General features: G+C 36.1%; 1 protein-coding gene across 1 annotated transcript; it reads right to left on the bottom strand.

Annotated features, from left to right (window-relative positions):
• Positions 1-21843: 21843 nt before the first annotated feature.
• On the bottom strand, positions 21844-50904 carry LOC128206211 (uncharacterized). Its single transcript, XM_052908523.1, has 12 exons — positions 50757-50904; positions 49226-49421; positions 42532-42661; positions 40544-40642; positions 39875-40066; positions 38634-38803; positions 36848-37100; positions 32840-32939; positions 31425-31585; positions 31017-31065; positions 30209-30324; positions 21844-23485 (listed from the first exon to the last, which is right to left on the bottom strand). Coding segments are annotated over exons 1-12 (1692 nt in total). The 5' UTR covers positions 50759-50904; the 3' UTR covers positions 21844-23261.
• Between the last annotated feature and the right edge of the window lie 21185 nt (positions 50905-72089).

Genomic DNA, 72089 nt, shown 5'->3' with positions numbered 1-72089 from the left:
ATAGACACACGTATCGTACGATAAAGTTCCAAATATGTCTGATAGATACGATATTTTTATATGCTCAGTCAAAAAAGAAACGATCCCTGGAAACTTTTACACTTTATTTCTTCTCTTTATGACACTTTTCTGAAATATTTTTTTTAAGTTTAATGTTTAACAACCATTTAAATAAAATTTCATAACATTAGTAGAAAACTATCAATACTGGCAGATTATTTGATGCTATAACAACAATCATGCGAAAACTCAATTCACAAGTAATCAGTATCTGGTATGTCCACCATGTGCGTCTCTTACTGCAATACAGCGACGTCGCATTGAGCGAATCAGGGTCTTAATAGTCTCCTGTGGTATCGCTGCCCATTCTTCGTGCACAAAACGTGCAAGCTCATAAGCGTTTTGAGGATTACGCTGTTGAACACGGCGTTTCAAGACATCCCATAAATGCTCGATTGGAGACAGGTCAGGTGAGAATCCAGGCCATGGAAGAACTTGGATTTTTCTCTCCTGAAGGTAGGTGGTTGAAACACGAGCGGCGTGACAACTAGCGTTATCCTGTTGGAACATAGTGACGTTCGGATTGGCGTTGATGAATGGTGCAACAACTGGCTCTAATATCTCATTTCGATATCCTTCCCCTGTTAGCATACCTTGCACTTCCACTAAATGCGTTCGAGAATGAAAGGATATTGCACCCCACACCAAAACGTTAGGTCACCCAAATCGATCTCTCTGACGTACACATGCGTCCGAAAAACGTTCGTTGCGTCGTCTATAGCAACGTATGCGTCCATCAGCGTGATCCAAGCAAAACCGTGATTCGTCGCTAAATAATACGGTGTTCCCAATCCCGAAGTTTACGTCGACGTTCGGCTGTACGGCACAAGCCGTTATGTGGGCGTTTAGCCATGTTCGGCAAGCCTATTTCGCACCGTTTGAGCACATATCCTGGCATTGGTACGTCCAGGTGTTATAGCTGCGGTGGTCGTTGCCGGCAAAAATCTGTTACGTAGATGTGACGTCCTCATATAGCGATCTTGCGCAGGGGTCATTACTCTGACCTGCCAGATCTTTGGCAATCATTATTTGTGCCAAGTGTTCGATAACGACCTGCCAGACGAGATATTGTCACACGCGACACACCAAAACGTGCAGCGACGTCACTATGACGTGCACCTGCCTGTAGCATACCAATAGCCCGATTACGTTCATCAGTAGACAAACGTGGCATACTTGTTACGAAAGAAACCGGATAATTAATGTGTTTTTCTTCAACTGTACTTCAACCCTTCCACAAATCAATATTCACGTTTACTCAACCATGTACCATGTACCTCGTACCACGCGCAGCAGGTGAAAATCTAAAGCTAGGTCGTTTACTTAAATGCTTCAATGAATTTAGCTAATCCCTATGGTTTACATGTACGAACTATAACCACTTAATTTTAGTTAACTTTTAAGGATATTTACTTATTTTTAAAGAAAAAATTGAAATATTAATACGGTATCGTTCCTTTTTTGGGTGAGTATATATTTTTGATATATTATATATTTGATATAACTATGAACTCTACTGGTGGGTCTATGCAAAGATTACGCAGGTAAAACGTTCCACTCAGCTTGTAACATAATACCGGATATTTATCAGAGGAGACGAATAAACTATTAAAATATTCGTGTTGATATGCTCAGTCGGCGAGGCTTTTTCATGTATTACACGGTTAATATATATATAATTATATATCAAATATACAAATGTGTTATATAGAACAAATTACGTAAAATAGTTATTGTCTACCGTTATATCCTTGGCCGTAACGAAGAAAGATATAGAGGATATTTGTTTATTTCAGCGTAAGACGTGTGTCATAGAAAAACATATTTTCACGAGTGGCGAAGCCAGGACTAACAATATAGTATTTTTATGATCACGTGTGAAATTAAATACGGTCTTACACTGAAATTAACAAATGTTCTTTTTTGTATGCTTATTTTCGGAGTTTCATTGTAATTTTAAATTTCTTAATTTCCCCCATTTTTTGAAAATACTGTTACTTAACATCACTACCCATGGGACGCCCCTCACGCAAAGTTAAAACTGATGACGTAGCTGTCACTGTTTTATTTCCGGTTTGTTTAAAACAAAATTCTATAATCCATTTTATAATTTTTTATTCGCTCGTCTTTTTGTGCAAACATTTTATATACATTAATCAGTTAAGTCTTATTAGTGCGTCTGTGTATATTGTATCTTTTTGGTATGAGCATATTGGTGTTATAGAATAAATGATAACCGGTTTCTATTTTTAACTAGTATTATACATTACATACTTGTATTATTTTTTTACTTAAAAAAGTGGCAGTTGGTCTCTAAGCAGGATGACTTACTAAATGTAGTTAAGCGGGTGTTATAAAACATAATGACGAGTCAATAGTTCAAAGTAACGTAACCGTTATCAATGGTGAACATAATGACAAGTCAATGGTTCAAAATAACGCAATCGTTATCAATGGTGATCCATATTTAAGATTGACATAAACAATGAACACTTATATTGATTGATTGGATTGAATATTTGTTTCTATTGTTTTGATAAGAATTTAACTCAGTGACCAGCTTCTGCTCAGAAAGACCACTGTATAACACTGTATGACACCTGACCTAACATACGTAAAGACATATGAATACATACTAACAAGTCTTTTTAAAACAATTTAAACAGACACTTTGACTCTTTCTTTGATCAAATACAATCCAGAATGACCAATTATAGAACATTTATTGAAGAAATTTGGAATACTTATTGAAGGTATTGTAATAATGCAGCTCTCGAGTGTTAAAGGTAGTTCCAATAATAGATACAGCTATGTATATATGAACAGTGCTTCTGCTCTATGGCGTAGATATTCACATAAAATCTTTGTTCGTTCAAAGCATTTATAATTTAAGGCCTCAATTGTGTTCAGAACAGGTATTTCCACAGTACCTAATTTTGAAACATATTAAATTTTGAGCTAAATTTCATGGAGATAAATCTTATGACACAGTTTCTTGATAAAAGGTGGAAATTAAATTAATTATTCAATATTGTATAATCAGTCTCGTTGGTGTTTCTTCAGTGTAACGCTATAGTGATGACTTGTTGTTTAGTACACTGGTAAATCGGACAAAAACCACTCGCCCGCCTTGTTCACTGAAACGCTGTGAACGACTGTGCTAACTGCGAATTTTGGCTCGTTCCGAGACAAAATAAGGTTGTCAAAACGTTTAATCTTTGGGAGTGCAGCTTTTACTACAAAGCTACTAACTAACAAAGACCAGCGGCAAAGATGAAGAAAACAACAAGTAGGCGGTGCAATTATATTTCAGAACAATTAGCCACTTACATAAAACATATGTTTTTAACATGTGAAGGTGGCTATTGAGGTATGTTTTATGAATATTTATGTAGACAACACATTATTACAATATTTCACCATAATCAAAACGAAATAAAGTTAATAAGTGTTTAAATTCAAGATCATAAAATGTAAAATAACAACGACAACAAAGACAACGAAAACATCAATGACAACATCGACCAAAACCTGAAAAACACCAAAACATTGGTATGTTCTGAATGGCTTTCAATCATGTCTGTTACGGAAGTTTACAGTTTAAGGAACAAGCTTACAAACCTCAGAAGGGAAGAATTGAAAATACATATGTCTTGACAGGATTCAGACATTTATTTGTAATTTATGTTCTCCGAGATATCTGAATCACAGCACAAAATTGGACTTAGCCTACATTCGTCTTGTTCTTGGTTAAGATGAAACCTGACGTTTATATTTGTATAACGCACAATGAGTTATGACTGCATTGTCTGAATCATAATAGCGCCCCGATTGACGCCATCTATATAATGATCTGATCTAAAAATCTGCCATACTTTTAAACAAACGTATGTTGTCGGTAACATTTCATTCAGAACAAATACTTACTTGCAGAAGATGCTACTGATTTTAATTCGTAATGAATACTTATTTCAAATGTCAATATAAGTAGTGAGCGCATTTTTCTTGCGTTGCATGTGGTACGAATACAGTAGAGCAAGCGAGCAAATGCCCCAAAACAGCTAGCACAGGTTCATGGAATTTGCTCGTGTGACCTACTGCGTTCATTAAGCATTAACGCCAAAACATGCTACCAGTCATTATATATAGCTGAGAAAGGGGCGTAGCACATTCGTGTACAGTAAGTAAGATAATCAGCAATACGTTTTTTTCTCCAACCGACACTAACCTGAGGTATCTTAACGTTGTACTCGGTATTTTCAGTAGATAAACAAAGAACGCAATGTTTAAAATTACAAATGCGCTAGCACTTTCTCAACTGATATTCTTTGTACTATCTTAAAATTCATTTTTACTAAGCAATTTTTTATGCTTCTATTGTGTTTTGTTTTTTAAATTCAGAATTTGTCTAGTTTTAAAAGATACAAATGTCAATTGTTAACTTGTGTTATCATTGGTTATTGTTTATGTGTTACAAATTTCAAAAGAAGAAAGAAGGAACAAAAACAGTTTATTAATCAGTTAAAGCGGATGATAATTTATTAATTTTGGTTTGAAAATTTACATTCAAATCTGCAAATAGTGTTTCTATTAGAGCACTTAGTATTTATAATCATTTCTTTGGTATTAGGAAGTTTAATTTAATTGAATTTATGAATACAAATACAACTGATCTATTTTACACTAAAGCTAACTTGAATAACATTTTCCATAACTTAATCTACCACTAGATTGAACCAATCATTCGCAGTGTTGGCATTACTTTGGCGTCGTTATATACCCTGCCTTGCAAAAACATTTACCCTCACCATTGTTCACAAACTGTTTCAGATATTGAAATTCAAATTGGTACACATGTTACTCGAGGTAATTTGCATTTGTACTAAGAGGCCCATTACTGGCATGATAAAAACCTTTTTTACTGAAATACAAAGGTCTTGCCTTGGCGTTTTCTCTGTTGCAATCTTGTTCCCTTAGGGATTTCAATAAAAAAATTCAAATCGTTTGCTCTGACCTAAAGTCCTTGTTTCCATATGAGGAGACGAGATCATGATTTCAGCTTTGGCTTGTCCCTATATTAACATAATTAAATCATTGTTTGATTATATCTGTATTGAACCAGATCGGTCGATTTAGAAAAATATTAATAAATTTCGTTTTGAAATACCAAAACATACTTACAAAATGTTTATTTGCTTAAAGTCCACCAGCCCACGCAAAAAATAACATAATACATTAACTCGAACATTACTGGAACAAATGAGCCAGGATCACATAACAGTATCTATTTAACATTGTTTGCAATTAAAGTACATTTGCACTAACATTGATAAATAGTTTATACAATACAATATACTTACAGTTACAAAATGTAAGTAAAATGTTTATTCTTTTAAAAACTGAGTATAAATGGTGTGCCGTTTATTTAAAATGACACTCTTATTCCAAATCGATACACACACATGTAAAACAAACATAATTTCAAGTGACCAATCTTGAAATACTTACTAAATAATGCAGTTATGGAAAATATTAATTACTGATAACAAGATTGTAACAGTGTATTTAATAGCTGAAAATATTAAATGATTGGTGAATGCTAAAAGATTTACTGCAATCGACTATGATCTCATAACGTACAAATACCGTATTTTCTGCACATTTCATTTAATTAAAACTCGGAATCCTTCGTAAGAACCATTGTTTTCGACATTGGTTCATCCTTTTTGGAATATTAAAACAATATAATAAATTGTGATAAATCTTATTTTGAGGAAGTAGTGCATCTTTAAACATTTTTAATTTTACAAAACATCAGCATATGGCAGTAAGTAAGATTTTGGTTCTCATGATATTTTTTATTGCCTAATATTATCTAAAAAAGGACATATTAAAATAAATTGATATTATGTCACTATAAAATCTTTACAATGAGGACAAAACCTGAATTGTCTCAAACGCTTCTACAGTGGCCACGTTTAATTGATAGACCTCTCATGTAATAATCTCGATCTGTGCAAATCCATAACAGAGTTACGTTCTCTTAGTTACTGAACTTTTTTCATTGTATAATTACATTTTAAGCGCAGATAATCAAACGTGTGTTTTTGTTGAAGCGTTTTGATTAAATAACTTTGTTTTAAAATAAAAAATAGTCAAATTTGAAAAAAAAGATTTTTTTAAAATTGTACAGATTTAAAAAACATTACTTCAACATCCGGATCATATTTAATGGCATTGCCGAAGAACAGGGAATGCGTATATTTGATGACATCCACGTTCTATATATAACAATCATACTCTTAAACAAACACTTATCCTCTATATCCTCACGCTGTGTCCTTACATCCCATGTGGCATTCAAACTCAGTGAAAAACTGTTACAATATGCTTTTTCATATTAGGATCTGTATTACTGTCCAATTGAATTTTATTATTTTAAGATTAACTGATTTTAAAAACATATACTTTAGCATTTTATACAACTACTTTAAATATCACTATTGTATCGCAATTGTGATATACATTCACATTTAAAATATTTAGTTATGATGTATATTTGATTCATTGATAAGCAAAGGTTTAGTGTTCATCTCATGTCTTATTGGTCATTTTAATCTTAATTGTGCTTTCCGAGAGAGCGATATACCTCATTTTGTTATAATAGATCGTTCCGTCTAACACCAAAGAGCCCGTTCAGGTTCCCAAGTCGAAACCAACCAGAATACCACCAAGCTCCCTTGTAGTGTTCTGCGCAATAGGTAGCGGCTCTCACGTCATTCTCTTCATCAAATGTGCTGAACTTCATGCCGTTGTGATATGTAAAAGATGTATTGGGAAGTGTTCCTTCAAACCCATCACTGTTGGTCCACATTGTGTACTTTGTCGTGGCATCTTGAACAGTAAAGTACTTGTTATGTGCGTAATCGATGCCCTTACCCCTGATCCTTGTCATGTTGAAATATATCTCGACGGGCAGGGATGTGAGCCGGTAAATCTTCTCAAGCCCCAACCAGTGTTCCCCGTTTAGGTTCCCGAAACCATCGACGTACGTGGTCCAAGGTTGGTAGAAACTGACACTTCCATCGAATCGTTTCTTAATATAACATCATAGTACGATATTATTTATAACCGTAACATTGAAAATATTCACTATGTAGATCAATATCGTTCATTAGAATTTTGCTTTTTAAAAATACTGTAATGCAATGCTAGACTGATAGCAGTTGGTAAAATACACCAGTCGAAAAAGAAGTTTACAATAAAACGTCAGTATTTATCGTATGGAGGTTTTTCCTGTGTAGAATACAATCTAATTTAATTTTCATAGAATCTACATGCATTTTAAGCCTTCTATGACGGTTTTATCAATAATGAGCATTAAATCATTTGCGTGTTAAAGATGATGAAAACCCTCTTAGCAGACAAACAGGCGAAAGATAATCTGAAGAAACTTTAGCAATGTTATCTGTATGACTGTCCATCCTCCGTGAGTCATGTCACAGAAGACGTCAAACGGACATCGGCCGTCTGGGGAGATGGTCTAGATACCGTCTTAGCGTTTTCCACTTTTGTATATGGCATTGCAACCTAAAATAATCATTAAAATTGTTTAAGTTATTTTTATCTGTTAGCCAGTTCGTTAACACTTATATATTTTCAATCAAATCGTTCGATAAAAGTTTATATCGAACCGTCATTAAGAACACTACGTGTGTGTGCTTCTATGACAACAATACGTTGCTCGTGTAAGATAGGTTCACCCGACCCTCGCGCAGGGTTAATACTCATTAATTTACGAATGACAATATTTTGATATAAGTGTAGCGTTTGTTTTCCTTTAAAGTTGTGTATTTTGTTTGGTGTTTGTATTGCATGTATCCGTGTACCTTTAAACACGATCTTTATAGCATGTTAGGCTACTGGTTTCGTCCTTGTAGTTTCAAATAGTTTCATTTGTAGCATGTTTGTATGGAACACAACATATCTGTTATATCAATGAGATTCACTGTACCCAGTTTCACTAGCACACCATAATCATTCTACGTTTGAAATATCCAACGATAAAAACATACTTGCATACGTTCTGATATAATAACTATTATTTAAAAACGCAATTTTCTACAAGAAATATGATGTTTAAAGTGTTAACAAATCAATTCAACGAGTACATTTTGATGTTAATAAAATCCAAATTCTTTGGAACTGAACTTGTAAAATTAGCAATATATAAACTTCTTGGAACAGACTTAAATCAGCGGCGTCCACATTACCAGAGTCTTTTAAACGTTTTAAAAAAATCAGTGTTGGTTACCCGCCTTTCGAGACTAGACAATTCAGTACTTGTTTCCCTGTCTCAGGCCCAACGTTCACTATACATTTTTGAGCCGCACACGCCCCTGCTATCAGTGGCAATACACAGCCCTTCACAGCATCATGATTCAAATGAGTTCAGCTTTTGGCTTTTTTATTAATTGGTTTAAAACCCGAAGTCCAGTAGGTATTTCTTCCGCCGACGTCAAATGTGTTGTCTGCTTCTGTAAAAAATGTTGTGTGCCCCTTTGTTACAGTATGGTGCAATTTTTAAAATCTGTTTTCAAAATGGCGGTCTCCATGATGCAGAGGTCGCACATAAAGTTGATACTCTATTCTGAAACACCATCTTCATCTAAACGAATTTTCGTTAGAACTGACAACCAAACTGTAGGTAATGTAATAGCCTCAGCATCTGATGAGGCCAAATTGGGCACTATGAATGCGCCAACCGATGAAAAAGACCGGACCGAGACATCACCAGAAATGATCTGCCAGGAGGTCTTCGATTGAGGAGCCAGTTCCTAAAGGCTGATCTCAGTGTAGCAAATAGTTATATTTTAGCAAGATATAATAATGGCTTAGCAAGCTAGTCATATTTCGATTGGTGATTTCTTTAAAGGCAGTTAACAAACGAGTACTTTCGGTTCTTCTGTCTATTATTATTATTATTATTGTCATTATCATCATTATCATTATCATTATCATTATTATTATTATTATTATTATTATTATTATTATTGTTATTATTATTATTATCATTATTATTATTATTATTATTATTATTATTATTATTATTATTATTATTATTATTATTATTATTATTATTGTTATTATCATTATTATTATTATTATTATTATCATTATTATTATTATTTTTATTTTTATTATTATTATTATTATTATTATTATTATTATTATAATTATTATTATTATTATTATTATTAGTATTATTATTATTATTATTATTATTATTATTATTATTGTTATTATTATTTTTATTATTATAATTATTGTTATTATCATTATTATTATTACTATTATTATTATTATTATTATTTTTATTATTATTATCATTATTATTATTATTATTATTATTATTATTATTATTATTATAATTATTAATTATAATTATTATTATTATTATTATTATTGTTATTATTATTATTATTATAATTATTGTTATTATCATTATTATTATTATTATTATTATTATTATTATTATTATTATTGTTATTATTATTATTATTATTATTATTATTATTATTATTATTATTATTATTATTATTATATTATCATTATTATTATTATTATTATTATTATTATTATTTTTATTTTTATTATTATTATTATTATTATTATTATTATTATTATTATTATTATTATTATAGATGTTTAAATATCAAAAATGAATACATGAGTGTTTCAAGTGTGGTCCAACATTTTTTACAGACAGAGTTAAAATCCTGACCAAGATATTTTCACCGGAATCCGATATTGAGTATATTACTGTATTTAATATAGTTATGAAATAAGAAGTATAAAAAGAACTTGATCCATACTGTTGATTCATAAATGAATATGCTGATACATACTTACTGTTAAAACTTAAAAATATATTAATCAAATAGAATGTTTGAAAAAATAAGATTTGGACGTTTTGAGTTCTCTCATTCATTAAATATTTTAAAGAAATACATTTGCTTGATCTCAAATAGCATTTGTTTGATCTCAAAACTAATATTTGCATAGAATTATCTTTTAGTGTTATCATTCTTTCACTGGATGTTATCATTGTACTGTTTGCAATAGCATTGTTTAGTTAATAAATGAATAAAATGTGAGCAAAAGTGAGTTAAATGACTATATATATTTGTTCGCTCTTCGCTCGCTCCTCTTTTTTGCTAAATGCAAAACAAATATTTCTATTATTATTTCGCTCGCTCGCCCCATTATTTTTTGGAAAAAATCCGATGAACAAGTTATCAATTTGGTGTGGCCTAACCGACTTTAAATAAAGATTATCTTTTCTCCCACCTCCGATTATAAGTATCTTCCATGGCCGAGAGTGTAAGATAGGTTCATTCCGACCAGAGCGTAGGATGTTTTTCGGAAACGAGGTTTACCGAGTTTCCGCAAAACACCCTGCGCGAGGGTCGGGTGAACCTATCTTACACGAGCGGCTATGGTAGATGCTTTTTCTCCCACCTCAGTTAAACAAAATTAAGTAAAAAATGTATTTTTTTGCTGGAGCTCTTTTGTGCTTAGTGAAAATAATTGCGTACGGATATGCGATAATTCGTGGTTGTCATGGATATTCGCGCAGTGGTTCAGAGTATGTAAATGGTCTGATCGGTCTTTAAATAGTTCTTAGAAGGGTGAAGCATTATTTCTTGAAAGGTGCGTAAAAACTGTTTTCTGGTGACATTTGAAGCGAGAAATAATTAACTAGCGTTCTAAATATTGCCACAAGACAAGGTTTCCATGATGCGCTACAGACGACAGTCTTCAACAAGGGAGGTAATTACAATGTGGTGACCATTAAAAGAAGTTCAGTACGGGCATTTTATCTTCGCCCGTGGGCAAGATAAGAATTTCTCGCATGGTTAAATTAATGGATCTACTTATCTGAGGTGGGAGAAAAGGAGGGCTTTGTAACTACGTCCTAGGTCGATAATTGTTAGTGCTCTAAAAAAGCTGATAATGGTGATAGACGGCAATAGTACACAACTATGTTCGGTTGAAGGAGGTGCTTAAAATACCGCTCATGCCGTGAAATGGAACGCTGAAACTTCCGCTGTGGCAAAAGCTTGGTCGAAATAATAAAAATAGTAAAAGAAATCAGAGACAAATACAGTAAAGTGAAGGCATAAATAACACATTGTTTTGCCAAATAACAACGTAGGTCCTTTAAATATATAGTGACCGAGGTCATTTAAAAATATATTGACCGAGGTCCTTCAGATAAGTATTGACCGAGATCCTTTAAAAAAGTGACCGAGGTCTTTCAGATGGATAGTGGCCATGGATAATCAGATACAAAGTGACCGAGGAATTTCAACAATATAGTGACTGAGGACTTTCAGATAGATAATGACTGTTTCAAATCAAATAAATGACCTAGAACCTTCCTATTGTAAGTGACCAACGTCCTTGAGATTATTGAGATATTGGTGCTGTGGTATTTCAAATATAGAGTGACCCAGGACCTTCCGATAGAAGGTAACCTATGTCCGTCAGGCAAATAGTGACCGACTTCCTTTAGATAGATATTGACCATGGTACATCAAAAAGATAGTGACCGAGGTCCATTAAATAGATATAGACTGGGGTCCTTCAAATAAATAATGACCGAGGTCCTTCATCTAGATAGTGAAAGAGGGCTTTCAAATATATAGTTAACGAGGCTATTCATATATATAATGACCGAAGTCCTTCGGATAGATAGTGATTGAGGACCTTCAGATAGATAGTGACCGTGGTCCTTCAGAGAGATAGTGATTGAGGACCTTCAGATAGATAGTGACCGAGGTCCTTCAGATAGATAGTGACCGATGTCCTTCAGATATATAGTGACCGAGGTTCTTCATATAGGTATTGACCGAGGTCTTTCAGCTAGATAGTAACCGACGTCCTTCAGGTAGATAGTGAACGAGGTCCTTCAGATAGATAGTGATCGATATCCTTCGGGTAGGTATCGACCAAAATCCTTTAAAAATGTGACCGAGATCCTTCAGATAGATACTGACCGAGTTCCTTCAGATATATAGTGATTTAGGACCTTCAGATAGATAGTGTTCGAGGTCCATCAAAAGATATTGACCGAGATCCTTCAGCTGGCTAGTGACCCAGGTCCTTCAGATAGATAATGACTGAGGACCTTCAGATAAATAGTTACCGTGTTCCTTCAGATGGATAGTGACTATGGTTCATCAAATAGATAGTTTTCGAGGTCCATCAAATATATTGAGACATAAGTTCTTCAAATAGAAAGTGACCGAGGGCTTTCAAATAGATGGTTAACGAGGTTCTTCATATCGATAGTTACCCAAGTCCTTTAGATATATTATGACCGAGGTCCTTCAGATAAATAGTGACCGAGGTCCTTCAGATAGATAGTGACCGAGGTCCTTTAGATAGATAGTGACCGAGGACCTTCAGATAGATAGAGACCGGGGTCCTCCAGATAGATAGTGACCGAGGTCCTTCAGATAGATAGAGACCGGGTCCTTCAGATAGATAGTGACCCAGGTCCTTCAGATATATAGTGACCGAGGTCCTTCAGGTATAAAGTTACCTAGGTCCTTCCGATAAATTGTGACCGAAGTCCTTCAGATAGATAGTGACCGAGGTCCTTCAGATAGATAGTGACCGAGGTCCTTCAGATAAATAGTGACCGAGGTCCTTCAGATAAAAAGTGACCGAGGTCCTTCAGATAGATAGTGACCGAGGTACTTCAGATATATAGTTACATATGTCCTTCAGATAAATAGTGACCGAGGTCCTTCAGATAGATAGTGACCGAGGTCCTTCAGATATATAGTTACCTAGGTCCTTTAGATAGATAGTGACCGAGGTCCTTCAGATAAATAGTTACCTAGGTCCTTCAGATAGATAGTGACCGAGGTCCTTCAGATAAATAGTGACCGAGGTCCTTCAGATAAATAGTGACCGAGGTCCTTCAGATAAAAAGTGACCGAGGTCCTTCAGATAGATAGTGATCGCGGTCCTTCAGATAGATAGAGACTGGGGTCCTTCAGATAGATAGTGACCGAGGTCCTTAAGATAAATAGTGACCTAGGTCCTTCAGATAAATTGTGACCGAGGTCCTTCAAATAGATAGTGACCGAGGTCCTTCAGATAGACATTGACCGAGGTCCTTAAGGTAAAAAGTGACCGAGGTCCTTCAGATAGATAGTGACCGAGGTCCTTCAGGTAAAAAGTGACCGATTTAATTCAGATAGATAGTGACCGAGGTCATTTAGATAGACATTGACCGAGTACTTTGAACACATTGTGACCGAGGTCCTTCAGATTGATAGTGGGGTTATATTCTTAAAATGAGTCTGGATTTGAATGTGTGTTTTCTGCGTGCAAAGAGATGAAAGCCTGCTTTGTATATAAAATTGAACACAGCTTGTTAGAAAAATATTACTGATGCTTTTGATAAAAGATAAATATATCACTTAGAACAGATAGACTATATAGTAAATTATAGATAGTAAATGACATGTTTTAATTTTCGGTAATACTTAATTTGTTTATGTTTTATTTATTTTTTAGTTTGCTTGATTTTCCTCACAATTCGATAAAACAAAAAATCAACGATACCCTGATATATTTATTTTGACCTTAAAAACATCGCTTGAAATCTCTTTCCTTCGTTGTATCCTTAATAATTCTTATGTTGTAATGACATGCAAATTGGAAATGTTTCTTGTTGAACTATACATTTTGAGATGACACAATTTACAGGGAAATATTTCGTTAATGCGGTACCTTTTTAAACTCTTAAAGTCTCAAGTTGCGACGGAATAATAATTGAGATATAAATGTTTTATTCATGGTAAAGAATTAATGTTTGTCAGCAAACTATGTAACAATCAGTTGGTAATATCATGGACCTTTATAGGTCCGTGGTAATATAATATTTTGAAGACCAACATTCGTACTTACAATGAAACGGAAGCGTTGTTCCAAAAAGCCCCATAACAAAGTACAAATACTATTTAAAGATGCATTCTTACTCCCAAATAAGATTAAGTACAATTGATAATATTGTTTTAATATTCCAAAAAGGATGAATAAATGTCTAAAAACAATGGTTCTTAAAAATGATATCGAATTTAAATCGAAAGAAATTAGCAAAAACCACAGTATTTTAACTTATGAGACTTAAGATGACCACAGTAAATCTTTTTAGCATTCACCAATCATTTAATATTTGTGCGTTTTCTACTATTAAACTCACGGTTACAATCATGTAATCAGTAGTTAATATTTTCCATAAATGCATTATTTAATAAGAAGTTAAAGGTTTATCAGTCAAATTTTATGCTTGTTATACATGTTTATGTGTGGATTTTAAATAACAGTGTCACTTTAATTGTTTTATGTTTGCTTTACTAAGCATATAACTCGGCATAAAACGTGCTCCGAATCATTGATTTAATAAATCATATATAAACAAGCATAAAGTTGGTTCCGGGAATCAAGGACGCGGCAGAAAAGTTTTTAGTAACAGGGGCGGCTCCAGCAATTGACGTTAGAGGGGGCAACCTTTTGAAAACGCCCCAACCTAAGAACCGAAAGTTTATTTCATAAACAATATACATTGGGGTTTGAGGTTACCCCCTTTAAGAAAAATTCATTAATTTATAGTCGGAAATAGTGCATTTAAGCGTATATTATTACTTTTCTTCTCCCATATTGAACTAAAAAGTAAACTTGGAGGATTTTAGAGGGGGGCGTGACCGGTGCGCCATCCCCCCTCCCCTAATTCCGCTTATGAGTAAAGTATACTTCTATACTGACAACACTTAAACGTTTCACAAAACGAACACGTCTGCCATAAGCCGATGTACGTGCGTTCATTTTAACGTTTGCATTTTTTAGTAATTGTTAATTACAACTCACCTAAAGAATTTTAAATGAATAATGAATATAAGTGTGCTTCTTATTCGAGTCAAAGAGTCTTTATCCAGAGTGTTGGCCTGCATGGAATGGTTGGTAGGCGTGTCCAATTTGACTCCTGGTACCAGACAGCTTGCATTATTATCGGTGTTCGCAATATTCTACGTGTCAACTCTGCAAGTCGTTTAATCGGGTTTACAGGTTTTCACAGGGTGGTAAAAAAATGAGGTGAAAGGTGGGCGTGTCCTTAACCACACCTGATAGTTGGTACTCCATCTATTCCGTGTGTGTATACCACGTGATAAATTACTTCATAAATGCTACTTCAGCAGGCAATATTTTGCTCTGAATTAAAACTAAGATAACTTTACAATTTCTTTATTCATTTTAAATGAAACATTATGCAGTCTACGCCACTTACAGTGCTCCACCTTCGCTCATTTACCAGAGTTTGATTGAAAGTTTATTTTCTTAAAACACTTCGACAAACCTTTTCACAACACGAACGTCTGACGGAGCACTGTCAAAACATTATTAAGAAAACAGGTTTGTCGAAGTGTTTGGTGAAATGTATCACCTTATTAAATTTCGGTAATAAAAAAGGCGGTGCTTTTTATGCGGCATAGACTGCCCTTTGTTTGATTTAAAATGATGTAGTAAAACAAAAGGTTATCTTTGATTTAAGTCATGATTTTAAGCAAAATGTTGCCTTCCGACGTAGCATATATGACGTAATTTATCACGTGATATACACACACTGCTATTTCAAACTAGGGAGAATCACACCGGGGATGAGCAAAAAAAGTCACGTGACCACAAATGCAAACGCCAGTAGTATTTTGGCTCGATTGATCGTCAATCAAGGTAAGTTTCTTATCGATATTTTTGTTATACGCGAGAGTTCGTTCAAATGACATAGCGCAAAAAAGAATGCATTCTTTTGTCTTTCGATCTGTGTATTGGTCACCATTCATGTCTGCATAGTTTCCGAGAACACTTCGGTACAAATTGTGTCCATGAATGCAAACGCACGTAGGTAGTGTTAAAATGTCACATATTTTGATAAATTGCCACATTTAATTCAAATGTTTGTTTTTCTGTTGTTCAATAATTGTTTTTAATTGCTTTATGAATACTTTGTGCGATGCAATATGTACAAAAATGCATTTTTTGAAGTATTTCAAATTTGGCAAACGTACGTAGTCTACCTAAAATGGCAAACGCACGTAGGCATCTTATAATAAGGAGCAAACGAATATTTCGTTAGCCTTTAATTGAAGATATTTATCCGCTTTAATATTAAATATCCATCATAATGAAAGTTATATAAATTTATGAAACGTAACAAACATTGACACGATATTATGCGGGAGTGTTGCGGGAAATATGAGTTCTCGAACAAAATCTCATCCGGCCATACTGGTGGTATACAGACTTATCTAACTTAACAATGCTTGTTAAATGTTTATTTCGAACATTTAGAACAGCTGTTGTAATGTCACATTTCAGGAACCACACGTTTGATACAAAGAGTCGGAGTACAGTACAGTACGGGACTGTTTTGATAAACAGAAATGCATTACAGAAGGGTGTGTGCTGGGAGCGGGCCAGACGTAACGATTCTAAGATGCCTGTAACAGATCGCATTGGGATAAACATTTAATTTGAACATAATCTAAACATCTTTAATAAACCTTTTATTTAACCATTCTTCATGTTGTGATGATAATACTGTCATGATAATTGTTAATGACAGATATTGTGATAATGATAACCATAAAATGAATTGCGATGATACAATGACAATGTATGCTCTACCTGGAACAATGTTTATATCACTGAAAATACTCTTTAAACTGTATGTATAAGTGCTGTTTTACAGAAATAAAGACATTATGATGGAAATATTCTTCATTTATTCTATAACTGTATATCTTAGATTAGTTTTATACATTGAATAAATTGATTGACAATAAAAGCGATCACAGATAATCAGATAAAATCAAAGATAAGTAATCAAATAACATAACGATTTATTAATAAACAATACTTTTGTTATGATCTGCCTGAGATTCTACTTTCTTCCACATCAGATAAGTTGACCTAAAAAATTGGCAAGGGCCAAGATAAAACAAGTACCAGTATGGAATTTATTTTTTTAATCGTCATCACACAATTACCTCCCTTGTAGACGACTGTCGTCTGTAGCATCATGGAAACATTGTCTCGTGGCAATTTTAAAAATCAAAATTGATTATTTCTCGCTTCAAATGGAGCAATAGAAAAGTTTTCGCGCTCCATTCAAGAAATAACGCTGTCCTCTTTTAAGAACTATAAATATTTAATCATAACATAAACATAATCCGAATCACTGCACGCATATCCATAACAACCACGAATTATTACAAATCTATACGCGCATTTACGCGTATGCCTTTAAAGGTATGCAATTAAAATACTTTAATTGCAATATTTTGGTAACCTTTAATAAAAACGCATGAGCTTGTGACTGGTAGATAATTGCTTAATTATAGAATAATATAGAATAAAACAAGAATAATATAAGCATTTTTAATACTAGAATACACTTACATATGGCGCGTCAAGCTCTCCGTTGTGTATAACTGTTTCTAACAGCGTGTAAATGCTTTTACACCGTCATTGCGGCACTCATGCAATTTCAGCCCCCATGTCGTTTTCAACGCATTCCCACAAACGTGGCAAACAAATGACATCACTGTAACAGACACTGTCATTCATTAATTAAGCGCCACTTGATTTACTTCGCAAAATATATTACACAAATTGTAGTTTGTTAAAAGAATATCATCTGTAAAAGCATTTTCATAAAAATACGCCTCGCGCAAACAAACGCTTATTAAAATTTTAAAAGATGGCTTATCTAGTTAAGTAAAACGACATAAAGCGTTTCACTTTCCCTTATGCATATGACCGTAAGCATTATTATCATAATAATAATTAAATATAAATTCAAAAATCTTACAGCAATAGTTATGGATATAAAAAGAATAAAAAGTTTTAAAAGCTTTCGACATATACGATAACTCATTTTTATTATTATATAAGATGCCTACGTGGGTTTGTCATTTTTGGTAGACTACGTGCGTTTGCCTTATGAAAATGCCAACGTGCGTTTGCCAAATTTAAATTCTTCAGAAAATGCATTTGTTTGTGCAAATTGCATCGCACAGAATATTCATAAAACAAATAAAAACCGTTATTGAACAACTGAAAGTCAAAACAATTGAAAAAATGTGGCAATTTATCTTAATATTTGACATTTTAACACTACCTACGTGCGTTTGCATTCATGGACACAATTTGTATCGAAGTGTTCTCGAAAACTATGCAGACATGAATGGTGACCAATACACCGATCGAAAGACAAAACAATGCATTCTTTTTTGCGCTATGTCATTTGAACGAACTCTCGCGTATAACAAAAATATCGATAAGAAACCTACCTTGATTGACGATCAATCGAGCCAAAATACTACTGGCGTTTGCATTTGTGGTCACGTGACATTTTTTGCTCATCCCCGGTGGAATCAGAAGCAGCCAAAATGCGGGTTCTGTTACAAAGAATTCCTACGTATTTACTGTTTTAAATGTTGACGCTCTTAAACTCTACAATTGCACATTGTAAACAATTGAATATCAGTTTAAGTTGTACTTATTCAGCTATAACCATAGTAGTATTATTGGTCCCAGGTTTTACTTAAGAATTTTATAAATGTGATTACCAGCGGCTCATTTTAACGACATACAATATATGTTAAAGCTGTACTCTCACAGATTGAACGTTTTGCCAACTTTTTTTATGTTTTGTCTTGGAACGTGCCAATTTTTGCGAAATTCCATGGAAACCAGTAATATAAGACTGCTGACAAAAAATAGATCGCAATTTTTGATATTTAAGTTCAAAAATTAGTAACGGTTTAAGCCATAAAACATTTTGAACGGAAATATGAAAATCTCCGATCTGTTTTTTTTGTCAGCAATCATATACCAATATTTACATCCGTACTTGATTTTCTGAACGATAAAAAATAAGTTCATTTTGCATGAACCGGTCGACCTTTCGTGACCTTTGTAGGCGGAGTTTGGCAACAAAGCAACGCTCTGATTGGGCGTAGTGATCTTACTACGATCTACTTTATTGCTAAATATGGCATGGCACATGTTCTGTTGAATGCCGGCTTGTTTACATGTTTCTTTTGATGTTTTACGAAAAATTTAAATGAAAGCCATTATTTTCTAAAAATATCATTTGAAAAATGCTTTATTTTGCATTTGATAACCAAAGAACACGCATTGAACAAATAATAAAGACAAATTAAAATTGACACGGGTTTTACTACGGTTCGTCTGTAACAACTGTCAAAAAAAAACAATGCTGATGATTCTAAATTAGGCGATTTCTTTCTAGGACAAATGTATTTGTTCGAACAAACGTCTTAATATAGACAACTCGAGAAGACTAGCACATCACAACACTTCAATATCTTTGCAAATGTTAAAAGACAAAAAAAATGAAATTATGACGCTATGATTACCTTGAACTGGAAGTTATCCATGAATTCACCATAACCACATTTTTATGCCCATTTACATGGGTCATGCATATATAAAACATGAGTTAAAATGCATCGAAAGTTCTCTTGATTAAAATGAACATATTACAACAAAAATCATTATTACCTCCACATATTTTACAGAAACTACCAAATGATTTTCTTTCTTTCTGCAATTTACTTATGGACTATTTATTTTGCGGAGGATGAAAAGAACGCCCAGCTAAATACCAAGGGCAACAAGTGCTCTTACCATTTACATTCGCTCTTCACGTTTTTTCCCCTTTGTTGTAATTAAAGGCTTGTTCTCAATCACTATTAGGTCGAAAAAAATAACAACTAAGAAGGGAAAAAGTAAATATAAGTATTGATCCTTATTGTTTTTGCGTACATGCAGTATGAACGCTCGGCCGCGATGTTGCATATTTTTTAAAAACCGCTAGCGCGGTTTATGCATATGCAAAATCGCGGCCGAGCGTTCATACTGCATGAATGCACAAAAAATAAGAATCAATCCTTAAATGGTTTGCTGATATTCACGCAAAATTTGCTCTTTTCAAGACAAAAAAAGTTGTAAAACTGGCGGTTTAGTCTGTTGTTTTTCTTGTGAAGTCCGATTTTATATTCATTGAGTGAATCCGGCATACCTCAACTCATCATTTGGACAATTGCCCAAAATAGCCGGATTACCGGAAGCGGAAGTAACACAATCCTGACCAATACTGCCCCCTTATGTTTCATACTAATTGATGGATACCATCCCTTAAATGTAAATGCCCTCCTAATTGATCAGCATCTAAAACTGTAGTAGAAAAAAGCCAACACAGGTAAGCTCATAATATGAGATTTCCATACTTCGAGCATTTTAAAATACTTTCGATATCATACGTTTCATACTTTTTAGGGATCAACTTCGAGCGTAATTTACATCTCGTATCGGATAGGGAAAAACTTTGCTACTTGTCGTACCGGAAAGGGACCAACTTTGCGTGTTACCATACGTCTTGTACCGGAAAGGAATCAACTTTGCGCGTCACCATACGTCTCGTACCGGAAAGGGATCAACTTTGCGCGTTACCATACGTCTCGTACCAGAAAGGGATCAACTTTGCGCGTTACCATACGTCTCGTACCGGAAAGGGATCAACTTTGCGCGTTACCATACGTCTCATACCGGAAAGGGATCAACTTTGCGCGTTACCATACGTCTCGTACCGGAAAGGGATCAACTTTGCGCGTCACCATACGTCTCGTACCGGAAAGGGATCAACTTTGCGCGTCACCATACGTCTCGTACCGGAAAGGGATCAACTTTGCGCGTCACCATACGTCTCGTACCGGAAAGGGATCAACTTTGCGCGTCACCATACGTCTCGTACCGGAAAGGGATCAACTTTGCGCGTTACTATACGTCTCGTACAGGAAAGGGACACACTCTGCGCGTCACCATACGTCTCGCTCCGGAAAGGGACCAACTTTGCGCGTTACAATACGCCTCTTACCGCAAGGGGACCAACTTTGCCCGTCACCATACGTCTTGTACCGGAAAGGGAGCAACTTTGCGCGTTACAATACGCCTCGTACCGGAAAGGGGCCATTTTTGCGCGTTACAAAACGCCTCGTACCGGAAAGGGACCAACTTTGCGCGTTACAATACGCCGCGGAAATATTAAATTCTGCGATCTTATCTTTTGCCAGCAATCTTTTATCATTGGTTTGCAGATATTTACGAAAAAATTGCTCTTTCTAAGACAAAAATAAAAAAAGTTGTAAAAACGGTATATCTGTGAAAGTGCAGCTTTAAGCGTTTACTAAAACTGTACTAGTTACTATGAAAAAAAAAGAAATGAGATTTAAACGAGTTTACCCCAGAAAAAAATAGATTTACACTTATGTGTAATCTGTTACTTGAATTTCAACCAGAGTTAATGTTGCTGTTTTTTAATCGTAGCGTTTGTTGTTACCTTGTTCTATCGTTCATTCAGATATGAAGAGTGCTACGCGCATGCGCGTAACTAACATTTGCATAATAAGTAGGTCGCCGAAATTACTACGCCGGTGAATCGTCGTGGGCATCCATGCGAAAACGAACGACTCTTTATCTGTACAGAGAAGTATAAGAGAGCGTAAATATTTAAACAATAAATGACCCAATTCCATGGCGGCAGCGTAATTCTGTATTAATAAGGTAAATGTTTTATCTGATCTTAGTTTTGTCAAGAAGATAAGGCAACGAAATAAAAACAGGTTAATATTTTATTCGATAAAGTTCAAGAATTACGTTTTTAGAAACATGAGGGTAATCGTTGTTTTTTTTTTCTTCACGTCAACAAAAGACTCCTAACAGCAATTGAACAACTACATGAATATATACATAATGATGTCCTCGATAAAGCTGGCTCAATAATTTGTAGAAATGTGTACCTGTACATTATATACTGTATATTAAGATGACAAATATTGCACATGGATATACGTTATTTTACTTTAATATCTCAAATTATTCAAGGAAAGGATTGCGAACACAAATGTAATTCAGGGTTTCAAGGGGAAAAGAGGATCATTTTGCTAATCTTGTTAATCTTACGTCCCGATTTATGACGTCATGAGGGCTAAGACAAAAGATGAGATCGCAGATTTTCATATTTCCGTTAGAAAATTAATGTTTTAAGGCTTAAAGCATTACTATCGGTTTAGGAAAACTGGATAAAACATAATTTTTTAACTTAAATATGAAAATCTGTGGTCTGATTTTTTGTCAGCAGTCTTATATCACGTGTTTGCAGATAGTTACGCAACAAATTGCTCATTCCAAAACATGAAAATAAAAACATTGTCAAAACAGTGAATCTGTGAGAGTGCAGGTTTAACAAGAATAATAGACATGCGTTGATAGATTTCGATACGCTGGAAAGAATCTTAAGGAGAGATAGTAAATGGTAAGGCCTAAAAAATGGTTTGGTAAGAGTTAAATCCTTTTCAAAAATAGGCAGGGTAAGGTTGGGGTTTTGGGGCTTTATATAAGAATGTCTATCATTAGAGAATGGTGTTAAAGATATATACTGTATAAAGCAATCAAGGTGTGAAACAACATATTGAAAAGCATTTTTTAAACTGACTATAGAAACGGTAGTGTCGTCGCCTATTTCGTAGGTAGGGCCGGGCTACCAGAACCAAATGTATTACTTTAAGCCTTATTTCATTCATTTAAACAATCAGAGCACCTCGGTCATTTTCGCTCCTAGATGAATTTGGACGGTTTACATTGTCAAAATGTTTAACATTGAACTACACTGTTTAAAGAACACGTAGTTTTGTTTTTGATTTTGCAATTAAGTCAAAGGACTTTACCCTTAAGAACACTTATAATTATGATTATTTTTGCAACAATAAATTTAATTATTTTCAATCAATCTGAATTAAGTTTTAAAATTATAACATGGATAACACTACAATAAATGTTTTTTTTTGCTATTTTAACTGAAATGTACCGAGGTTGTTTTTTATGGGAAATGGCCGAGATGTTCCGAATGGATTGTTAGGATCAATAAAATATTTCGATAGTGTAAAATATATACATGTAGACAATCATTATAATGTTCGTCCCAGAATTTAAAAGGCCAAGGCTTTGTTAGAATTCGGTTGAGTCAATAAAACAGTTTAAACGAAATGAGCCACAGCAACTGTCAGAATGGCTGCAACTGACGTTACGTAGGTTGAAACAGCGACGCTGACGTCCGGCTTGTCCCAATTAGCACGGCATCGGTCGTTCGCGATCTCTGTTTTACAGCTTTCTAGGCGCGTGAATAATCCATAGATTAAAACGGCTGTGTTGACGTCTCCAGACTTATCCGCATATTCTAGCAACTCTTGTCTCCGGCTTCCTGAAAAATAAGACCGACGAGATTTAGTAACTGAGACGGAATACGGGTCTTAAATAGAAAACAACAAACGTATGATTTACCTTAACAGAGTTTTTCGTGATACATAGAATAAAGAAGGACGAAAATTGCGTAAGCAGGCAGGTCAGTCTTTGCCAATACATAAGAGGATAAGTCAGTATTTTTCAATTACGTAATCGGGTAGCTAAGTCTTCGTAAACACGTAAGCGAGTAACTCCGTCTTCAACAAATACGTAAGCAGGTAAGTCAGTCTTCAGATATTACGTAAGCGGGTGGGTCAGTCTTCGCAAATACGTAAGTGGGTAGGACAGTCCTCACCAAATACGTAAGCGGGTAGGTCAGTCCTCACCAAATACGTAAGCGGGTAGGTCAGTCTTCACCAAATACGTAAGTGGGTAGGTCAGTCTTCACCAAATACGTAAGCCGGTAGGTCAGTCCTCACCAAATACGTAAGCGGGTAGGTCAGTCTTCACCAAATACGTAAGTGGGTAGGACAGTCCTCACCAAATACGTAAGTGGGTAGGACAGTCCTCACCAAATACGTAAGTGGGTAGGTCAGTCTTCGCAAAAACGTCAGCGGGTAGGTCAGTGTTTACCAAATACGTAAGCGGGTAGGTCAGTCTTCACCAAATATGTAAGCGGGTAGGTCAGTCTTCACCAAATACGTAGGCGGGTAGGTCAGTCTTCACCAAATACGTAGGCTGGTAGGTCAGTCTTCACCAAATACGTAAGTGGGTAAGTGAGATTTACCAAATACGTAAGTGGGTAAGTGAGTCTTACCAAATACGTAAATGGGTAAGTGAGTCTTACCAAATACGTAAGTGGGTAAGTGAGTCTTACCAAATACGTAAGTGGGTAGGTAAGTCTAACTAAATACGTAAGTGGGTAGGCAAGTCTTACAAAATACGTAAGTGGGTAGGTCAGTCTTCGCAAAAACGTCAGCGGGTAGGTCAGTGTTTACCAAATACGTAAGCGGGTAGGTCAGTCTTCACCAAATACGTAAGCGGGTAGGTCAGTCTTCACCAAATGCGTAGGCGGGTAGGTCAGTCTTCACCAAATACGTAGGCTGGTAGGTCAGTCTTCACCAAATACGTAAGTGGGTAAGTGAGATTTACCAAATACGTAAGTGGGTAAGTGAGTCTTACCAAATACGTAAATGGGTAAGTGAGTCTTACCAAATACGTAAGTGGGTAGGTCAGTCTTCGCAAAAACGTCAGCGGGTAGGTCAGTGTTTACCAAATACGTAAGTGGGTAGGTCAGTCTTCGCAAATACGTAAGTGGGTAGGTCAGTCTTCGCAAATACGTAAGTGGGTAGGTCAGTCTTCGCAAATACGTAAGTGGGTAGGTCAGTCTTCGCAAATACGTCAGCGGGTAGGTCAGTGTTCACCAAATATGTAAGTGGGTAGGCCAGTCTTCCCCAAATACGTAAGTGGGTAGGTCAGTCTTCAACAAATACGTAAGTGGGTAAGTGAGATTTACCAAAAACGTAAGTTAAGTGGGTAAGTGAGTCTTACCAAATACGTAAGTGGGTAAGTGAGTCTTACCAAATACGTAAGCGGGTAGGTAAGTCTTATCAAAAACGTAAGTGGGTAGGTCAGTGTACACCAAATACGTAAATACGTATAGGTCAGTCTTCGCAAATATGTAAGCGGGTAGGTCAGTCTTCACCAAATACGTAAGCGGGTTGGTCAGTCTTCCCCAAATACGTAAAAGGGTAGGTCAGTCTTCACCAAATACGTAAGCGGGTTGGTCAGTCCTCACCAAATACGTAAAAGGGTAGGTCAGTCTTCACCAAATACGTAAGCGGGTATGTCAGTCTTCATCAAATACGTAAGCGGGTAGGTCAGTCTTCCCCAAATACGTAAAAGGGTAGGTCAGTCTTCAAAAAATACGTAAGTGGGTGAGTCAGTCTTCGCAAATTCGTAAGCGGGTAGGTGAGTCAGTCATCGCAAATTCGTAAGCGGGTAGGTGAGTCTTCACCAAATACGTAAGTAGGTAGGTCAGTACTCACCAAATACGTAAGTGGGTTGGTCAGCCTTCACCAAATACGTAAGTAGGTGGGTTGGTCAGCCTTCACCAAATACGTAAGTGGGTAGGTCAGTCTTCACCAAATACGTAAGTAGGTAGGCTAGTATTCCCCAAATACCTATGTGGGTAGATCAGTCTTCACCAAATACGTAAGCGGGTAGGTCAGCCTTCACCAAATACGTAAGTTGGTAGGTCAGTCTTGGCAAATACGTCAGCGGGTAGGTCAGTATTCACCAAATACGAAAACGGGTTGGTCAGTCTTGGCAAATACGTCAGCGGGTAGGTCAGCCTTCACCAAATACGTAAGCTGGTAGGTCAGTCTTCGCAAATACGTAGGCTGGTAGGTCAGTCTTCGCAAATACGTAAGCGGGTTTGTCAGTCTTCCCCAAATACGTAAGAGGGTAGGTCAGTGTATAAAAAATACGTAAGTGTGTAGGGCTGTCTTCGCAAATATGTAATCGGGTAGGTCAGTCTTCACCAAATACGTAAGCGGATAGGTCAGTTTTTATCAAATACGTAAGTTGGTAGGCCTCTCTTCCCTAAATACGTAAGCGGGTAGGTCAGTCTTCACCAAATACGTAAGCGGATAGGTCAGCTTTTATCAAATACGTAAGTTGGTAGGCCTCTCTTCCCTAAATACGTAAGTGGGTAGGTCAGTCCTCGCAAATACGTAAGCGGGTAGGTCAGTATCACCTAACACGTAAGAGGGTAGGTGAGTCTTACCAAATACGAAACTGGGTAGATCAGTCTTCACCAAATACGTAAGCAGGTAGGTCAGTTTTCACCAAATACATAAGCTCATAGGTCAGTCTTTACCAAATACGTAAACGGGCAAGGCAGTCTTTACCAAATACGTAAGCGGGTAAGTCAGTCTACACCAAATACGTAAGCGGGTAGGTCAGTCTTTACCAAATACGTAAGTGGGTAGGTCAGTCTTCACCAAATACGATAGCGGGTAAGTCAGTATTCACCAAATACATAAGTGGGAAAGTGAGTCTTCGCAAAATACGTAAGCGGGTACGTCAGTCTGTCCAAAATACGTATTTGGTAAGGTCAGTGTTCGCAAATACGTCAGCGGGTAGGTCAGTCTTCGCAAATATTTAAGCGGGAAAGTCAGTTTTCGCAAAATACGGAAGCGGATAGGTCAGTCTTTACCAAATACGTAAGCGGGTAGGTCAGTCTTCACCAAATACGTAAGCGGGTAGGTCATTCCTCGCAAATACGTAAGCGGGTGTGTCAGTCTTCACCTAATACGTAAGCGAGTAGGTGAGTCTTCGCAAATAAGTTAGCGGGTAGGTAAGTCTTCGCAAATACGGAAGCAGGTATGTTAATCTTCACCTAATACGTAAGCGGGTATGTCAGTCCTCACCAAATACGTAAGCGGGTAGGTCAGTCCTCACCAAATACGTAAGCGGGTAGGTCAGTCCTCACCAAATACGTAAGCGGGTAGGTCAGTCCTCACCAAATACGTAAGCTGGAAAGTTAGTCCTCACCAAATACGTAAGCGGGTATGTCAGTCCTCACCAAATACGTAAGCGGGTAGGTCAGTCCTCACCAAATACGTAAGCGGGTAGGTCAGTCTTTACCAAATACGTAAGCGGGTAGGTCAGTCCTCACCAAATACGTAAGCGGGTATGTCAGTCTTTACCAAATACGTAAGCGGGTAGGTCAGTCCTCACCAAATACGTAAGCGGGTAGGTCAGTCCTCACCAAATACGTCAGCGGGTAGGTCAGTCCTCACCAAATACGTAAGCGGGTAGGTCAGTCCTTACCAAATCCGTAAGCGGGTAGGTCAGTCCTTACCAAATACGTAAGTGGGTATGTCAGTCCTCACCAAATTCGTAAGCGGGTAGGTGAGTCTTCACCAAATACGTAAGTAGGTAGGTCAGTACTCACCAAATACGTAAGTGGGTTGGTCAGCCTTCACCAAATACGTAAGTAGGTGGGTTGGTCAGCCTTCACCAAATACGTAAGTGGGTAGGTCAGTCTTCACCAAATACGTAAGTAGGTAGGCTAGTATTCCCCAAATACCTATGTGGGTAGATCAGTCTTCACCAAATACGTAAGCGGGTAGGTCAGCCTTCACCAAATACGTAAGTTGGTAGGTCAGTCTTGGCAAATACGTCAGCGGGTAGGTCAGTATTCACCAAATACGAAAACGGGTTGGTCAGTCTTGGCAAATACGTCAGCGGGTAGGTCAGCCTTCACCAAATACGTAAGCTGGTAGGTCAGTCTTCGCAAATACGTAGGCTGGTAGGTCAGTCTTCGCAAATACGTAAGCGGGTTTGTCAGTCTTCCCCAAATACGTAAGAGGGTAGGTCAGTGTATAAAAAATACGTAAGTGTGTAGGGCTGTCTTCGCAAATATGTAATCGGGTAGGTCAGTCTTCACCAAATACGTAAGCGGATAGGTCAGTTTTTATCAAATACGTAAGTTGGTAGGCCTCTCTTCCCTAAATACGTAAGCGGGTAGGTCAGTCTTCACCAAATACGTAAGCGGATAGGTCAGCTTTTATCAAATACGTAAGTTGGTAGGCCTCTCTTCCCTAAATACGTAAGTGGGTAGGTCAGTCCTCGCAAATACGTAAGCGGGTAGGTCAGTATCACCTAACACGTAAGAGGGTAGGTGAGTCTTACCAAATACGAAACTGGGTAGATCAGTCTTCACCAAATACGTAAGCAGGTAGGTCAGTTTTCACCAAATACATAAGCTCATAGGTCAGTCTTTACCAAATACGTAAACGGGCAAGGCAAGTCTTTACCAAATACGTAAGCGGGTAAGTCAGTCTACACCAAATACGTAAGCGGGTAGGTCAGTCTTTACCAAATACGTAAGTGGGTAGGTCAGTCTTCACCAAATACGATAGCGGGTAAGTCAGTATTCACCAAATACATAAGTGGGAAAGTGAGTCTTCGCAAAATACGTAAGCGGGTACGTCAGTCTGTCCAAAATACGTATTTGGTAAGGTCAGTGTTCGCAAATACGTCAGCGGGTAGGTCAGTCTTCGCAAATATTTAAGCGGGAAAGTCAGTTTTCGCAAAATACGGAAGCGGATAGGTCAGTCTTTACCAAATACGTAAGCGGGTAGGTCAGTCTTCACCAAATACGTAAGCGGGTAGGTCATTCCTCGCAAATACGTAAGCGGGTGTGTCAGTCTTCACCTAATACGTAAGCGAGTAGGTGAGTCTTCGCAAATAAGTTAGCGGGTAGGTAAGTCTTCGCAAATACGGAAGCAGGTATGTTAATCTTCACCTAATACGTAAGCGGGTATGTCAGTCCTCACCAAATACGTAAGCGGGTAGGTCAGTCCTCACCAAATACGTAAGCGGGTAGGTCAGTCCTCACCAAATACGTAAGCGGGTAGGTCAGTCCTCACCAAATACGTAAGCTGGAAAGTTAGTCCTCACCAAATACGTAAGCGGGTATGTCAGTCCTCACCAAATACGTAAGCGGGTAGGTCAGTCCTCACCAAATACGTAAGCGGGTAGGTCAGTCTTTACCAAATACGTAAGCGGGTAGGTCAGTCCTCACCAAATACGTAAGCGGGTATGTCAGTCTTTACCAAATACGTAAGCGGGTAGGTCAGTCCTCACCAAATACGTAAGCGGGTAGGTCAGTCCTCACCAAATACGTCAGCGGGTAGGTCAGTCCTCACCAAATACGTAAGCGGGTAGGTCAGTCCTTACCAAATCCGTAAGCGGGTAGGTCAGTCCTTACCAAATACGTAAGTGGGTATGTCAGTCCTCACCAAATACGTAAGCGGGTATGTCAGTCCTCACCAAATACGTAAGCGGGTAGGTGAGTCTTCGCAAAAAAGTTAGCGGGTAGGTAAGTCTTCGCAAATACGGAAGCAGGTATGTTAATCTTCACCTAATACGTAAGCGGGTATGTCAGTCCTTAGCAAATACGTAAGCGGGTATGTCAGTCCTTAGCAAATACGTAAGCGGGTAGGTGAGTCTTCGCAAAAAAGTTAGCGGGTAGGTAAGTCTTCGCAAATACGGAAGCGGGTATGTCAGTCTTCACCTAATAAGTAAGCGGGTATGTCAGTCCTTAGCAAATACGTAAGCGGGTATGTCAGTCCTTAGCAAATATGTAAGCTTGTAGGTGAGTCCTCACAAAATACGTAAGCGGGTATGTCAGTCCTCACCAAATGCGTAAGCAGGTATGTCAGTCCTCATCAAATACGTAAGCGGGTATGTCAGTCCTCACCAAATACGTAAGCGGGTATGTCAGTCCTCACCAAATACGTAAGCGGGTATGTCAGTCCTCACCAAATACGTAATCGGGTATGTCAGCCTTCACCAAATACGTAAGCGGGTATCGATGTCGTAATAAATGAAAACCTAATACATAAGTGGGAAAGTGAGTCTACGCAAAATACGCAAGCGGGAAAGTTAGTCTTCACCAAATACGTAAGTGGGTACGTCAGTCTTCCCAAAATACGTAAGCGGGTAGGTCAGTCTTCGCAAATACGTCAGTGGGTATGTCAGTGTTCAAAAACAAAGTTGAAGGAAAATTTAACGCCATAAGAAAACCACTCTCTGGTGTTTGTCAAATACTCGATACCCATAACTTGAAGAGAGTACTCATGAAAGATATTTATAATGGCAAAGTCACGAGGTTAAATTATAGCTGTAAATCTGAGGTTTCGTTGCAATACTTGTAAGTATAGAAAACCTGAATAACAAGGGTGCTTTTCTGCTTCCATGGCAATATCTTTGCAGGTGTCCAGACATTTTGTGAGGCTGCAAGCGGTCCAAACCCGTACACCAAAATCTGAGGCCTGCTCCTCACTGCAATATTCATACTATAATTGGCGCCATTGTTTGATGATATTAAAGGCGCACTATAAAGGTTTATCCCTTTTTTATGTTTTAATCCTAATGCATTATTATGATAAACTTATTGGATTTTCAATGATCAAGGACAAGGAAAAGATATGTGTGAACAGAGTACAGAAAAAGACAATAATAATAAATAATATAAACTTATAGCAAATATAATAGTTATAGTAATAACTACTACTACTACCACTACCACTACCACCACCACCACCACCACCACCACCACTACCACTACCACTACCACTACCACTACCACTACCACTACTACTACTACTACTACTACTACTACTACTAACACTTATAATAATAGTTATAGTATTAATAATAATAATAATAATAATAATAATAATAATAATAATAATAATAATAATAATAATAATAATAATCATGATAAATAAGAATAAGAATAAGAATAAGAATTAAACTAATAATAAAAATAATGATAATAATAATAATAATAATAATAATAATAATAATAATAATAATAATAATAATAATAATAATAATAATAATAAAATAAGAATAAGATTAAGATTAAAAATAATAATAAAAATAATGATAATAATAATAATAATAATAATAATAATAATAATAATAATAATAATATTAATATTAATAACAATAATAATAATAATAAGTACCAATTCTGTCTCAAACAGTCGTCGTAATCTCCAGATTGCGTACACTGAGCTGCAAATATATTAAAACAAGTTTTATGGTTTTTCGGGTATAAGCCTTAATTGAGACTGGTTTTTAACAACACAACAAAGAGCACAGCGAACTATAGGTCTTTGAACTGCACTATATGAAAAATAAAATAAATACACTATACAATCTTGATTTTCAAGTTTATAAGAAGTATTTTAAATATTTAACCCATTCGTATATACAATGTTACAATGTGTTTATTTTTATCATTTGTAGCAACTTTAAAAAAAATAGGTTTGTTGTAAACGATTTAACTATTAAACGCGGCCGAAATGGGGCAAAAAAACTGTTTTTAAAATTAGATATTAAGGTTTTTTTTTTTTTTTTTTTTTTTTTTTTACTTTCTGTAAGGGCCTCCTTTGGATAGTACAGCAGGAAAGTGTAACACATCTCCTCAGTGGTTGATTCCCCGGAATACGTCACTTCCGTTCTTGACATCGTGTTGAACGTGCAGGTAACATTGAGTTCATGACGACGACTAACCGTCACCGCCTCGTCGAATCTGAAAGATATAAAAGTATATTTTAATAGTAATTTGCTGTTACAATTTTGAATGAATAGCTATTAGCAGTGCACATTGATATACATTAATTCAGTACTTAACGCAGCAACTGTGTCAGATTTTGCGTTGACAATGTGTCAGCCAATGAGGTTGTTTTCAAGGCCAGTAAGATGGCCTAAAGTAATATATTAACAAAAAAGGTCGCGTTTTTTTATGCTCACTCCGCCCATTCTTGCTCACTCCGCCCATTCTTGCTCACTCCGCCAATTCTTGCTCACTCCGCCCATTCTTGCTCACTCCGCCCATTCTTGCTCACTCCGCCCATTCTTGCTCACTCCGCCCATTCTTGCTCACTCCGCCAATTCTTGCTCACTCCGCCCATTCTTGCTCACTCCGCCCATTCTTGCTCACTCCGCCCGTTCTTGCTCACTCCGCCCATTCTTGCTCACTCCGCCCGTTCTTGCTCACTCCGCCAATTCTTGCTCACTCCGCCAATTCTTGCTCACTCCGCCCATTCTTGCTCACTCCGCCCGTTCTTGCTCACTCCGCCCATTCTTGCTCACTCCGCCAATTCTTGCTCACTCCGCCCATTCTTGCTCACTCCGCCCATTCTTGCTCACTCCGCCCATTCTTGCTCACTCCGCCCATTCTTGCTCACTCCGCCCATTCTTGCTCACTCCGCCAATTCTTGCTCTCTCCGCCCATTCTTGCTCACTCCGCCCATTCTTGCTCACTCCGCCCATTCTTGCTCACTCCGCCCATTCTTGCTCACTCCGCCCATTCTTGCTCACTCCGCCCATTCTTGCTCACTCCGCCAATTCTTGCTCACTCCGCCAATTCTTGCTCTCTCCGCCAATTCTTGCTCACTCCGCCCATTCTTGCTCACTCCGCCAATTCTTGCTCTCTCCGCCAATTCTTGCTCACTCCGCCAATTCTTGCTCTCTCCGCCAATTCTTGCTCACTCCGCCCATTCTTGCTCACTCCGCCCGTTCTTGCTCACTCCGCCCATTCTTGCTCACTCCGCCAATTCTTGCTCACTCCGCCAATTCTTGCTCACTCCGGCCATTCTTGCTCACTCCGCCCATTCTTGCTCACTCCGCCCATTCTTAATCATAAAGATTGACCTTCACGTCATATAACCATTTCTTGTTCCACACGACCAGCGTTGTTGAATTATATCAGAAAAGTTAATGGGCAATTTAACATTTGACAAGACATGCTAGGTAGAAGAAAAGCACATTCTAATGTACGTACATGTAAAAAATAGGTGCGTTAAAGTCGTAGGTTGTATCCCTTCCAAGGTCGGTCAGCGCACCGGTAGCCGGGTCATACACCTGCGACAACATGGCCGAGCCTGCAAATTTAAATTTTACGCACTGACCAATCATAAACGCATATAACACCATTCGGAATATCTCGGCCATTTCCATCGAAAAAAACCTCGAATGTATGCCGGTACATCAGAAGAAGAAGGTCGTTAATTTTAAAATACCAGTAGTCATTAATTGTAGTGTTTTAACGTGTATTTTTGTATTACTCAGTGTTAAATGATTGCCAATGAATTGTATAATTGCAATTTCTATTTCTTAATTTCTTAACTGTCTTTTACGGCAATTGCGGTTATCTTCCGATGAACGCAACATCTTCGGATATGTTCCGATCGCGAATCATCGCAAAACAATATACTTGGAAATTGTTTATCTTGTATTTGTTTTTACTGTGTCAGTAAAAAAATAAATCAACCTTTTAGAAAGTTGAAATTTATGATATGTTAAATGAATTGTTGCCGTAAGTGTTTCAATTTTATAAAAAAAGTGATTTAAAGTAGTTGATCTTTTCCCGCGTTATTGTGACGTCATTTGATAAACTGTTTCCGGTTACGGTTGGGTCGTTCTATTTACAGAATGGGTGAGAAAAGATAACAGTTAGGTATTCTTGAATGAAATGAAGTGGTGTGTGTTAATAATTCACTCTTGAATGAAATAACAGTGTGTGTATACCACGTGATAAATTACGTCATATATGCTACGTCAGAAGGCAATATTTTGCTTAAAATAATGACTAAAATCAAAGATAACTTTTCATTAAGAACACCATTTTGAATGAAACAAAGGATAGTCTCAGCCGTGTAATGAGTCACGCCTTCGTTTTATTACCGGATTTTGATAAGTTAAACATATTTATTTTACAACGATTGTGAAACAAGTTATTACAACATTATATTAATCACTTTCGTTGGCACGATTTTACGCGAGAGTGTAGTCTTGTGTTGTGGGGGAAACCGGAGATCCCGGAGAAAACATGTGCGTGAAGTTAGCACCGTAGCACCGTATCACCGTATCACCGCGGTGATGCGGTGCTAGCACCGTATCACCATATATTGTCATATCAGTATACTTGTAGCATAAAGAGTCTCTTATTCTTGGATATGACACCTATTACACTGTGGGGGCAAGACCTTGCCATAGGTAAAAGTTGTATGTGAATAACCTACGATTTTAGGCCGGCAATGCCGTATTTGTATAAAGGCACATTATGGTATTTGCCATATAGTAAGTAACTCATATACAGGGGAAACCTTAATATCAGCGATGTGACCATAGCAATCTATGCCACCGTGTAGGCAAAACATAGGTGAAAGAACATGTTAATTTCCTGAATACGCAGAACAAGACTATTGACTATTTATCGCATGAAATGGTATAACTATCAATGGTGCGAAAAACCTCAAAGTGAGCATGGACAACATAAAGACCTGTGTCATCATGTAGCCGAGGACTAGGCCTTGGTAATAGTATATGTGAATAACCTAGGAATTTAGGCAGGCTTTGTGGTAGAGGAACATGGAATAGACCCCCAAAATATATTTGCCGCATAGTCATTAATTTGTTATGGCACGTAAACATTAAAACGAGCAAGGGGACCACAGTGACATGTATCACCATGCAGCCGAGACCAAGTCCTAGGTGATAGTACATATGAATAACATAGGATTTTAGGCACGTTATGCGAGATACATACATAAAAAAGGCTCTCAATGCCTATTTGCCTCATATTAATTACATGTTATGGTGCAGAAAGCTTAAAACGAGAAACGGGACCAAAGCGACCTATGTCACTTTGTAGCAGAGACCTAGTCCTAGGTGATAGTACATATGAATAACGTTAGAAGTTAGGCAGGCTTTGCGAGATAGGGACATAGAAAAGGCGCCCAGTGTATATTTGCCTCATAGTCATTACATGTTATGGTGCAGAAACCTTAAAACGAGCAAGGGGACCATAACGCCCTATGTCAGCGTGTAGCTTACACCTAATCCTAGGTGATAGTACATATAAATTACCTAGGATTTTAGGTAGGCTATGAGTGATAGGGACATGATAAAGGGTCCCAATCCCTATTTGCCTCATATGCATTACATGTTATGGTGCAGAAACCTTAAATCGAGCAAGGGGACCAAAGCGACCTATGGCAGGTCGTTGCTTAAACCTAGTCCTATGTGATAGTACATATGAACTATCTAGGATTGTAGGCAGGCTATGCGATATAGGGACATGGAAAATGGCCCCTTATGCCTATTTGCCTCATTTTCATTACATGTTATGGTGAAAAAACTTAAAACGAGCAAGGGAACCATAGAGACCTATGACAGTTCGTTGCTTAAACCTAGTCCTAGGTGATAATACATATGAATTACCTAGGATTTAAGGCAGTTTGTGCGAGAAAGTGACATATAAAAGGCTCCAAATGACTATTTTTTCCTCACATTCATTAAATATTATGGTGTAGAAACCATAAAACGAGCAAGGGGACCATAGCGATCTATGTCAGCTCGTTGCTTGAACCTAGTCCTAGATGATAGTGCATATGAATTACCTAGGATTTTAGGCAGGCTATGCGAGATAGGGACATGAAAAATGCTCCCATTGCCAATTTGCCTCACATTTATTACATGTAATTGTGCAGAAACCTTGAAAAAATTTAGGGGACCAAGGCGACCTATGTCAAGATGTATTTCATCTTCTTATTCCGCATATTCAGTTGAAATCCTAGGAAATTAACATGTTCTTTCACCTATGTTTTGCCTACACGGTGGCATAGATTGCTATGGTCACATCGCTGATATTAAGGTTTCCCCTGTATATGAGTTACTTACTATATGGCAAATACCATTATGTGCCTTTATACAAATACGGCATTGCCGGCCTAAAATCGTAGGTTATTCACATACAACTTTTACCTATGGCAAGGTCTTGCCCCCACAGTGTAATAGGTGTCATATCCAAGAATAAGAGACTCTTTATGCTACAAGTATACTGATATGACAATATATGGTGATTCGGTGCTAGCACCGCATCACCGCGGTGATACGGTGATACGGTGCTACGGTGCTAACTTCACGCACATGGAGAAAACCCACTTGTCCGGCTTGGTGACCGCATACCAAACTCACATGCGCCCAAGCCGGGAATCGAACCCGACAGGGTCGCCTAGGTGAGAAGCGAGTGCGCTAACCACTACGCTAACCGGAAAACCAAGTTTGATAAGTTGATTAGTTTCATCAAATACTTCGACAAACCTGTTTCTAAAATAATGTTTTGACGGTGCTCCGTCAGACGGCCGTACTGCGAAAAGGTTTGTCGAAGTGTCTTAAGAAACTGCACTCTAAATCAAACTGTGGTAAACGACAAAGGCGGGGCTCTGTAAGCGGCGTAGACTGCGCTATCATAGCGCAGTCTACGCCGCTTACAGAGCACCGCCTTTTCCTTTGAAATAGTGAAGAAATAGGAAAGTTTTATTTGTTAAAAGTCTTAATTCGAGGCATAACATTGCCTTCCGACGTAGCATTTATGATGCAATTTATCATGTGGTATACACGCACTGAATAATAAACTGTTGGCGTCAATGTAAATAATGAATAGCGGGATTGATAACATTATTGGCGATATGACCGCAATTGGGCTGGTCAATTAAGTACGGTTGAGGTCATTCAACCTAATCTGCGTTAATACCCCGATAATGACATCAATCCCGCAATTAATTCTTTAATTAAGATTCTCAAGAATTAAGTTATCAAATTAACCTGCTTCTTTAAAATTACTACGCCATCTACCTGCAGTGTAGTTAAACGAGATTTAGTGGCGGATCGATGGTCTGTAATGTATACATCCGTTTAACTTTATAGACAGAATCATGTATTTGTTGCTGAAACGCGTGTTTAACGCGTTGTCATAAAACGTAAAACGTAACGTAAACGTACTAACCTGCATAATGCATATGATTGAACGCTCCCGCAATCTTGATCTCCGTATGATTGTCAGCGTATATGGTGTCCGCGCATGAGCCACTACAACGCCCGGAAACACTGTACGCCTGCTGTTGTGGTGGAATTTGAAGTGCATTTTGGCCAATCATGAATATTCCGGCATTGTTTGCCCGCCTGTTTGGAGTGAGGAACAGAGTAAACCCAGAATTGTCCACGTAGCTATCCAAAAGCAGCTGATTATCCCAATGAATCTGAAAACAGGAACACTAGGCGTAAAAAATAGCTCTCTGTTGGCACTAAACAACCGACCATATTTTTTCTCAGAATTATGCGTAAAAATAACTGTGTGTTCCAGTAACACAACCGACCTTACTTTTTTCTCTCCCGAATAAGGCGTCAAAAATAACTCTGTGTTTTCACTAACACAACCGACCTTACTTTTTCTTCCGATTTAGGCGTCAAAAATAACTTTGTGTTTCCAGAAACACAGCCGACCTTACTTTTTTCTCTCCCGATTTAGGCGTCAAAAATAACTGTTTTTTTCCACTAAACAACCGACTGTACTTTTTTCTGCCGATTAAGGCGTCAAAAATAACTGTGTGTTTCCACTTACAAGCGACCTTACTTTTTCTCCCGATTTAGGCGTAAAAAACTAACTGTGTGTTTCCAGTAACACAACCGACCTTACTTTTTTCTCCCGATTTTGGCGTAGAAAATAACTGTGTGTTTCCAGTAACACAGCCGACCTTTCTTTTTCTCCCGAATGAGGCGTCAAAAATAACTGTGTGTTTCCACTAAAACAATCGATCTTTCTTTTTTCCCCGAACCTACACCTATTTGCCGTAGTTCGGATTTGTCTCGTAATAGCCTAACAGTGTTTATTTTTGCGTAACGTGTCAAAATATGACCATATGATATATCTATAATAGTGATATATTGTCAAATTATAGGTCGGTTTGGTACAGAAAACCGGTTCTCAAAAAAAAACACTCTATGCCTCGCTACCTTTCCTGTTTTTGTGATATGAGTTGGAAAAACACAAGTTTTTCCCCTAACTATTCATATAATGGATATTTTAAATAGTTACGCAAGGATTATTCCAAATAGTTTCAATGTATATTTGAAATAGTAATGCAATGTGCGATACAATGTTGACTCCAATTAATTATTTAATAGATATTTGAAATGGTATAATGCAATGGATATTCAAAATAATAATTCAATGAATATTTCAAATAGTACATGTAATTCAATTGATATTTAAAATAGTACATGTAATTCAATTGATATTCCAAAAAGTACATGTAATTCAATTGATATTCCAAAAAGTACATGTAATTCAATTGATATTCCAAATAGTACATGTAATTCAATTGATATTCCAAATAGTACATGAAATTCAATTGATATTCCAAAAAGTTCACGTAATTCAATTGATATTCCAAATAGTGCATGGAATGGAATTCAATTGATATTCCAAATAGTACATGTAATTCAGTTGATATTCCAAATGGTAATGCTCTGAATATTTCAAACAGTAATGCAAATTAATAGTTATTCTATAGATATTCTTAATCTTAATAAAAGTTCAATTGAAATTAAAAACTAAACCTTAATGAATTGTGTCATGCTGTAAATTTCACAGCTCAGTGTGTATATGGTTAGAATTAACCTGCCATTAGTTGAAATAACTTGTTGGCGTATATAATGCTATTGAAAAGCATATAGATGTATTGTTTACAGTAACTGTAATCTTGAAATAACCTATACAGGATTTTACCAACCTCAAAAGAGACTTGCGTATACCCGCCGACACCGACGGCGAATCCAATTTCGTCGGGAAGGCACAAGCCGGTACTACCAACAGCCCAGATGGCGATGATATCGTCGCATCCAATCTGGTCGCCCATGAAACACTGATAAGGAGCCGCCTTATGTTGATCTGTTGTTGCGGCTGATAATAAAAAGAATAATTAGTTAAAGGGAGTCATTCACGATTCGTAAACTGAACCTTTTTTTCGAATTAAAGTGAGGATTTTTTTAGCGGTATTTTAACCAGTGTGTATATACAACAAGATAAATTACGCTATAAATGCTACGTCGGAAGGCAACATTTTGCTTAAAATGAAGACTTAAAAACAAAGATAACTTTTCTTTTACTACACTATTTTAAATGAAACAAAGGGCGGTCTATGTCACTTAAAGAGGCCCGCCTTCGTTTTATTACCGGAATTTGATAACGTGATTAGTTTCATCAAACACTTCGACAAACCTGTTTAAAAAATAATGAGTTGACAGTACTCCGTCAGATGGCTGTTTTGTGAAAAAAGTTTGTCGAAGTGTTTTAAAAAACTAAACTCTCAATCAAACTCTGGTAAAAGACGTAGAAGGCGGGGCTTCGTAAGCTGCGTAGACTGCGCTATGTTTCATATAAAATGGTGAAGAAATAGGCCTAGGAACAAGCACCTTACAAAAATCAAGGTCTTAAAACAAACGCCTGACAAAAATCAAGTTTCGATTTTTCGATCCGGACACGGAAAAAAAACATGATTGATATCTTTTCTTGCATAATCAAAATTATCAATTTGAGGAAAAAATGACGTAGAAAATGAACTTTTGTACAATACACCAAAAAGTGCGTGCAACGTTGTTTACTGACGTCATAAAGCGCAGTAATTTTAAATAACTAATAACGCGTTTTTTACGATTACTTATTTTCAAATCCAATTAAAAGTCTTGTATATATATATTATATATATTTGATTGCGCTTTATTGAAATGGCATAAAATACTTTTCATAAACCATACAATAAAAGATATGATAAGTGGCGCGTTGTTGCGTGTGACTCATCTTACATGGGGGGGTGTAAGATGAGGTTTTCCAGCATTGGTCACATTGGTCACAATAACACACGTCCGGTATGCAAGAAAACAAACACTCTACAAGGCAATAAATGAACTACCACAATGTCGGCGTTGGTCAAAACGAAGTAAGAAATTACTGTGTGCTTAATTGTATACCTACCATCTTTTATGCATCCGCGAATGATCATGTGATGAGCCACGGCCGGGTTGACAATATTTGGAACGGCCGCTATGAGATGATATGCTCCCGATGTCGCTACTTCCGGTAGGTCAAATACTTGACACATATACGTCGTCTCCTGGGCAGGCACAGTGGTGTTCGGGGCAAACGAGATACTGATGTTGAAAACATCTAAAAAATATAAAACACTCCATGGCAAAACATCTAAATCTGTAGACGATGGATAAATATAACATGTTTCAGCTGGAAGTTAACTGAGCGTATCGAGACAAAACTCAAACAGATTGCTTAAAAGACTAGTTTAAGGAATGTTTGGCATGATAATTCCCTGCTGTGCATCTTCTTCTAATTGCACTGGTGTCACAGTAGGGGGGAATTCCCTGTGTAATCCTTTATTTGCTCAGGGCCATTTAGGATCCATTTCTATAATAAAACCTCCAAAACTGCACAGCAGGATACTCAGAACGGAGATCAGATAAAAAGAGGGACCAAGGTAAGTAGATTTAGATAAATAAACAGAGATTGTGCAATGTACACATTTTTTTGTTGTTGTTGTTGTGTTGTTTTTTTTTGTTGTTGTTTTTTTTTTTTGGGGGGGGGGGGTCACTTATAGAAAGCTTAAACTACTTTGATAACATGTGATCCTACCTGGCTGATTGATTGCTTCACACTGGAACCCTTGATTTCCACAGTCCAGAAAATTGTTTTTCCCGGCACACATTTGGCTGTCGAGGGGCTCGCAAATCCCTGCAAAATAATAGGCGATATAACTGGAACTTACTGCACTAAGTGTCCGTCCCAGAAATATGTGAAATTCAAAAACATGGGGAACCCAGTTTTTGTGTGTGTGTGTGTGTTTTTTTTCTTTGGGGGGGGGGGGTGATAGGTGTAGAGTTAAAAAGGTTTTTTTTATGCAGAAACAAAACACATTTTTCCTGAATATATATATTGCTTAAATATACTAGGAAAAATAGATATGATGGTTGAAATATAATGCATCATAAACTGACACCGATTTATCAAAAGTACTTTAATTTCACTTTCACAGTCTTATATCACTGGTAGCGCATTTAAATAAAAGAAACAAGAAGGTAGCGCATTTAAATAAAAGAAACAAAAAGATAGCAAATTTTAATAAAAGAGACAAAAAGGTAGCGCATTTAAATAAAAGAAACAAAAAGGTAGCACATTTAAATATAAGAAACAAGAAGGTAGCGCATTTAAATAAAAGAAACAAGAAGGTAGCGCATTTAAATAAAAGAAACAAAAAGATAGCAAATTTTAATAAAAGAGACAAAAAGGTAGCGCATTTAAATAAAAGAAACAAAAAGGTAGCACATTTAAATATAAGAAACAAGAAGGTAGCGCATTTAAATAAAAGAGACAAGAAGGTAGCGCATTTAAATATAAGAAACAAGAAGGTAGCACATTTAAATAAATGTGATAAGAAGGTAGCGCATTTAAATAAAAGAAACAAAAAGGTAGCGCATTTAAATAAAATAAACAAGAAGGTAGCGCATTTAAATATAAGAGACAAGAAGGTAGCGCATTTAAATAAAAGAGACAAGAAGGTAGCGCATTTAAATATAAGAAACAAGAAGGTAGCGCATTTAAATAAAAGAGACAAGAAGGTAGCGCATTTAAATAAAAGAAACAAAAAGGTAGCACATTTAAATAAAAGAGACAAAAAGATAGCGCTTTTAAATAAAAGAGACAAGAAGGTAGCGCATTTAAATAAAAGAAACAAGAAGGTAGCGCATTTAGATAAATGAGATAAGAAGGTAGCGCATTTAGATAAAAAAAACATGAGCTGCTGTCAATACGACAAGCAATAGATAAGGTCTGGGGCCGTATTAATAAATCATCTTAAGTCCTAACTTAAGTCGATTTTCATAGTCGAATTAAAACTTTACGGAAGTGTATAAAAGTTTTTTTACGTTTAAGTATGTAAGTGAAAGTTAAGTTAGGAAATGGCTTAAGAAGTTTTATGAATACCGCCACAGGTATTCAAAGTATAAAATATAACACCTATATAACAATGTGCATCGCTCAGAATTAAACATAATAACAATATAGAGTAGCATTCTCAATCTTATATATAGAGAGGGCATCGTGGACCACATCCTGTACTGGCCCCAATTTCTCGAAACTTCTTAAGCGTAACAGGCTTAAGTCGCTTATTTCAATTAGCCAAAATACATACTGAAAATGGATTTTGATAAATGAAAAATGGTTTATTCTGATAATCATACAGATTATTCCTACGTAATTTCTAAACATTCTCGAAGAAGTAAATATAACACATTTTATAGAACAACAAAAATAGTGAGATTAGCTTAATCCTGTTATAATGGACTTTAGAAGATTCGAGAAATTGGGGCCGGAGGATTAAGTTATAAGGTCCCGTATAGTTGTAAAGTTCTAGATGTATGTTTGACAGATCATGCCATTTGAATGTTCAAATACACCTTTCAATGAAAGCAACCATGTTTTTATGATTAGAAAAACTAGCCTTAGAACCGATAATTGTTTGAAATACATTAAAACATGTTTTTTTATTACTTTCATAGTTGAATATACAGAACTCGAGTCAAAGGTCTGCCCTTATTAGACCAACAGAAGGAGACTAAAATTACCCGGATGCGAGGAGGCAGTGTTGGAAGGGGTGCCTCCTATGGTCCACGTGCATCCAGGGTCGCCCAGCTCTTCTCCATTCGTCCGCCCATCTCCATCAGAATCCATTTTGCAGATAGTCTCACCCCAGGACTGTATCGTAAATAAGAGTATAAATGGATCTTAAATAGAATACAACCTATATTTTCAGCCAATAGAATTGCAGATAGGCAATCATTAAGTACTTGGCTTAATAATTTGGATTTCAACTTTCGCGGGTATAAAAGGTCCGCCTACTGCCATTCATCCGATACACACTCACTGTATCAGAGTTTGCGTTGACAGTGTGTCAGCCAATGAGGTAGTGTTCTAAGACAGTGAGGTGACTTGAAGTTATGTTTAAATGATTTAGAAGGACCTAGTCGCTACGCTCACTCCGCCCATTCTTAATCATTAAAATGTTACTTCATGTCATTTAACTATTTCTTAGACAAGTGTTTTTTTTTTACTTTTTTTAATTTTGAGGTAACGTGAACGTATAAAAAACAAAAATGTGCATTTGGTATGTAGGCGACCCAGCATTATCACAGAGTTTTTAAGGTTGCAGAAAATGTAACAAACTGCTCAGAATGATCTTAGAAAAAACATTTGTTTGACCCCAAGAAATTGCAACATATATATTGTTTTACTTAAAGCTGCCCGCTCACAGATTAACCGTTTTGACAACTATTTTATTTTTTGTCTTGGAATGAGCAAATTTTTGCGTAAATATCTACAAACTAGGACCTAATTTCTCGAAACTTCTTAAGTCCCTTATAACAGGATTAAGCTAAGCTCATTATTTTTGTTTTTCTATAATATGCGTTATACATACTTCTTGAAGAGTTTTAGGCGTTTTATAAGAATTATCTTTATAATAATCACATTTAACCATTTCTTATTTATCAAAAATTGGTATTAAGTATTATTTTGGCTAATTGAAATAAGCTACTTAATCCTGTTGAGCTTAAGAAGTTTCGAGAAATTAGGGCCAGTGATAAAGAACTGCTAACAAAAGATCAGATCGCAGATTTTCATAAATCCGTTCCAAAATAAATGATTTATGGCTTAAACCGTTAGTAACGGTTTAAGAAAAATGCATAAAACATCAATTTTTGAACTTAAATATAAAAGTCTGAAATCTAATGTTTTGTCAGCAGTCTTAAATGACTTTTTTACATGAATTTTCGCATAAATTGGCTCGTTCCAAGACAAAGATTAAATAAGTTGTCAAAACGGTTCATCTGTGAGAGTGCAGCTTTAAAGGCCTAGTTTATGGAATGTTTGGCATGTCAATCCCCTGCTGTTCATCTCCTGCTAATTGCACTGGTGTCACAGTAGGGGCCAATTTCCTGTTTATTTGTTTATTGGCATAGGGCCATTTAGGGTCTATTTCTATAAATAAAACCTCTAAAACTGCACAGCAGGATATTCATACCAGAGATCTGATAAGACAATAAAGAAATGAGATTAAGATCAATACACAGAAGTTGTGTACAAATTCACTTTTTTTTTTTTTTTTTTTTTTTTTGGTGAGGGTCAATTATAGAAGGCCCTTAAGGTGATAGTTTGATTTAAAGCAATGCAAAATGAAATAACTCTTAGTGTTTTGCTCTTTTTTGACAAAAAACTTACATATAAGCAACAAGAAAGCAAACACCTCTGAAATTTACAAAAAATATATGGGGTCAACTGGCATCCAAATCTAACATCACGGTGAACGGTTTATTTATGGATGGGATGCCTTAACATTATGGGCAAAGAAGCTATCAGGGAACCAGCCTATTTATAAATAGGATGCCTTAAAAGTATGGGTAATAAAGCTATCAGGGAACTAGCTTGTTTGTGGATATGATGCCTTAACATTATAGGTAATGAAACTTTCAGGGAATTAGGCTATTTGTTGATAGCATGCCTTAACATTATGGGTAATGGAACTTTCAGAGAATTAGGCAATTTGTGCATAGTGTGCCTTAACAATATGAGTAATGAAGCTATCGTGGAACCAGCTTATTTGTGGATAGGATGCCTTACAATTATGGGTAGTGGAGCTATCAGGGAACTAGCTTGTTTGTGGATAGGATGCCTTAACATTATGGGTAATGGAACTATCAGGGAACTTGCTTGTTTGTGGATAGGATGCCTTAACATTATGGGTAATGGAACTATCAGGAAACTAGCTTGTTTGTGGATAGGATCCCTTAACATTATGGGTAATGAAACTATCAGGGAACTAGCTTGTTCGTGTGAATAGGATGCCTTAACATTATGGGTAATGGAACTATCAGGGAACTAGCTTGTTAGTGGATAGGATGCCTTAACATTATGGGTAATGGAACTATCAGGGAACTAGCTTGTTTGTGGATAGGATGCCTTAACATTATGGGTAATGGAACTATCAGGGAACTAGCTTATTTGTGGATAGGATGCCTTAACATTATGGGTAGTGGAACTATCAGGGAACTAGCTTGTTTGTGGATAGGATGCCTTAACATTATGGGTAGTGGAGCTATTAGGGAACCAGCTTGTTCGTGAATAGGATGCCTTAACATCATGGATAATGGAACTATCAGGGAACCAGCTTGTTCGTGAATAGGATGCCTTAACATTATGGGTAGTGGAGCTATTAGGGAACCAGCTTGTTCGTGAATAGGATGCCTTAACATCATGGGTAGTGGAGCTATTAGGGAACCAGCTTGTTCGTGAATAGGATGCCTTAACATCATGGGTGTGGAGCTATTAGGGAACCAGCTTGTTTGTGAATAGGATGCCTTAACATCATGGGTAGTGGAGCTATTAGGGAACCAGCTTCTTCGTGAATAGGATGCCTTAACATTATGGGTAGTGGAGCTATTAGGGAACCAGCTTGTTCGTGAATAGGATGCCTTAACATCATGGGTAGTGGAGCTATTAGCGAACCAGCTTGTTCGTGAATAGGATGCCTTAACATCATGGGTAGTGGAGCTATTAGGGAACCAGCTTGTTCGTGAATAGGATGCCTTAACATTTTGGGTAATAAAGCTATCAGGGAACTAGCTTCTTTGTGGATGGGATGCCTTAACATTTTTGTAATGGAGCTATCGGGGAACAAGCTTGTTTAAGTATATGGCGCCTTATCATAATGGGTAATGAAGCTATCAGGGAACCAGCTTATTTGTGGATACGATGCCTTAAATATTTGGGTAGTGTAGCTATCAGGGAACCAGCTTATTTGTGGATACGATGCCTTAATATAATGGTAAATGGAGCTATCAGGAAACAAGCTTGTTCGTGGATAGTATGCCTTAACATTGTGGGAAATGAAGCTATCAGGGAACAAGCTTGTTCGTGGATAGGATGCCTTAACATTGTGGGTAATGGAGCTATCAGGAAGCTAACTTGTTCGTGGATAGGAAGCCATAACATTGTGGGTAATGAAGCTATCAGGGAACCAGCTTATTCTTGGATAGGATGCCTTAACATTATGGGCAATAGAGCTATCAGGGAACCAGGTTATTTGTGGATATGATGCCTTAACATTATTGGTTGTGGACCTATAAGGGAACTAGCTTGTTTGTGGATAGGTTGCCATAACATTATTGGTAGTGGAACTATCAGCGAACCAGCTTATTTGTGGAAAGGATGCCTTAACGCTATGGGTGATGGAGCTATCAGGGAACCAGTTTATTTGTGGATAGAATGCCTTAACGTTATGGGTAACGGGGCTATCAAAGAACTAGCGTATTTGTTGATAGGATACCTTAACGTTATGGGTAACGGGGCTATCAGGGAACCAGCTTATTTGTGGATAGGATGCCTTAACATTATGGGTTATGGAGCTATCGAGGAACCAGCGTATTTGTGGATAGGATGCCTTAAAGGTATGAGTAACGAAGCGATCGAGGAACTAGCGTATATGTGGATAGGATGCCTTAAAGTTATGGGGAGTGGAGCAATCGGGGAAGCAGCTTGTTTGGGGATAGGATGCCTTAACGTTATAAGTAATGGAACTATCAGGGAACCAGCGTATTTGTGGATAGGATGCCTTAACATTATGGGTAGTGGAGCTATCAGGGGACCAGCTTATTAATGCATAGGATTCCTTAGCGTTATGAGTAATGGAGCTATCAGGGAACCAGGTTATTTGTGGATAGGATGCCTTAACGTTATGGGTAGTGAAACAATCAGGGAACCAACGTATTTGTGGATAGGATGCCTTAACGTTATGGGTAATGAAACTATCAGAGAACCAGCGTATTTGTGGATAGGATGCCTTAAGGTTATGGGTTGTGGAGCTATCAGGGAAGCAGCGTATTTGTGTATAGGATGCCTTTACGCTATGAGTAATGGAGCTATCAGGGAACCAGCGTATTTGTGGATAGGATGCCTTTACGTTATGAGTAATTGGTCTATCAGGGAAGCAGCTTATTTGTGGATAGGATGCCTTAACATTATGGGTAGTGGAGCTATCAGGGAACCAGAACCAGCGTATTTGTGGATGGGATACCTTGGCTAATGAAGCTATCAGGAAACTAGCCTATATGTGGATAGAATGCCTTAACATTTTGGGCAAAGGAGTAATCAGGGAAATAACTAATTTGGGGTTAGGACGCCTTAACATTATGGGTAATGGAGCTATCGAGAAACTAGCGTATTTGTTGATAACTGCGATGAATTGCACCTGAAGTTGGCTTGTTGATTTTATTTTTGGAGTCCAAACACTTTTACCAGAACAATTGCGCCCATACCTCGACAATATGACATCAAACAAGCAGTTCTTGACTAAATTAAATAGATTACATATATCTTTTACGCACGCTTCTTGTCTAAATATAATACTTGATGATACAAAAAAGTTCGTAAAAAATCTTTCTCTAATATGGAACAAAACCTTACAAGATACAAGATACGAGAATATTTCTTTAAAGCTGCACTCTCACAGATTGAACGTTTTGACATTTTTTTAATTTTTTGTCTTGGAACGAGCCAATTTTTGCGAAAATCCATGGAAACCAGTTATATAAGACTGCTGTCAAAAAATAGATCGCAAATTTTTATATTTAAGTTCAAAAATTGATGTTTTATGCATTTTCTTTAGCCATTTAACATTAATTTTCGAAAAAAATATGCAAACTACGATCTATTTTTTGGTCAGCAATCTTATATCTTTGGTTTTCAGGTATCTACGCAAATAAATTGCCCTTTCCAAGACAAAAATAAAGTTGTTAAAATGATATATCTGTGCGAGTGTAGCTTTTAAGTCGGATATATAAAGTCGGCAATGTATGCTATCAATAAAAATTACTCAATGAGCTATTTTCCGACCTTTTTCACAATCCACAAGCCATTGAACTTTTCAGAATGTAAACAAGTTTCTTCACTGTGGATATCATGTTACAGGTCAATACTAATAAGATTTAAGCAGCTCAACAAAAAACCCCAATTATTCCGTTCATAACAGGTTGAAAGATGATGGTATGGAGAGGAATGTGAATATCAATAGCCTGATCTTTAATCATTTCGGATAATGTTTCCTTTCAAAGAATAAGACGCCCCTTTAACTAAATATAATAGGGTAAACATAAGCCAGTGTGTAATTGGGTCAAGTACGATCTACTTTCCGAATTTTAACTTATAGCAAATATGATCGCAAATGAAATGCTACCAGAAAAAAACCCTGATATATTTTACAATTTATACTGAAATAATAATTCACGTTTTTCCAAATATGTATACGTTTCCAGGCGCGTAGCTGCCTATACGCGAGTACCCGACTGAATCCACATGATTCAGATATAACAAATATCAGCCCATGTTGCAGTATAAGTAGTTGACAACATGATTCTAAAAATGTCCAATTTCCTGTTCTAAATAAAGCACCTCCGAGAACGCCCAGAATGCACCATGGGTTTCAAACTTTTCTGAGATGGCATCCCCGGACCCCTCCCCCAACCAGAGATCACATGAATAGGGGGCAAGCTACGCTCCTGGTTTTACATAATTGTAAAATTTGTAAATGTCAACCGTACACGAAATGCTTGATTGAGTTGAAACCTCATTTGCGCACTAATTCGAACTTTCTATGTGTTGTCATTTGCATTCATATAAACACATTGTTATGTTCATGCCATAATTAAAATAATTTGGTTCTCGTGTTATATATGTTCCTTTTTGTCTTTGGTGTTAAAACATGTTTGTTTCAGGTTCACCTCCCCTCCTCACCTTCCTCTTCACAAACTCATTCAATGATAAAAATAAAAATGCATGGTTGATCGGGATTTGTTTTTTCTTCTGTTGAAGTAAATTGTTTCTTTGGATTGTTCTGTTACCCAAACCAATAAATTATATATTATAAGAACAGATGTACAATTCGTATACGCATCGCTGTTATTGCTAAAAGCCCACTATTTTAAAAAGAGAAGAAAAAAAATCAAAAACAAACGATGGGAACAATTTCGATACAATATGTAATAAAAAAAGGTTCAGCTGATTCTGAGCATATTTTTTTTTAAAAATGTCAAAACTGTCAGTTAGTGAAAGTGCACCTTTAAACTGCAATTAGTACTTTTTTGAATGTTAACCGGATAAATCATACAATGAAAAACACAGGCCAGGCCCAGTTGACTTATTGAAATAAAAAAAATCCTTTCACAAAATATTGTTTAAACGTACACCCTTGATAGATGGAGTTATACTTACAGCTCCATTGGCTTTCCAATCTAGTCCAAACGAGTTCCTTGGCGTACCCCCTTCCTGAGTTTCATGCCCAACCCCGTTCCACATTTGTGTAGAGTCACATGGATGAGGAACGCTGTGTCCATTTGGAATACGGTCCCGAAAATACTCGTACCCACTTACTGCGCATGCGCAATACGCAACGATAAGGTAGAAGAACCTGTTTCAAGAAAAAAAGGTTTAATTCATGCTTTCTGATTGTAAGTAGAGGTTTATCAGTGAAATAAACATGATATTTCATGGCTTATAAGAGTGAAAATATCAATCTGATATGTTTCACTCTATTGCAAATTAGGCCTGATCTGCAATCCAAATTAATCATAAGCATGTTCATGGGACACAAAGTCAACGACGTCACGTCAACTCCGAAATGACGTCACGAGCGCATACGGTTTGTTTCTAATAAGATTATAAATACTATAAACCACACAAACACGTAAAGTTTATTATCTTAAACGGTACGGCGTAACGCCTTCATCAGTAGATATAAACACACAATATCTGTTTATTTAAGTTTCCCACGTTATTGTGACGTATAATGATTAACTGTTTCCGGTTACGGTCGGGTCGTTCTAAATACAAAATGGGTGATAACGATTAACTGTTTTACTGATTTACTTAAATGAAATGAAGCATTTTTTAACAACTCTAGAAAGAAATAGTAAATAGAAGTAATGAATTGCGTGACCGATCTGTATGCAGGCATCATTATACACATAGTTGTCAAAATTTATTATGTGTGACTATTATTACGATTTTAAGTTTTAATAAGATGATATTCATGTTTTCTTATATAATGTGAGCATATAGTAGGCCACTTATGAACTCAAACTTTGATGTAAACTCCGGAAAATATATAACGATCATAGACTGAAAGAGGCACTCGTATTTAATATCAATACACCTGTATAAAAAACATAAATTTTGAGTGATAAACCTTGAATTACTTACTAAATAATGCATTTATGAAAAATATAAATGACTGATAACAAGATCCGACTTATCGTAACCGTGTTTTTAATAGCTGAAAACGTACGAATATTAAATAACTGGTGAGTGCTAAAAGATTAACAGTGATCAACTATCGTCTCATTAGGTAGAACTACTGTGTTTTCTGCACCTTTCTATCTTTCAAATTAAATAGAGTATTCTTTATAAGAACCATTGTTTTGCAATAAACTTTTCAAACACTAAGGTAACCAGGCTTTAAAACCGTTTTACATCAACTTGACAGTATACCACACAATAACAAATATCTAATCTTATTCATTGAAATCTACAAAAAGGAACAAAAAGGGAATACTTATTTACTTCATAACATTATAATTCACTGAGAACGCACAAATAACATATTAAAACATCAATAAACACATTTCATAGTAATCAAATATAGAAATAAACATTTAAAATACAGTCGATCATCGATTTTATTGCATATTAATTAAAGAATAATGACACAAAGTCTATATAAACAAATAAAAAAGGCTTAACTTACATTTTATGTGATTTTGTCCTTAGTCCAATACCAGTAATAATGAGGGTAGCGTTACTTAAATATAAGCTGAGCGAGCGGGGTGATTGAATACGCAGTACGAATCAGTCAACCGTTTGTCATACAAACTAACCCCCATTATTTAGACATATTTCAAAATATACGCTCGTTGAATAGAGAAAATAATTATGTACTAGTTTCTGTACCCGCTAGCCCATAAACGATCAGGAAGCGCGAATTGAATTAATTTTGATCACGAGGATTTTGGGTTTATATCACATTTAAAGCTGCACTCTCACAGATTGACCGTTTTGACATCCGTCGTTTGTTCTCATTTTTACATTTTGATCGAAGTCTTTTTATACTAAGGTACGTAATAACTATTTTTTAATAACAGAATGTGGTCCAGGATGACTTACCTAAATGCACTTACACATCTTTGCATACTTATAATTGCTGGCTTAACTTAACTTACATATCTTTGCATCTCAATGATGGATTGCTTGCCTTAATGCACTAACACATCTTTGCATCCTAATGATGGATTGCTTACCTTCATGCACTTACACTTCTTTGCATCCTGATAATGGATGGCATACCTTAATGCACTTACATATCTTTGCATACTAATGGTGGATTGCTTACCTTCATGCACTTACACATCATTGAATCCTTATGATAAACTGCTTACCTAAATGCACTAATGATGGGTGGCTAACCTTAATGAACTTACACATCTTGGCATCCTGATAATGGATGGTTTACCTTAATGAACTTACACATCTTGGCATCCTGATAATGGATGATTTACCTTAATGCACTAACACATCTTGGCATCCTAATGGTAGATGGCTTATCTAAATGAACTTACACATCTTTGCACCCTGATAATGGATGATTTACCTTAATGCACTAACACATCTTGGCATCCTAATGGTGGATGGCTTATCTAAATGAACTTACACATCTTTGCTCCCTGATAATGGATGATTTACCTTAATGCACTAACACATCTTGGCATCCTTATGGTGGATGGCAAACTTTAATGCACTTACACATCTTTGTATCCTAATAATGGATGGCATACCTTAATGCACCTACACATTTTTGCATACTAATGGTGGATGACATACTTTAATGCACTTACACATCTTTGTATCCTTATGATGGATGGCATACTTTAATGCACTTACACATCTTTACATCCTGATAATGGATGGCTTACCTTAATGCACTTACACATCTTTGTATCCTAATGATGGAAGGCATACCTTAATGCACTTACACATTTTTGTATCCTAATGAGGGATGGCATACCTTAATGCACTTACACATCTTTATATCCTAATGAGGGATGGCATACCTTAATGCACTTACACATCTTTGTATCCTGAAAATGGATGGCATACCTTAATGCACTTACACATCTTTGCATACTAATGGTAGATGGCATACTTTAATGCACTTACACATCTTTGTATCCTGAAAATGGATGGGTTACCTTAATGCACTTACACATCTTTGTATACTAATGGTGGATGGCAAACTTTAATTCACTTACACATATTTGTATCCTGATAATGGATGGCATACCTTAATGCACTTACACATCTTTGCATACTTATGGTGTATGGCATACTTTATTGCACCTACACATCTTTGCATCCTTATGGTGGATGGCATACTTTAATGCACTTACACATCTTTGTATCCTTATGGTGGATGGCATACTTTTATGCACTTACACAGCTTTGCATCCTGATAATGGATGGCTTATCTTAATGCACTTACACATCTTTGTATCCTAATGATGGATGGCATACTTTAATGCACTTACATATCTTTGTATCCTGATAATGGATGACATACCTTAATGCACTTACACATCTTTGCATCCTAATGGTGGAAGGCAAACTTTAATGCACTTACACATCTTTGCATCCTGATAATGGATGGCATACCTTAATGCACTTACACATCTTTGCATACTAATGGTTGATGGTATACTTTAATGCACTAACACATCTTTGTATCCTGAAAATGGATGGGTTACCTTAATGCACTTTCACATCTTTGTATACTAATGGTGGATGGCAAACTTTAATTCACTTACACATCTTTGCATCCTGATAATGGATGGCATACCTTAATGCACTTACACATCTTTGCATACTTATGGTGGATGGCATGCTTTAATGCATTTGCACATCTTTGCATCCTAATGGTGGAAGGCATACTTTAATGCACTTACACATCTTTGTATCCTAATGGTGGATGGCATACTTTAATGCACTAACACATCTTTGTATCCTCATGGTGGATGGCATACTTTAATGCACTTACACATCTTTGCATCCTGCAAATGGATGGGTTACCTTAGTGCACTTACACATCTTTGCATCCTAATGGTGGATGGCTTATCTTAATGCACTTACACATCTTTGCATCCTAATGATAGATGGCTTACCCTTATGAACGTATACATCTTCGCGTCCTAATGGTCATTGTGTGTATACCAAATGATAAATTGTGTCATAAATGCTACGTCGGAAGGCAATATTTTGCTTCTAATGAAGACTTAAAACAAAGATAACTTCACTATTTCTTCACCATTTTAAATGAAACAAAGCTCAGTCTACGCCGCTTACGGAGCCCCACCTTCAGTCTTTTACCAGAGTTTGATTTAGGGTTTAGTTTCTTAAAACACTTCGACAAACCTTTTCACAGTACGGCCGTCTGACGGAGCACTGTCAAAACACTATTTTGGAAACAGGTTTGTCGAAGTGTTTGATGAAACTAATCACTTTATCAAACTTCGGTAATACAAGGAAGGCGGGGCTATTTAAGCGGCATAGACTGCCCTTTGTTTTATTTAAAATATTGTAGAAAAAAATATCTTTGATTTAGGTCTTCATTTTAAGCAAAATGTGGCCTTCCGACGCAGCATATATGATGTAATTTATCACGTGGTATACACACACTGATGGTGGATGGCTTAACTTAAAGTCGCGCAACTGAAAACCTTTACGCTCATCGAATTGCAACGGGAGAGTTAAATATTTTATTGTATGATTACCAAATTAAAAGTCACTCAAGCCTTTAGAAACAGTCATAGTTTCATTTTGTCTGCTTGGCTTGCCACTGGAATTTCCATTTGTTTAACAAGGTAAACAGATGGAAAATCAACAACCTAATTTAAAGTGAGTCGCTCATGGTTTGTAAAATGCACTTTTGGTTATTACGAAATAAATGTGGCAAATCATAAGGAGTGTTAAAACAAAAATACCACAAGCTGGAACCCTTAAACAAATGTTGATATTTGCTCAAATATCGTCTTATATTTACATTCACACTTCATTCCTTAACGATGGTTGTTGTTTATCAATTGCACTTTATTTCTGTATAAAGTGCAATGGCATTTCCCATCGATATCGCGTGCATTAGTTCGATACTTCTGTCCTGCCATTGGGCGCAATAATACCAAGGGGCGGGGCATATTTACTACGTAACTATTTTTTTTAATGAAATCGTAGTAAAATTATTGGCAACATGCAAAACTTTGATCTGCAGTAAAGCAGTTAAAACAAAATAAGCAACGATAATTTGATTGATTTTAATGCAGATAATTTCATGATGGATGGAACAGTTGAAGAAACGTTTGTGTTTAAAAATGCTGTTAAATGTCACGAAAATGCAAAAACAGTTAGTTCAAAATAACCTCTATAACGGGTGCTTGTAAGACGTCATGAGTGATGTCATTGAAAAAGTTTTACATTAAGCTCGATTCGGGCCGCAACTTAACTCGGCAGCTGCATTTTGTTTCGACGCCATTTTTTGCAGTGTTCATTCGTTTTGAAAGTGTTGTTTTTTCGAAAATTGACTGGATTACTGGGATTATTTACACACATTACCTATTGGGTAATCAATTAATTACCTATTCAGTCCTACTTTAACCATTATTTGTTTTGATAACTAATTTAAGCCTGAATTTTTTGTAAACATGTTCTTGATAAAATGTACAGCATCTTCAGCATCAGAGAAAAAATATTTGAAATTTCTTTGTTCGTTGCATACGACGTAATGGAATCATGTCCATATAATTCGTATGTTCTGAATAAAATCGACAGAAATAACTAAAGTACGGAGGAGTTAGTCGTTTTAGACATAATTTAGTGCTTTAAATAGTAAAAACAACTGCAGAAAAAACTATTCGATAAACACATCAGCTTGCCAGGAAAAGACAACTCAGCAGAAAATATGTAAGTTATATGAGGTTTATTTCATGTTTTGGTATTTGTATGCAGCTACATTATATATTCTAAAATATGTTTTTGTGCAAAAGTATGCATCATTGACCAACTTTCGGTCAGAAACAAGGTCGCTCAGCCTTCATTGTTATGATGCGGGCCCTCAAAGCGCATATGTAAAACAAAAAAACCGGGCATTAACGGTACGTGAATTTACTGAATAATGCACGTTTTCTACCGATAATGCCCGGGTTTTTGCGTTTTAATACACCACGATAACGGACCGAGAACACACATTGTATGCAATAATACGTATTTATAATATTCTTGACCTTGAAAAGATAGAAAATAAACATATAAATAATGAACTATTTTATCTGTGCATTCATTGTCGTATAAAATTAGGTTACGATAGCTGTTCTAATTTACCCACCGTTGAGAACAACGAGAGAAAGAAAAGAGAAAATGCTCTTGAATAATCAATTTATTTTAGCAGAAATGTAGATTTAAATGAATGTAAATATAAGTATTAAAATTCGACATGTTGCATTTTATTGGGGTATGGTATGCAATGGCGCAGTTCAATATGTTGGTGGAGTCCTTCGGACTCCACCCATTTTGAACAGCCCCATTGCATACCATACCCCAATAAAATGCAACATGTCGAATTTTAATCCTTAAGAAGACCACAATTTTCATTAGCGTTTATAACGAGTTTGAAAATTATTAAGGACTGTGGCATGATTGGTGGATTGACCTTATCAATGCATCCTTAACAGGTCAACATTAGTTAAAGTCCCGGTGGCCGTGTGGACTTACCGGCTGTTTTCTTTTTTTTCTTGAATACACCTGCTTGGATTCGAACGCAACTAAATCCAAAGCACTTTTTCATGCTGTAGCTATTTTTTTGCAATTTAGATATCATAGAGTATAATAATGGTAATAAAATAATGTACGTGAAGTTAGCGGCCTAGCGGCCTAGCGGCCTAGCGGCCTAGCGGCGTGAAGTTAGCGGCCTAGCGGCGTTAAAGGTTAGCGGCCTAGCGGCTTAGCGGCGTAAAGTTAGCGGCCTAGCGGCGCAATATGGTATCTTATTTCAAAGTATGAATATAAGCCTTTTCTTCTTGATGATAAATGACAATGATAAATTAACTGATTTTGTGCACGAAAAATAAATTTCAAGCCATTTTCAAAATATTTTTCAAAAAAGGTTATCAAACATTTTTCTATATTATAGCATGCAAACATGCCTGCTCTGTTAACAAAATGATATATTTGTTGTTTATATGCACCAATAATCAGTCTGAAACGATTTTCAACATTTTATCCAAAAAGTCGATCAAGCGATCCAGCGGCCTAGCGGCCTAGCGGCGTGAAGTTAGCGGCCTAGCGGCCTAATATGGTATCTTATTTCAAAGTACGAATACATGCCTTTTCTTCTTAAACAATGATATATTTTTTCCAAAAATGTTGAAAATCGCTTCAAAATATATTTTGTACACTAAAACAATTAATATATCATTGTTTAAGAAGGCAAGGCATGTATTCGTACTTTGAAATAAGATACCATATTAGGCCGCTAGGCCGCTAACTTCACGCCGCTAGGCCGCTCCACCGCTGGATCGTTAAGTTTGTTTAATTTTTTCTTTTTCTTTTTTTTTTTTTTTTTTTGTGAATTATGAAGGTCGGTTTCCATATCCCGTATATTCTGCAATATTTTGTTTTCTTCTTTTAAATCATTATTTCTTTTAAAGACTGAATATTTTATAGAATCGTCCCTGATTCTTCCGTTATTAACCTTCTAGAGTGTATTAGGGTTCGAATTTCCGTTACATTCTACAATTTCAATAATTGATTGCCGAATTTTACTTACATAACTCATATTTCATCTGTTAATAATGAATTGTTGATTTTGAAATAATAATATTCCCCACTATTTTAGGCGCGAAAACAAAACCACCACAGTCACTTGGCACTGGGGGGGGGGCACCCGGAAGGAAAAAAACACGGGCTATTTCCTCCGCTATCCCCGGTATTTGCTCGGTCCTTGGGCGGGGGGCGTGTTAACAATTGACTGGCGCATTATTTAATAATAATCTGATAATGGCAACACTGCAAGCGAAATCAGGGGCGGACTGGATTTGACGTTAGAGGGGGCGTAACTAAGGGGCGTTACCTTTTGACCTGCACCTCTCCCTCAGAACGGAAATGTATAAGGTTGTAGCGTTGGCAAGGGAGAGGGGGACCATAACAGTAAAAACTATTTCTAGTCCGTAATCATGCATTTTAGGTGTCTTTTATTGGTAATGTTTATAGTGATAGGTGAGTTGAATAATCTTTAAAACAACGCATTGATTCTTAAACACGTTTCACTATCAGGTTATAGGTTAAAGTGACACTCTTATTCAAAATCAATACACTCACAAATATAACAAACATCATTTTTTACTGATAAACCTTTAACTTCGTTCTAAATAATGCATTTATGGATATTATTAATTACTGAAAACAAAATTGTGACCGTGTATTAACTAGCTGAAAACGCAAAAAAATATTAAATGATTGGGGAGTGCTAAAATATTTACTGCGATATACTATTGTCTCATAAGGTAAAAATACCGTGTACTTTGCACATTTCTTTCAAAATAAACTCGGTATTCTGCAAAAGGACCATTGTTTTCGACATTTATTCATCCTTTTTGTTATATCTTTCAGTAAAAATGTCGCATACAAACACTTTTTGTTAAAGATATTGAAGTTCAGTTTTAAAACATTTTGAAACTCATCAGAGTCAATATTAGTTCGAGCTTTTTTGGGAGCGATTAAAAATAAATATACGCCGAAACGATGGTTCATATGATGGATAACGAATTTAATTTGAAAAAAAATAGCATAAAATGATATTCCAACCTTTTGACTATAGAAGATCACAGTAACAGTTAATAATTCACCAATCATTTAATACTTTTTGCGTTTTCAGCCATTACATACATGTGTTCAATTATGTTACCAGTTATAGATATTTTCCATAAATTATACATAATTTAGTAAGCAGTTTAAGGTTTATCACTCAAAAGTAATGTTTATTTTGTATTGATTTTACACAAGTGTGTCACTCTATCAAAGTCATTAAAATGTGCATATTAAAGTCTATTGAAAACAAGAGTATTTCAATGATCAAATAACCTTCGATTTGAGATTTTATCTTTATTTAAAGTTCGTTCATTACTATATTAAGCATTCGTCATGTGCTTGATACGGTAATATAAATCATTAGAGGTATTAAAATACTACTTATAGATAAAATCAATTCTCGTTTGTTGATGTCCAAACACTAAATTGAAATGCGAAGTCTGCATGATAATGAACAGGGTTGGACGTTTGAGGGTGATTAAACTTAGGGGCGTAACCTTTTGACAAGCGCCCTGCCATTATAACCGGAATTTATTTGGTTTAAAATGTTGGCAACGGTTAGGACGGTACTCATCCCTGTTTCTAACACTTTCTAGTCCGAAATGGTGCATTTTGGGCGTATTTTATTATTTTGTTATCCTAAATTGGAATAAAAAGTAGACACGGACGAATTTTTTTTTTTTTTTTTTTTTTTGGGGGGGGGGGGGGGGTGGATGGTGGGTGAAGGGAGGATGAGGGATGAGGGCATGCTTTTGATGGAAACGGAATAGCTCTAGATCTTTATTGTACGTATTGAAGTTTTAAGAGGTGACTACATCGATAAGATTAAATGCTTAAGTGAATTTATTGAACGTTTGGACTATTTATGGGTAAATTACCATCAATACCATCTATTTGTTCAGCTGTCTTGAAATGGATCATCTTAGTTGTTTAAAGCTGCACTCTCACATATATACCATTTTTACAATTTTTTTTTATTTATAGCAATTTTTTGCATAAATGTCTGCGAACCAATCATATAAGATTGCTGACAAAAAATCAGATTAGTAGATTTTCATATTTCCGTTTGAAAATTAATGTTTTATGGCTTAAACCGTTACTAACGGTTTAGGAAAAATGCATAAAACATTAATTTTTGAACTTAAATATAAAATTCTGCTATCTTATTTTTTGTCAGCAGTCTTATATCGCTGGTTTCCATGGATTTTTGCAAAACTTGCCTCGTTCCAAGACAAAAATTAAAAAAGTTGTCAAAACGTTCAATCTGTGAGAGTGCAGCTTTATACGCGTTATTTGATAGTCACAGAGTGAAGAAATGTATTGACACCAATATTGATTAAAGATTTCGAAACTCCCATATTCGTATATAAAGTTTTAAAACTAGGCAATCAATAAAATATCGCAGGTTTACGACAAGCTACCATAAATGGAACTGTTACTTATAAAAGTATATACATTATACAGTGGCGTAGCTGCATAAAGGCCTACACTTTTTTGAAAAATGACATAATTTAAATAACCCCAAAAATGAATAAAAACTAATAGCTACTTACACACTTTGAACAACTCAAAAGTTTAGTTTTTTAACCAAAGCAAGTTTAATGCTTATTTAAACTACGTGCAGGGTCCTTTGCTTGATTTTATTGTTATTATTGCAAATATAATTAAATGTATGTAATGTGCATATAAAAGTCCCAAAATCTCGCATAGGAGCATCGGGCCTACAAATATGTTAGGCCTAGCAACGCCCCTGTTATAACAATAATACATTGAAATGGTTGAAGGTTGTCATTGACTCATTATGTACTTAAAAAATGGATTGATGCGACGCATGAATGTTTACTATATATTGAAATGGTTTACACAACCCCATTTATACTTGCTTCTATATCAAGAAAATATTTCCTTTTAACCAACCATTTTGTAAATTAAACATATGTATTCAAACATGCAATCGGATTTTCAAAGAAACTCTGATATTTTAAATAATATTATTATTATTTCGTAAGATTTGCTCAATTCTTCTTTAAATGTGTATCCGGGTAATACATATGTATAATGCGGGATTTATACTGTCTCGCTAAATAGCTAGCTTTTATAGCGACGCGGTAGAGTGTCTGCCTGCAGAGCGAGTGGTCGTGGGTTTGAACCCCGACTGGTTCACATAGCAATTTGTGCAGTCTGTTACAATTGCCGCCCAACAAGTGATCCGTGTTGCACGATAAACCTCAAGGTCATTGGCTCAAACTCGCTTGGCTCAATACCCACGTTGGCTCGAACTAAATGTTAAGGACCGATTTCTTTATATTGAACGTAAACATTTCTGAGGCTCGATGTATTCTCGCCGGTCCCTAAGAGTTCGAGCCAACGGGTTTCGACTGTAGTGAACAACAACCACATACATTTAATAACACAGCTGACTCTGTTGCACTAAATAGGTCTTGAATGAGACTATCTGCAAAATGGATTCGGACGGGGATGGACGAACGAACGGAGACGAGCTCGGGGACCTTAAATGCACGTGAACAATAGGGGACAACCCTTCCAACCCTGCCACATCCCACTCTGGTACGTATTTTTTGTGGTTAAGAGTGTTTGTACTAAGGATATTATGCCTCTTTGATCGAACCAGCAATACAACGGTTTGTGTTCATCTGAAGTGTGCTGCCCTTTGACACAAAATACGTATAAATAAACAATACAAATTTAACTCATAGTTTATGCATGAGCCAGTCACGATGAACACATGTTATAACGACACTACTTAAAGTGACACTCTTATTCAAAATCAAAGCATAAACATGTATAACAAACATATATTTTGACTGATAAAACTTGAAATACTTACTGAATAATGCATTTATGGAAAATAATAATTACTGATAACAAGATTTTAACCGTGAATTTAATAGTTGAAAACGCAAAAATATTAAATGATTGGTAAATGCTAAAAGATTTACGGTAATTTACTATAGTCTCATTAGGTAGAAATACCGTGTTTTAAGCACATTTCTTTCAAATTGAACTCAGTATCCTTCATAAGAACAATTATTTTCGACATTTATTCATCCTTTTTGGAATATTAAAACAAAAGTATTAAATGTGGTAAATCTTGTTTGGGAGTAAGAGTGCATCTTTAACAAGTATGGTTAACAAGTATTTAGAATATCCCCAAAATCCATATTTGTAGTTCAAGCACACCGGATAGGCATTTCCGGTGAATTCAGCCGTGCTGGAAAACTCTCATTCGGAACTCTTCGGCCATTTTTTTTTATCGAAAACAACCTCGGATGTATGCCGGTACATCAGTTGAAGTAGTTCGTAAATTTTTGAATTATATCATTATTTAAATGTAGTGTTTCAGAGTTGTATTTATTGATCTAAGTTTAAATTGATCGTCTGTGAAGTGTGTCATTGCAAACATAATTAAGATTCCGAAGAGTTAAGTCATAAAGTTTAACTGCTAAATAAAATTGCTACGCGATCTAGTCACAGCGGACTTAAACATTCCACTTTTTGAGTATGTACGATCTGGCACCCCCCACCCCATGCTAGATGAGTCACGCGCTGTAACGCAATACTTTTGATTTATTGTATATATTATTAACTTTATGTAAGCATAACTTTGATATTGCAATAGACAATTTAAATAATCATTAAGTATACTAAAAATAGAGTATTAAAACAAAACAAAACGACCTTTAAAAGGCGTTATATTGAAGGAACTTCTAGACGTATGCAGTGAATAAAAATTACTGCTCTTTATGTCATCAGTAAACATCATCGCACAGGCTTTTTGGTGAAATGTACAAACATGCTTTTTTCTATGTATTTTTTTTTTTCAGAAAAAAAGTGATTTTAAGGTATGCTAGAAAAATATCAATCATTTGTGTCCGGTCCGGATAGAAAATTCCGACCCTCGGGCACGCTGCGATGCCGGTAACTCGGCAAGCCTCGTTATCTGGCAGCGCAGGTGCCCTCGGATCGGATTTTTGTTATAAAGACCGGAAACACATGACAGATATTATTATTATTATTATTATTATTATTATTATTATTATTATTATTATTATTATTATTATTGTGATTGTTATTATTATTATTATTATTATTATTATTATTATTATTATTATTATTATTATTATTATTATTATTGTTATTATTATTATTATTATTACTGCATGTGATTTTTAGAACAATAATCTGAACTAATGTTGCAGGTATTTGTGAGCCCATAGACAGCCAAATGTGTGCCGGCAAAAACAATGCTTTGGACTGTGGAAATCAAGGCTTCAAGTGTGATGCCATAAATCAGCCTGGTGCGTGTGCAACTTCTCTATTAAACGACGAAAATACAATTGCGTTATAATTCACAAAGAAATGTATAGTATTACAAATGTAAGACTAGACTTCTGTTTCAACCGATTCTTTAGAAAGGCGGGGGTGGGGAGGATGAGTTCACTGGGGGGGGAAGGGCTGTCTCAGTTGAGTTAACCCGTTTAAAATGAGCGCAAAATGGTTTCCTTGTTTAAAGATTGTTTATTAAACATGTGAAAGTCACTTGATTTGTACAGATATATATATATATATATATATATATATATTTATTTATATATATATATATATATATATATATATATATATATATATATATATATATATATATATATATATATATATATATATATATATATACCGACGCAATTTTTAAATTCACTGTGATGTACGTGGTATACATACCCAGTAAATTTCGAATTAGAAAAAAATCGTAAAAACCGCAAAAGATTCATGTGCTATAAGCGATGTGAAACATCAGTTAGAAAAATCCAATGCGTTGTTCACAACGATATCAATTTTATGTATTTTTTTAATATTTACTTTCTGGCAATGTTATCATCTGGTGTCTAGTCCCTTTAAACAGCCATGTGCAATGTAACTCAGTTTTCGCATATAATTCATATATACGCTCAGTTTCAATGAAGCTTAAAGATGCACACTTACTCCCAGATTAACAACAATATAAACAATTGTTTTAATATACCAAAAAGGATGAAACAATGTCGTAAACAATGGTTCTTAGGAAGGATACCGAGTTTAATTTGAAAGAAATGTGCAGAAAACATAGTATTTCTACCTTATGAGATCACAGTAAATCTTTTAGCAATCACCAATCATTTAATATTTTGCGTTTTCAGCTATTAAATACACGGTTACAGTATTGTTATTAGTAATGAATATGTTACCATAAATGCATTATTTAGTAAGTACTTAACATTTTATCACTCAAAATTGACGTTTGTTATGTACGAATTAGTTTTTGGTAAGTGTCACTTTCTTTTCATCCGTACATTCTCATGGGGATATAGAAAAATCAATTTTTATTTGCATCTAAGATGTGTTCAACATCAGTATCTCGTTCGCTCCGGGCACGCCTGTACCTGGTCAAGATACAACCTACATGTGTCAAGCATTTGATCTTCCGGAAGTGGCGACCTCGGGCGCATATCATCTCATAACGGCCATTCCCAATATTGTGAACCCGACCGTCGCTCATCACATAAACATATATGGATGCAAGCCAGATGGTAGGTAGATGATCAGCAATGATGATCAAGCTTTCTTTGCACTTCGCAAGCAGGCGCGTAGCTAGCCCTCTATTCATGTGGATTCATAATTGTGCTAGGGGGTCCGGGGGCATGCCCCGTCGGAAAATCATGAAAACCATGGTGCAAATTGTTGCATTCATGGCGTGCTGATGTCCTCTTTTTAGTACTGAAAAAATGGACAGTTATAGGATCATGCAGCATTGGCTGATTGTTAGTCAGAATCATGTGGATTCAGCCGCGTATTCGCGTATAGGCAGCTACGCGCCTAGCAAGGAGGCATTTTCCTTCGTTTTTGTTGTTGTTGTTTTTTAAATTTCCCCAAATTACTCCCATTTACAGAAACACATTAGTTTGTTTTTCTCAGTACAGTAATTGTCAGTATAAGCTTATACACCTTTGAAGTAAACGCACAGTTTTTGTGGACAGAATGTTTGTTATATTTGTAATACAAGCAATAAAAAATGAAAATATGGTGATATTAGCTTTTAAATATCTCCACAATCCTGATGATAATCTATTTATAGTAGATGTTGTTTCAATGAATCTTCTTATAGATAATGCTTAAACTAAACAATAAATAAATGTATCGATAGTTAAAGCTGCACTCTCACAGATTGAATGTTTTGACAACTTTTTTTTGTCTTTGAATGAGCCAATGTTTTTTGCGTAAATATCTGAGAACCAGTGATTTTAGACTGCTGACCAAATCAGAGTGCAAGTTTTCATATTTATGGTCAGATATTTATGTTTATGCATTTTTTTTCTGAAAGGGTTAGTAACGCTTTCAGCCATAATACATGAACTTTAGAACGGAAATATGAAAAAACCCCTCCGATCTGACCTTTTTTCAGCAGTCTTATATGACTGGTTCTCAGATATTTACGCAAAAAAAACAACAACATTGGCTCATACCAAGACAAAATATAATAAAACAAGTTGTCAAAATGGTTAATCTGTGAGAGTGCAGCTTTAATATCCTATTTATGTTAATAGACACTCTCGAAATGACATTGCCTCCATCTAATTATCGAGCTAAAAATAAAAATAAATTTTAAAAATGATTTAAGAAAAACATGTTTATATGATGTACATAAAATTCCGAATTGCTACACATAAAAGGTATGGTACATTTAAAGCTGAACTCTCACAGATTGAACATTTTGACAATTTCTTTATTTTTTGTCTTTGAACGAGCAATTTTTTGCGAAAATGCATTAAATTCAGTAATATAAGACTGCTGACAAAAATTAGATCGCAGATTTTTACGTTTAGGTTAAAAAAATGATGTTTTATGCATTTTTCTTAATCCGTTAGTAACGGTTAACCATTAATTTTCGAACGGTAATATAAAAATCTGCGATTTGATGTTTTTGTCAGCAATTTTTTATCGTTGGTTTGCATATATTTACACAAAATATTGCCCTTTCCAAGACAAAAGAAGTTGTAAAAACGGTATATCTGTGAGAGTGCAGCTTTAACTAATTATTGCCCTTGTTAACAGCAACACTGTAGAACCATACCAGTGTTTTATGGGCGATCAAATCGGCTGTGACGATTTGATCGCCACTTGGGCTGTTGGCAACACCGGAACGTGCCTTCCCGACGAAATGAGAATAAATTCTTTTCTCTGATGTATTTTGAGTTTTGAGAGTTTCAGTAAGATACAAAGGCATCAGGTTTTAGTGTAACTTTTCGGTCGACCATATACATATATAATGAAAGACAAAACATAAGTTCGATTCCCTTTTTATCTAGCACAATCAACAATCAAATAGGTAGGAGAAGTCGAAGTGACGAAACACGTTCTGCAATATCCAAGGACAATACCGAATAAAATGTAATTTACATGATACATAATCAGATGCCCCCTTACTCCCAAATAAGATTTACCACAACTGATACAATTGTTTTGAAATACCAAAAAGAAAAGTTACAAATAAAATGACTTTATTCCAAAGAAATGACGCTAACTATAAGTCAAGATGTTTAAGTCTTTATGATGTTTATCTCACAATAGAAAAACAGGTAGTATACATCTTAAAGGGACTCACCTACGTCTTGACATATTTTTTTTTGTCTTGGAACGAGCAAATTTATGCGAAAATGCATGGACACAAGTCATATGAGACTGCTGACAAAAAGATCGCATTTCTACTCCTGCTACTGCTTCTGCTACTACTACTGGTACTGCTACTACTGCTACTACTCCTACTGCTTCTGCTTCTACTACTGGCACTGGTACTGCTACTACTGCTACTGCTTCTGCTACTACTACTGGTACTGGTACTGATACTGCTACTACTGCTACTGCTTCTGCTACTACTACTGGTACTGGTACTGCTACTACTGCTGCTACTGCTGCTGCTACTACTACTGGTACTGGTACTGCTACTACTGCTACTGCTTCTGCTACTACTACTGGTACTGGTACTGCTACTGCTACTGCTACTACTGGTACTGCTTCTGCTACTACTACTGGTACTGGTACTGGTACTGCTACTACTGCTACTGCTTCTGCTACTACTACTGGTACTGATACTGGTACTGCTACTACTGCTACTGCTTCTGCTAATACTACTGGCACTGGTACTGCTACTACTGCTACTGCTTCTGCTACTACTACTGGTACTGGTACTGCTGCTACTGCTACTACTGCTGCTACTGCTGCTGCTGCTACTACCACCACCACCACTTTTAGACTCAATCAAAGGCTACCATCAATCTTCTTATTCGCATACCTATCACCGAAATAGATGTGTTTTCAAATGTGTTGATATATCTACGAATGATGTTCGAACGATAACCGCAGTGTAGTTATCATAATTTATAAAAGTGGGTTTCCTCCCTTCAGGGGTTTAAAAGTTTGATTGAACTCGCAAGTTATAATAAATTAAAAAAATATCGTAGTTTAGCTTTTTAATGTTATGTTGAACCCATCTTTATTATTGTTCCTGAGCGTTAACAATCCAACAAACATTTAACAACATTCGTAGGGAATTTAAGCCTGATCGTGCCGCCTCAAATACATAAGAATATAGTTTTAGTTGTCATAACTAAAATGACATATTCTGTAATTTTTGATGGCCAAAACACGTAATTGTTAATATATACATTTCGATAAAAGTCGTTTTGCAAACAAACACCTTTCAAATGATAACAAAACGGTATGGGGCCAGCAGCCACCTAAGTTCGCCCATGTCGGGTTCCTTTGCTATTGCTCAGGCGTACCTTTTAAATATTTGTTTAAAGAAATTGTATTTCATATATACTTAAAAGAGCATATATTTATTAAATTTCTTATTTTTTTCTTTTTCTGTAATATTGTAGACCATTTATTATGCCGAAATCAGGCTTATTGTTAATATAAATAGCTACAACTGTTTTTGTGGGTAACATTTTTTGCGGAATAATTTTTAATTTGCTATAATCTTGTTTTCAGTAATTAATGTTGTCCATAAATGCATTATTTAGTAGGTAGTTAAAAGTTTTTTACTAATAACTTATATTTGTTATACTTTTATTTGTATTCTGAATAATAGAATGACTTTAACAACTATGACATTAAAACCAAACTGATTTTTCAGATTAAGTACCCATAACGTACATTAATATCGATTCATAATTAGTTTAATACAACCTCCTTTTGAGAAAACAACAACAAAAAGAATCACTTATTGAATGTTTTGTTTGTATGTGTGTGCGTTAAGACGTTTTGTTCGACGTTAGTGTGGGTTTGTAAGTGTTTCTGAGTGTTTTTTATGTATCTTAATGTACGGTAAAGTATGCGTGTTTGGATGTTTTGATCGGCATTGGCGTGTTCGTGTTTGTCTGTGCGAAAAAGATGTTATCATGCCTCAATTAGAAATGATTATATATGTATTATCTCAAACAGTCTACGTGAACAATAATTAAGAAAAAAATGTTTAATGTTTGATGTTTCAAACAACAAAAACACCATCAACAACACTTAAAAAACGACGAAAAAACAACAACATCAACATCATTAACAACAACATCAACAACAATAGCTACAACGCAAGTATGGTTACAATCATTTCTGTTTACAAAACAACGAGCTTACAAACAAACGAAAGGAAGTATTGAATATACATATTATGTAAGGGTTCAAAGAGTTATTCATGGTGTATGTCCTCAAAGCTATCTGAATTCCAGCACTTAACTCTTTTGATACATCTGCCATATGTACGACAAAGTACGGGACGTAGCATATGATTGATACGGCATTTAGCGTAATCATCATAAAGGTTATTCTCATGACGACACGATTCTTCGATACTTTTCTTTTCTGTTCGATTTTTTCGGTAGATAAACAACCAGCCCTCTTATTTGAAATAACAGATGAAGTTTCATTGGCATTTGTGATTCCATTCATGGCAGTGTCCTTTTTATAACATATAACTGTTATTGAATCTTGGTTAATCGCTTTCAGGTCGTCGCAAATTACGTTGATTCCTGTCTTACTAGTATTTTCTTTTATGGTTTTATGTGATCCACTCTTGTCAGCATTCTTGAACAGTTTAATCTGTCTTTTATTCAAAATGATCGTTCGGAGAATGAGTCCGTACAAAACAGATCCAACTATTTGAACCAGCATATACACTATTGCATACATTTCAAGAATCACCAACCAAATCGCATGTTCTTCTTCAGTGGATATTGTACAATAGAAACCAGTTACGTTATAACCAGCAATGTTCATTTCAACAACATCCATTATAATGAGGTTTGGACATGTATGATAGCGGACAACACAATCAGTATTGGAAACAGTACCTTGATGTAGAAAATTGAAAATTGCCATCCAAATGGAGCACACACTTTTTGGTACCTATCTACCGCTAGAATGAGCATCAGCAGTCCAGACACCACCACAAGGAAGCCACTGAGGAATTGCTTAGTTTTGCATCCAATGACGTTTTGAAAGAAGACGATGAAAATGAGTTCAGCTATCTCCCCACACGAGTTTATACATGTGAGCAGATCAACTACAGCGAGGAGTGTGATGAAGGCGTTGTTAGATGATCTTGGTGAATAGATTCCATGGAAAGGCAGAGGAAAAAACGTCCAAACGCAATTGATACTCCCATAACTGCAATCGTGAGAACGCTGTCTTGAACCCTTTCCTTGTTTAAAAATTCCAACGTGTTGTCTTGTAAAATCATCTTCCTCCTCAAGATTCTGTAATGTTGTGTTCGCTGGATTCTGCATTGCTGTCAGATGAGTTGCATCTGATCAACATAACCACCTTATATAATTAAGCACATATTCATTTACGAGTTTATTCTTATAGTTTATGTTGTTTTTTTTTGCATTATAAATTAACATGAATATTTTAAAGCGTACATTTCATTGTTTAATTGTACATACATTCCTTTCGATTGTTTTTAGTGTTATTTTGAATGGATCCGCATTGTATGAACAAATAATGACGACGATTCCTTTATATAAACATAGGTCCTTGCTCTTTTTCAATTAAAGCAATTTCTATTATAAACAAGAAAAAGTTGATGCATAGCATCAAGTCGGCGCAATGAAATTAGAAGAAAAACGTGCATGCAGATAACCAAAAATGGTTATCATTTCAATGATAATATTTTTTTGTTGGGTGTACATATGCTCGAAGGACATTATCTTTAATAATATTGTTACAATAGTTTAAGCCCGTAATTATAGATATTCTGTTTTTTCCCAAGCTAATCCTCCGGTTAAAAGTAAATTATAACTAAAATATACATACGTTTCTTCGGAAGAAATATAGTCAATGGTCTAATACGTAGATTTCAATAGCCTGCAATTCACCTTTTATTTATACCGGCATGTTATGTGAATTCCTTGCTTTATATTTTGTATAAGTTTTTGTAACACATTTCACTCATATGAATATATAGAACAGGGATAAAATTACTATACATCAAGAGGGAATTATCTGGAGTTCATTCTTTCGAATGACATTTTTAAAACAAACAATTAAGCTCAAGGTTAATTTTTCAAAACTCGGTATTTTTGCTGTCATCAAGGGAGATTACTGCGTAGGAAGTTTACAAACATAAAGGATATTGTAATAGTACCGTGTAACCTTCATCTATTTGGGCGGAAGTTGATATCAATCGGAACACCTCGGCCTGTATCTATCTCGGAGATGGCCGATCAATCGGAACACCTCGGCCTGTATCTATCTCGGAGATGGCCGAGTTGTTATGATTGAGTTGGTATTTAAAATCAAAATTTTCAAAATGATGAGCAGGGCTATTATAATTTAAGGTTTCATTATCAATTAAAGTGTAAAGTTTTATAAGACATACTAAACTTCATATTTTATCATGCAACGTGGAAACTATTGAAAGCATTGTTCTGCAATTTATGAACTAGTCCCTAAGTTGGAACATTTCTAAATTAATATCAAATATAGTCGGCGCCCGACTAATTAACTGAATGAGACTTGAAGGACAGATACCATCGATCAAGCTTGATAAGAAACGCACACAGCCGGAGAACAAAGCAAATTTATCGAAATATTAATTTACTAGCTTAAGGTTAGAAAACAATGAACAATGCAATCAACAGTCGATATCACAAGGGAAATATGATAAGTGAACGGTATCATTTGCGATGAGTTACTTTGTTATGTTTTATACATATATTATATATTTATTATGTGTCTCGTTTGGTTTCTTTGGTTACTGACTTTCTCTTATTTAAATGAGGGATTATTTTGAATATAATGACTCCCTTGTCCATTATAAAACAGTGTCAGGTCTTGGAGGTTTGTGCTGTTTAATTTTTTTGCTACTGGGCTCGTTTCTGTAGTTTTTCGCATACATATTGGCAATAAGCAGGTATTTACAGCATATATTGACCTTCGCCGTTGTTTTGATTATATCGACAGGGATATGCTATTGTATAAACTCCTACTAAACAAAATAGATTTGTCGCCAACATTGTTTGCAAACGACCTTGTACAGGAGGTGGATGACCTTGACCTTGTAATACAAGTGGCTGATCACAAACTCTCTATGATGTATGCGGACGATATAGCGCTCATGAGTGACACAGCAGAAAAAAAACTACAAACTATGCTGGACACGGTGCATAGCTGGTGTAAGCGCTGGAGGGTTTTAATTAATTGCAACAAGTCAAATTGCATGCATTTTCGTCAAGGCAGAACACAAAAAAGCGATGTCGTATTTAAAATTGGTGAAAGTATCCTTGATACTGTCGATCGATACAGTATCTAGGGGTCATATTTCACGAAAAAAGTGACTTTTTCTACAATTGTGATGCGTTAGGTAAGGCCTGAGGACGTGCGCTAGGCGGCATTATCAGCAAAGTACATCATTTGAAAGACCTTGGTTTTACAACATATGAAAAGCTCTATATCTCGTGCGTCATTCCAATCATGAATTATTGTTCTTCGATATGGGGCTACAAAAAGTACCAGCCTATCGACAACGTCCAACATAGGGCCAAGAGATATTTCCTTGGTGTTCACCGCTTCACGCCAATACTCGCCATGGTCGGTGACACTGGTTGGCTCCCAAGTATGTACCGGCGCTGGCACTCTGTGTTCAGATTCTGGAACAGGCGTGTGCTAATGAATGACACGCGACTTACAAAAATGTGTTTAACGCTGATTACAGCAATCATATGCATAGGAATAATTGGACAAAAGAAAAAAGGAAATATTCTATGCGGTGGGACTTTCAAATACGTTTGACAATATATCGGCTGTGAATTTACCCCAGGCAAAAGACTTGATTATTAGACAAGGCAATAGACATTCCTATTATGCAGATGTATGGAAGAGAGAAATCGAGCACGTCCCCAAACAATGAACATATAGACTCTTCAAAACGTCATTTAGATTGAGGAATACATAAGCCTTAACCTGAAACAAAATGAAAGATCATTACTATGTCAATTTAGAACTGGACTTTTGCCATTGAGAGTGGAAACTGGACGTTATATTGGGGAACCACTGGATCAGAGAATATGCAGATTATGCCAGCAAAATCATATTGAGGACGAGATACATTTTCTTATTGAATGCAATCGTTACAGTGATCTACGTTTGTTACACCTGAACGAAATAATTTCACGTCAACTAGTCGACCATGATATAGAAAGTAAATTATCCATTCTAATGTCCTCATACCCTAGGAAACTATCCAAATATATTGTAAATGCCTAACTGAAAAGACGAACTATGTAATATTTGATCATTTTCTATCGCTCCTGGAACTCACATTGTATCTGTAATACCAACTTTGTTATGTTACTAGTCAAATTATGTTATATACCTTATGTTACTTACATTACACTTTACATATGGTGACCTATAGACCCAACGGGTCGGGTGCAAATGTTTGTATATATGTTATTACTACTCTGTTTGAATTGCACATGTCACAATAATAAACAATTTACTTACTTACTTACTTACTTACTTACTTACTTACTTACTTGCTTACTTACTTACTTACTACTTACTCACTCACTCACTCACTCACTCACTCACTCACTCACTCACTCACTCACTCACTCACTCACTC

Source organism: Mya arenaria, chromosome 10, assembly GCF_026914265.1.
Source record: "Mya arenaria isolate MELC-2E11 chromosome 10, ASM2691426v1".
Classification (NCBI taxonomy): domain Eukaryota; kingdom Metazoa; phylum Mollusca; class Bivalvia; order Myida; family Myidae; genus Mya; species Mya arenaria.
This window is presented reverse-complemented; position numbering and strand designations above follow the sequence as displayed.

What these genes read in the sequence shown, in the direction of transcription:
- LOC128206211 (XM_052908523.1), bottom strand. An exon ending in CACTGCCTCCTCGCATCCGG is followed by an intron (nt 40,643 to 42,531) that starts GTAATTTTAGTC and finishes ATTATTTTGCAG; the next exon opens with GGATTTGCGAGCCCCTCGAC. An exon ending in CAATCATATGCATTATGCAG is followed by an intron (nt 32,940 to 36,847) that starts GTTAGTACGTTT and finishes TTAAATTTGCAG; the next exon opens with GCTCGGCCATGTTGTCGCAG.